The 60,751-nt window shown below is 39.3% G+C and overlaps 2 protein-coding genes across 4 annotated transcripts; both read right to left on the reverse strand.

Annotated features, from left to right (window-relative positions):
- Positions 1–901: 901 nt before the first annotated feature.
- RHOH (ras homolog family member H) lies at positions 902–14,921 on the reverse strand. Its single transcript, XM_058024778.1, has 2 exons — positions 14,865–14,921; positions 902–2,034 (listed from the first exon to the last, which is right to left on the reverse strand). Exon 2 carries the CDS (start codon positions 1,813–1,815, stop codon positions 1,240–1,242), a length of 576 nt encoding a protein of 191 aa, XP_057880761.1. The 5' UTR covers positions 1,816–2,034; positions 14,865–14,921; the 3' UTR covers positions 902–1,239.
- Positions 14,922–24,488: 9,567 nt separating this feature from the next.
- On the reverse strand, positions 24,489–60,203 carry N4BP2 (NEDD4 binding protein 2). 3 transcript variants are annotated; one of them, XM_058024226.1, is made up of 19 exons: positions 60,151–60,203; positions 55,864–55,978; positions 55,401–55,573; positions 52,454–52,793; positions 49,416–50,652; positions 48,445–48,569; positions 47,186–47,274; positions 45,589–45,665; positions 44,082–44,237; positions 40,457–42,771; positions 38,978–39,063; positions 38,242–38,284; positions 37,020–37,255; positions 35,479–35,597; positions 34,023–34,161; positions 33,734–33,919; positions 31,291–31,459; positions 29,362–29,485; positions 24,489–28,595 (listed from the first exon to the last, which is right to left on the reverse strand). In XM_058024226.1, the coding sequence occupies exons 4-19, from the start codon at positions 52,668–52,670 to the stop codon at positions 28,550–28,552; spliced, it is 5,364 nt and encodes a 1,787-aa protein (XP_057880209.1). In that variant the 5' UTR covers positions 52,671–52,793; positions 55,401–55,573; positions 55,864–55,978; positions 60,151–60,203; the 3' UTR covers positions 24,489–28,549. The 3 variants fall into 3 exon arrangements, with proteins under 3 accessions (XP_057880209.1, XP_057880210.1, XP_057880211.1); XM_058024227.1 differs by lacking the exon at positions 60,151–60,203 and adding an exon at positions 56,556–56,580; XM_058024228.1 differs by lacking the exons at positions 24,489–28,595; positions 29,362–29,485; positions 31,291–31,459; positions 33,734–33,919; positions 34,023–34,161 and having other exon boundaries at positions 35,539–35,597; positions 36,962–37,255.
- Positions 60,204–60,751: the final 548 nt, after the last annotated feature.

The raw sequence follows: 60,751 nt of genomic DNA on the forward strand, positions 1-60,751 counted from the left end.
TACACACCTGAAGTTTCCATTTCCTTAGCCTGCCTTTCTGTGTAGGAGGGTAACTTGGCCCCACTACGTCCATCAGGATTTGGCTCCTAGACTCAACAGGTTCCCCAGGATGTGAAGCCTGGTTCAGTCTTACTTGGATACAACCTAGGCAATTATACTTAGCATCCAAACTCAAAAAATTGTCATTTAGCCATTCTAAAGTCAACCTTGCTTTGTACTCAATCTTTTACTAATGTTGGTGACTGGTTCCAGTAAAACTACTGCTTTGTTTTATATTTTTAGTACAAAGTGTACTAAAAATATATGCGAATTTAAGTGCTCATGAAAAAATATCTTCCATCTCTGGAGACTGAAATCTTTTGTCTCCAGAATTACAGCAGGGACAACAGAGGTGATGACAGCACAGATTCATCCCTGCCAGCCCAGCCATATGTCTAAGCCAACCCTGTCTGCAAGCCCTGAGGTTGTAAGACAGTGAAGTCTAGGAAGAATCAGATTAGTTTCCCACCTTTGACCACATTGTTGAGGAACAATATTAAGGTAACAAATCTCACAAAACTGCAGGAGACAGCTGTCAAATGTCACTAAGTTTTGATTATTCCTATGCTGGACATACTGATGACCGTTATGCAATGACTCAAGCAAGTCTAAGGCTTGCCTGCAGGCCATTTATTACATGGATAGGACAGTTCATTTCTGTGGTTAGCGAAAGGGAAAACCACCAAAATATTAAAACAAACTTTTGTAATTTTCAACAATATATCCGAGAGTCCTCTAAATAAAATACACATTGGTCAGGTTTTATATACTACATTCTTAAGTAAAAAAAAAATCCACAAGGACAGAGGTAGGGGCTGATCCAGGCACAATTTTGTCATTAAATAAATGCAGATACAGACAAACCAACAACTGAGGAACATTGACAGAAACAAAACCAAAATAACAGATAACAGTACTGCTGTTATCTGCAGATCTGCAGGCTAGGCCTGCAGCAGTTCAGGCTTGCGAAGTCCAAACACAGGCCTGTGAATAAGGGTATGCACCTTTCATTTTTCAAGATAGCACACGTGTTTTGGAGGGAAGAGGCTCAGATAAAGAGCACACCTGTTTCATAAATAGGCACCTGCACTGCGGTCCTTCCAGGAGCCCTCCTTTGATTCACCTCCCATTCCCTCTGCTGCAGCGTCTTTGTGAGGAAACAGAAAGAACAAACGTGAGCAAAACCACTGCTGACAGTCCTCAAAAGATCTTGCACTCATTAATGGAGAAGAGCTTCCGCCTGTTCTGCCTTTTGGCTTGGTTGACCGCTGTCCTCACAGCATACTCAAACACCTGCTGCACTCCCCTGTTGCTGAGGGCAGAGCACTCCAAGTAGCCCTTGGCTCGCACATCCTGGGCGAGCCGCTTTCCGTCCATAGGGCTGATGCAGGAGGAGCTGTAGGGACCCACGTCCCGCTGGTCAGTCTGAGTGGCCACCACCAAAACGGGGATGCGGGGCAAATGGCTGCGGATCTCGCTGATCCATTTGTTCCTCAGGTTCAGAAAGGAATTGTGGTTTGCCACCGAGTAGCACATTAATACCACATCTGCCTGTTGGTAGGAGAGGGGGCGAATGCCTTTAAAGGCATCACTGCCTGATGTGTCCCAAAGACCTAGGCTGATCTGTACGCCATCCATGAAGACATCTACTCCAGTATTTTCATATACAGTGGGTCTGTAGTCATCTGGAAAAGTCTCAGAAGTGAAACGTACCAGGAGAGATGTTTTCCCAACGGCAGAGTCTCCCACCAGAACACACTTGACTGAATCCAGCATTTTATCAACGTCCAAGGCCAAGAGTGCAGTCTCTGTGCAGCAGGAGCGGGATGGAGAGATGCAGTGGTCTTAGAAGCCTTCTATATAATTTCCATTTAGTGAGAAACCATCCAAATCTCTTTACTTCTTATGACTCGATTCTGCCACTTGAGACTAAAATTTCATTTTCTCCCACATGACTCTGTTGGTTTTAAATCTTCAATGAGTCAAATGACGTTTCTGGAAAGTAAAAATAAAATGTAACATTTATAACCCACAGAGAACAAATCATTCCTCATCGAGATGAAGATGCCTGGACACATCTTTGGACAGGCATGGCAAGTATCCCTCACTGAGGATGATGAACTTTTCTATTTCCTCCCAGCCAGCTGTGTGTGCAACAGCCATTCACATAAATAACCTTCTTGCTGCTCCACAGGGGCTAACAGTCTTAGCACTATTACCATTTTCCACTGACACAAGCTATTTTTTCCTTCCAATTGTCTAGAGACTAATAAAGTTAATTTAACTTTTATATAACTGCTACTAATACACTGTGAGACATTCCCTGTCTCTGACTTTTACCAAGACAGAATCCTGAATCCCTAAATGATCAGTTCAGATTCCCTTGAAAATGTAGTCATGCTCTCTAGAGGTAGTCAGGAGAAAAAAAAAAAAAGCTCTTTGCTAACCAATTTTACTATTTAAACAATCCCATATGAAACAGTAACACAGAACCATTTGTGACAATGAGGCAGCAAAGACTTCAGGAGTGAATCTCAATTCACGTGAACCTGAACAATTTTTAAAAGCAAAGAAAGATTCACAGCAAAAGAAAAAACCAAAAACAGGGTAAATTTTTTCTTACAAATTGCTTTCAACAATCAAGAAACACAAGCAAAAGAAAGCCCCACTACCAATGCTTGCCCCAGTAAAAATTTCATTTGAAGGGAATTTAACTGTCCTGGCATTTACTCCCTTGTAAAACTGAACTAAGAGTACTCTTCAGAGTGTGTAATTGCTTTTGAGCTCCTGCCAGCATTCAGTCAAATTTTCCTATTTTGAAAGCATTTGTTTCTTCCTCACTAACTGTGTGCAAGATTCACTGCTCACACAGGGTGACACGCAAGATGCTCTGAAAATCACTAACAGCAAAACTGAAGACAAATTAGTTCTGATGAACAAGAGTAATTAAAAAGAAAGTATCACTGCATAATTTCAAAATGTCATGTGTTTTTTACATAAATAATATATTTCTGTTTCCTTCATATATGTAGAGACACATCCCAGCTGAAGGCTATTTGCACAGATATAAATGATGGCCACAAAGGGCATATACTGTATTTTACTGTAATGCTCTCCACTTTCAGTACCCTAACACACCGCCCCTCTCCCTTTATTTCTAGAACACTCCAAGCTTTGGCTTACTCCACAAAGGGGGAAACACAAAGGGAAAGTGCTAAATGAGCTTAAAGAGAACATTTTACAGGTACGGACAACTGCTACTGCCCTGCTTTCATTTTGTGCAGAGGCCATGCCCTACCTCCTGTGGTGCTGCGGGCACACCTGCAGCATCTCCCCCAGCTCACGGCCCGGCTGCCGGCAGATGTGTGCCCGCAGCTCGCTGCTTTATAGAGGCTGTGCGCGCTCGGTTACCGTATCTGCGGGAGCCATTGCAACACTCGGCGCTTCCTGGCCTGCCGGCGACACCGCGGCTCAGATGCCGCTCGCTTCCAGGAACTGGGATGGAGGCTGAGGCTGCTTCACGGCATTCCTGGCTGCCGGGAAACAGGCTGCACTGAGAATTTAAGTTTTAGTGGCAGCAGATGAAAATTTGCTTGTAAAGATTCATTAGATCTAACTCCACACTCTTGCCTTCTCTGTTCTCCAAACAAGCTCTCAAGGGAACTAAACGAGACCTTTACAAAACACATCTATGAAAAATTCAAAAAGCATATGTAGGATAAACATTCAAATTGCTTGTATGAATAATAATCTCTCTTTCAGAGTATTCTATTTCAAAATTGGGTCACCAGTATTGTTTGAAAACACCTCACTTTCACCACAAGATAGTAATGTCCTATTCAGACAAAGATGCATACCCTCAGGAGAAAGTTTCCATGTACCAAGTATCCTTTCCAGAACAAACATTTCTTTGGTGCGAGGAGTCCTCAGTGCCTTCAGATGCATTATTTTGCGCATTGGAATGTGGGGGAAATAAGGATGTCCAAAGCATGACTTTTGCAATTTCATAAATGCCAAAACAGAGAAAGACAGATAAAAGGATTGTTCTGGCACTCAACTTGTGGATTACCAGGTCAAATTATGCTGATTATTTTGAAAATATAAAAATTATTAAAGATTGAAAGAGATATTAAGGACTAGTGAATATGGCTAGTTGACAGACAATACAAGATGCTGAAATATCCCACTGTGACAGTGCAGAATTGTTTTCAAAGCAAATGATATTGTTCTACATTTCATCCAGTAAATAATAAAAAACCCTGGTATATAACAAGGTCCATATTGTGATCCTGTGGACAAATTGCCTTCAATGGCCCTGGTCTTGCATTTGTTAACAACAATTCATGTGCTTCCATATATAATTGGGACTACATATGTGCATATTGAAGCATTATCTGTAATTAGGCACCTAGTTGATCCTTGTTGCAGCCTCAGGGTAAGAGCAGCATTACTATATTAAAATAATTACACAAGTTCACCTCACTGTATGGAAAATGATTGATTAAGCATCAACAAAAAGCAGTGTCCTTTAAAGAGCAGTACTGCAAAGTGTCCTTTAAAGACAGTACTGGACACTTCTGTGCCTCAGTATACAACCAGTTTTATAAATATTTGCAAAAGTTTTTGTCCCTTTCTCTCATATTCTGTGTTGGTCCGACAGCACAGTGTGCTACAACCATTACAAGATTGCAGAAAAACTGATCACAAATTAGAGATGGAGTCTAAGCTGTGGAGGTTTTTTTTTCATCCAACAATTTGATTTTCAAAAATTTACAGACTTTGTTAAGATCATTTTGTATATGGAATTCAATATATAAACCTCTATCTTCTTTTATGCTTTTTTGGTTTATGCTTTCACTCATAACAACAGAAGATATTATTTGAATAGTAAGGTAAGACCTGTTATAAAATCACTAGGTATAAGAATGCATGTCTTATTCTTGTGTGGTCATGCTGAGTAGTGATCTTCAGTAAACTTCAGGTTTTGTTCCCTCTGTCTTTGGAATACAGGCACTCGTGCGTGGTTACAGAGATCTCGGACTTCACTGGTGGTGTGAGCACAAGAAGCCCTACAACAGTTGCCCTTGGGCAGTGTCTGAGCTGCACCTCAGCAATCTCACGCAGGTAAAACACCTCACACTTGCTCATGGCTGAATACCATATGGAGAAGGTGAGTGGGGTTGCAATGGGACAGGATGAAAAGCAGAGCACAGCAGCACCGGAGCTCTTTGCAGGTAGAGAATTCAAGTGAATATACATCCCATGAAAAACTAATCTGGTATTTGTTGAAAGAGCTCTAGCAACAAAGAAAAAAAGGACTACTACATCAAAAGGGGTAAGTTTATCAGCTGGACCAAATGGGATTTTCATTTATGAGAAGAATATCTGGTATCTACTATAAGATCATTGTGAGTATGACTTGCCATGGCTAAACATCTCCAGGGGATGGACAGCATCTTATGATAGGGGAAAATAAAAAGTCAGGAACTCCAGTTTCAAAACCTCTCTTAGATCCTGATAGTGCACACTCAGGTAGGCTGGAATTTCAATGGAATTAGCTCATACATAAACAAACCATGCAAGCAAACAACCAGCTTTTTGGATCAGTCATAAAGTGCTTCGGAGAGTTAAAGCAGTTAACATGCTAACTATTATTGCCATTATCCACTCCCTACCTCAGTTACATCTCAGAAGAGGTCCTGTTTATGTCAGGATAACAGCAGATTAAGTTTTTCAGTTTGAGCACTGTCTATGCTAGTTCTTGAAGAGATTTGACATGGCAAGGAAATTAAAATATTTAGACTAATAGAAGAGGTTGAAACCACCGGAGAGATTTCCATCAGCTGTGCAATACTTGAATGTACATACTGTCTTTGCCTACCTACTCTACTCTTTTAAATCCCACCTCACACAGAGGTGGGGTATGTAAAACAGTGCCTACAGTTCTTCTCCAATGTGCTGACTGTAACCACTGCTCCTTGCAATTGCACCACAGATATGTAAGAACTCTCCTCACATCCCTTAGCTAAATGCTCTCAAGGAGAGGAAAGAGGCACAAAGACTACCCTCACTGACCAGAAGAGTGTCCAGCTTTACATCTTCACCTCCGTGGGCACTCCAGGGCATGGACAGGGCCTGAGAAAACTCCTGCAAGCAGAAGGAGGAGGAGGAAGGCTGGCAGGAATCAACACAGGGCAGAGATGCTGCTGCCTGGTTAGTGACAGCACCCAGAAGATGCAGCCCCTTGTGACACAGAAACTGTGGCTGTTGTGACTCCAGTTTGGACACTCTGCTAGATCACCAGGTTGTCAAGGTCACACTGCCTGCTTTTCTGCTCTGTGGATGAGGTGTACTTGCTCCATTCAGATACAATCCTCCAGATTGCTTCTACAGCACAGGTCTTCTGAAAACTAATCCATCAGCTGCAGTCTGTCTGGAGACTGCAAGTAAACAAATCCTTGCTGCACTGTCATGCATTCACAGCTGATTCTCTGACATCTGCATTAGCTGCCTCCCGTTTTCTTAACTCCTTTCAAGACAATTTTGATCTCTAGCCCTGTCTTGCCAATCAGCCTCCATCTACCTCAGAGAGTGTCAGCATGTAAGTCCATAGTGGCATTCAGAGGTGGCACGGCGGGCTCACAGCCTGTACCTTTGCAAGGTGCTGCATCTTTTCCCCAAACTACTCCACCAAAAAATCTCCATTGAACTCATTCACTTCCTAAGGTGGCTACCACAGGGGTCATCACTATTCTTTGGCCCAAGAGAAAGGTGGCAGGTCACTCACTAGCAGAATAATTCAGCTGTTATTTGCAATACTGACAGATTAACTGCCAGATTATCTTTCAAGGTGCTTTTATATTTTATATTTTAAAGAATTGAAAGGATAGTTAGAAGCTTGGGTGAGAGCTTTTATACAGATATTTTATCCTTAAGTACAATAATTTCTTCAATGCCTTTCTAAAGTTAGAAAAGCAAGCAACATGCAATGACACCATATTTTCAAAGCCAGGATGTCCTGTCATCTCAAAAACAATCTCCTTCCAGAATTAAAAAAAAATGTGGACTTAAAAGCTTGGAAATTTTTCTTTCACTCCCTTGTTCACAAAAGTGAAATCTGTTCCTGTTTTCAAATTTCAGTATTTTATTTGTTAAAAAAAAAAACAACTGAATTTTGGGTTTAATTTCTAATTTATGAAATTTCGAGAACTAGAGAACCACTTTTTTAGAAACCTTTGCAAAAAATCACTTCTGGATCAAGTCAACACCTGAAAATACCTCTGTTTCTTTCTCTGGCAGTTTTAACCACTGCAAATGAAGAGAAAGATTTATGATCAAATATTCAGTAATCTTGTCAACTTTATTATTAGCAAGGGAACTCAAGTTATCAGATTTAAAGCAAATTCCCTCATATGGAGAATGTGAAATCTTGATATAAAACAACAACGAACACAGACCGGTGTTATTTACAAGATTAAATGAGACATGAAGTCCTAGTAAAGGGATGAAAGTTTTTGTGTAACAAAATACATGTATTGAAACGCATGCTTACACATTGCACATACATATAAAACCACTTAATGAGCTATCTTATATTTCATAAAATTTAATTTAATTTCTTTAGTAATAGTACCTATAATAATACATAAGCAATAGATAATAACATATTTAAAGATCTATTCAATTCACTATAGTTGCTGAGAAAAAGAATTTAACTCTCATTCTAATTATAGAATTAGACAAAGGAAATATTTCTTTTATCTTTAAGAACCCTCTTTCTGTGGCTAATCACACCTTGATTCAGCAATTTACAAATTACACAGGAACACAGACTATTAGAACCACTCCAAAAATTAACAAAAAGCCTGTAAGACTCATGTATTCATCTGAGATCCTAAATCTCTGAATAGAACCCAATGAGATCTGACAATGCTAAGTACCCACTTAAAGATTCAAGCCATTAGTTTGAAGTAATTTTTCTCCATGTTTATGGCATGGTAAATGACAAACTATGTGGCATTCATGGTATTATGGGTCATTTTCAAAAGGGATCCATTTTCAGTATAGATGTTCTCTACAAGCTGAAATTGGGGTCAATCAAGTGTAGGAAAATAATCCCTTCAGAGAGGACCAGCTCATAATCCATTCTCAGTCTGATCCAATACCCTCAAAGTCACCAGAAATGGAGCGGCATGTCACGCCTCAAGTTAGGTCAGCCTAGCCTTCTCCTTCTGCAGGATACTTGATATATATCACCTCTCTTTCCTACCCTCCTCTGTGTTAATTTTTCTCCTCTGTGCTTAAACAGAGAAGAAATTTTTGAGTTTCACTACAGATGCAGCTGTACATGGAGCAGCTGGTGAGCAAATGTCACACACGTGTACGTTCGAGCACAGAAGTTCATCAGCCATCTGTCTGTCTGCTGTCCCTCACAGTCTCTGTTTCTGTACACACACACACATATAAATATATAAATATATTTTAAAAATTAGATAGAAAGATAGATAGACAGATAGATAGATAGATAGATAGATAGATAGATAGATAGATAGATAGATAGATAGATAGATATAGATACATATATATATATTCACACTGACACAGAACCGCTCCTGGATCCAGATGGGGATACAGACACACTTGCAGATGAACATGGATAAAGTGCTACTTGCTAACCCGAGTGCTATCACATATTTCATAGATATGTGATTTTAAAGAATTAAGAAAGGATACTTAGAAGCTTGGATAAGAGCTTTTGTGAATACTTTTTCTACCTAAATGACTTACAGGTCAAAAGCAAATTTTCAGCAGCTCTAAATGCATTGTAGCCAAACTGAAGCCTTGATAATATAAAACACATTATATTTAAGTAATTGACCTTAATTAGACTACTGTGTGTGTAGAATTATTGACATGTAGAAATGTTTGGGCCTCAAACCACTTCAAATTTTTTATGCCACATCCTCTTTCAACACAGTTAAATTTCTTGAAGTTTGAGACAAATAAAAAAAGCATATTTTTGATTTGTCAACATAATTTGATAACATATTTTTGTAGGATTTTTAAAATAGATTTAACTCTTAAAAATTTCCCCAAATTTTTATGGCTGTTGAAGTACTCTTTCATTTAAAACCTTCAACAATTATTATGTTTTCTTTCCAGTGAGCCTGACCCTACCCCTATTTCTGCTTGTTCTTTATTTTTACCATCTGCAGACACAGGTATCCATTTCTCTTTCATATACAACTAACATTTCTTACTTTTAAATAATCATTCATAATTTCTCAGAGAATGATGGATTATTTGAAAGACTGGACGCATAGAAGTGTATACGCACATATATAGATACACAAAAATATTGAAAATAAATCTATGCATATTTAAAATCTAAGTATTTCAGTGATGAACAAATACAGTCATGTACAAAAAATCAAATCTATATGTGCATGGATATGTGCATGTCCCTATACATATATATATGGACACTTTGATATTAATTCATGGCAAAAGACATTGCTACTGATTGCTGTAGGAAACGTGTTGTGGGCAAGATAACTTAACATCATTTAAAAAGCTATATACATATTTTGCATCAAATGGATGCATTATTGAAATGGTCATGGTCCACATAGAGGTACATATGTATTTGTATGCACATTTACCTCCATGCACAATCTCCATGAGCAGAGATGGGGATTTGCAATAATCTAGGTATCTAATTGATAGAATTTTACATATAAATTTACATAGTCACCCATTGTAAACTGTTATATTTCTGCTGTGTATACAGCCATTACATTTATTAGACACACCTTTACAATATGTTGTTAAGGAGATGCATGGATTTATATTAAATCCTGCAGATGTGTGACATGGTAAATTCTTGAAACAAACTGGCATCTCCATATTCACACTTGCATTTGCAGTCAAAAGGGCTTCCCCTCTTTCAAGCCAGTGCCAAGTGCAGTGGAGAAGGCTGACTTCTGTGTGTTTTGGCTCTAACCTGTGGTATGACCGCGCTCCTCTCCCTCGTTTGCACTCTACTTGATCTTCTTGACTGGCTCCCTTAAATGCTACAAAGTAATCAACAGTAACACTATAGCTACAAGCTAATACATGAATGCTACAAGTGATATAACATGCTCCTCAATGTTAAAACATCCTTAAAAATTGCCCTACCATGTCTCCATTTTCCTCAATGGATCCCTTGCAAGATCTCCAACTTTACTTTCAGAAGTTTCTTCAAGTTGAACTTTGCTCTGATTTTATAAAATATCTATCATAAAATAAGGAGATTCTCAAGCCTAGATCTTCTCCCCCTAATATCAGCGAGAGAAGAAGGAGGTTCTCCACGTTCATTAAGTTATGTATTTGCACAAGTTTGATTTCAGTGGGAGGCAAAGACGGAGAAGGAAAATGTTAGAACAGATTTAGCCAGTGTTCCATGGAAGATTATTTTTGTATATTTTGTGAGAAGAATAAAGTGTTAGATGTACAGGTGTTTTGAGTAGTAATAATGTTGAACAAACAATACACAATAATGACCTCTTGCTAAAACATAATGATTTGTTTTTAATTCAGGAAGAATTCATATTTACTGCATGTCACCATTCCTTTTGCTGTGATGAACATCAAACTTCGGAGCAAAGCTAGCAAAAGAAGCAACAATAATTTGGTTTGGTATTTATTTTATAAAACAGAAACTCCCTGATAATTTTAGCTTTTTCCCCTTAGGATTGCTAGCAACAAAAACCTTTTTCTTGTCTCTGTATACATCAGAGTGTTTAAAATCATAGTCCAGATTTCACATAGCGGGGAAACTGCCATCTTTAATATCGCTCTTAAATTTTGTGTGTGCACACATGTACATAAAAATGTTAAAAATTTGAAGACATTGCTTTGAAATAATTTCAAATACTTTTCAAGTATAAAACATACAATTATCATAAATTGTCCTGCATTTGTTGGTTTATGATTTTTATATTTTTGATATTTTCAATACATTTTTAAAAAGGAGTTGTCTTCCACAATCTATGCCATGACTTAGTATTCACGCACTATATCCAGCACATAGATAAAATAAGAAATAATACATATCCATTATACAAGCAGGACCTTTTTTTTTTTCTTACCATGCAGCCTCTCTAGAATTCCTTAATTGAAGCAGATAAAATTAGATTTAAAAATGGGCATGCCTTCATCAAACTGCCTACCTTCCATGCATAGTTATGATTAAAGCCCAATTTCAAAGGAACAAGCTTTCTTCTCTTTTTTAAATTTTTTTTCTGGAATTAGCACAAGTTATACCTGCTCAGATTTTATATTGATTTATATCTTACACCAACCATATGCCAGAGCAGAATATATATTTTATTGCCTGTTTTCCTTTACTTTCCTCTGATTCCATTACAATCTTGTTATCTTCCCACCTTTATATAAAACATATGATACTGCAGACAGCAGCAGGTCATATGGAATAGGTTAAGAAGAGAAAAGACTCTACAACCAAATATAATACATAAATCCTTCTCACTCATTCTTCAGCATAAATCCTTCTCACTCATTCACTCATTCTGAGTATTTTGAGAAGCCATTTCATATATTTATAGCTGCCATCCACTTGGCTTTCAGTTGGTTTAAAGATCATGCAAATCCCCATGCTACGGTAAATCTTACTGCAGAGTTCTTCAGTGGGAACCATAGAAAGTTTTCCTTGATTTTCTTGATTTTTACATATTTTGAATGAAAATGATCACACATATGAAATGAGAGATATTTTAGGAGAGAGATGTTTGAACATTATGAGAACATTTCCCATGCTTTATTTTTGAATCCTGATGGACTTGATTCAAACTCTGAGATACTTTATCCAACAGCTTTTCATCCAGAATTAAACCTCCACTGAAAGAGATGGGAATTTTAAAACTGACATTTAAATCGATGGAAAACAAAGAAATTACCTGAAGACGTTTTACGACAGCTGTTTCATAATATATTTTTATAGTGAGAAAAACAAAAGCTCACAGATGATCTAATTATCTATCTAATTATCTATCTAATTATCTAATTATATAGATAATTAATAGATAGGTTAATTAATAGATATTTGGGTACATCAGTAGCTCAATAACTTCAAAGTCCAAAGTCTTTACTGATTTTTAAGCACAGTCTTTTGATGTAAATAAAAGAGGCAAGCTGAAGACTGTGTGTCCACTGGCATGCCTATCAATGAAAGGAAAGAAAATTTTCTTGCACGTTTGAAATATTTAATATTCTTTCAATAACCATGGCACAGGAAACAACTAAAAGAGACCGCCAGCTACACAGGGGTCTTAGTCTCATGCTTTTATATTAGGAGAGACAGTTATACCTATATTTTGACATAAATCAGTCTAACTTTCAAAAGCAACACACTGTCACTCATGAGGAGAAGTGGTATCACCAGATGGTACAACAACCTCAAGCTGGCAAGTGTCAGTTACGGGTACTCACGCTTGTGTGTGAGAAGCAGCATCATGCACAGTATGTAACCACAGCCCACTGTGCCAGCTTCTGCCAGGAGAGGTGTTTGCTCCCTTTCCAGCACATGCTGGGTCTTTCCTACATGACAGGTCACTATGGCTCCCCGTAGAGAAATCCCCAAGCCACAGCAGAATCCTCGTGTGGTTTCCAGCAGGTTCATATGCTTTGTCAGGTAAAGAGAAGCATGCCAAGTTCAGCCCCACCCTCATCCCTTAGCAATTTACACTTCTCCTTGGCTTCTGTAACCAAAGAGCAAATGTAATAGCTCGTGCAAAAGCAACACAGCGCTGACACAGCAGCAGGAACGGTGCTGGGGGGAGGGATAAAGGGTCTGTGATAAACACAGGGCACGGGCACAAGCCAGGCTGGGCACAAGCCACTCGCACACCCGCTCTGCAGGACGTGCATGTGTGCACAAAGTGCTCAGACCATGCTGCCCCTTCCTCCAGCCACCCTCTCAGCAGTGACGCACTGGGACTGCTGGGACTATCGCTCCCTGCTACTTTGCTCATTTAGACCTGATACACCAAGGTTTGTAGCCATGACTTCCAGTACTCACACTCTGCATTACAGAGGTTTTGCAGGCTCCAAAACCTCCCCTTCCACTGTACACTGATCCATCTGGTGGATTGGAACGGTTCTCCAGTTCTTCACTGACATAAAAATTGAAGGACAACTAAATCCTGCTAAGCAAATAGGAAACTCTACTTGGTTTTGTGGAGAAGAGCTAATGGTAGACTACAGCCCTCAAATTTTGTTGTTACATTGCTTTGTTGTGTTTGTGGGATCCTGCCCAGCATCTTAAGGCTATAATGCCTTAATAGTGGGCTTGAGACAGCTGCAGCCAACTTCCTTTCTTAATTGTTGTGCTGGGGTTATCTCAAAATATTTTTCAGCTGTAAGTTGTGTCATAGCATGGAAACATTTGAAAACTGTAGATTTAATAAAACCACACACCACTAGCCAAAAATATGAGAACTTAATTTGGGAATGATGTAGAGCTGTGTGGTTTGATGTCTCAAATGTTACACCAAGACTTTGAAAAAGGCAAATTTTACAGTAACTTATTTTATCTCTTTTCAAACAATACTATAGAAAAATCTCCAATTTTTCATTTTATGGTCAATTCAATCAAATGAATCACTTGAATGGTGCATTCAGTGATATTTCCCTAAGAAATATTCCACTGTTTCTACTGAAAACTATAGAATCACAGCACCAAAATTTCACAAAGAAAATGGGGGCTTAAGAGGTAGTTTTCACAGAAAATCTTTTACATTAAAGTGCCTAACTCACCTGCTATTATACATCTAGAACTGCACAGTGAAAGCAAGAGGAGGAACAGCAGAATTTCATCTCCCTGGCCTGGTGTCCTCCTGGCTGGTTATCAGAAAGCGTCACCAAGAAAAGCTCCTCAGGAGCTTCCGCTGGTACAGAGCCATTGCTCTACAAAACAGGCCAGCCCATGACCGCCACCACGCTGGCTGCTCACTTCCTGTGCTCTGGGTGTGCTGCACATCACCCCCTCACTTCTCTCAGGATTTATATGGCTTGCCCCTTACTGTACAAGAAATTACTTCCTAACATCACTGGCACTAGCAGTTGTCACCAGCAATGTGACTTTAGCACCAGTCTCTCCATTTTGAGGTCTGATGCTCTTCTGCCAGGAGATTATTTCCCACTGCTTTGGCACAGTAAAATTACCTTAAAATGGGATTAAATTACAGTAATTTACAGCCATGTTGCTCTGCTGATGGCCTGTGAATCTTGCTATACATGAAAATCAAATCCATTTTTACATTTAATTCTTTACTCTGGAATTTAGTAAGTACAGATTACTTATAAAAACATCGATTCTCTATAACTACAAACCTACAGATTTTCCTGGCTTGCAGCACCCAATCTGGGGAATGTAAAACTTGGTATTATGCCTCACTAAGACCTATTCTCTAACTTCAGCAGGAAGCAAGTGCACATGTGGCTTTTTGACCCTGCAGTTACTGCCCAAATCTCAAACAGTATTCACGTGAAGTCTGTACCCACTTTCTCTGGTAGAACTGACTCCATTTGTATTACAGATCTTCAGACTATATCAGAAAAACTATATCAAATCCCATTCTAAAGTCAAGTAAGTATACACATATGGTTCTTCCTACTGGAAAACCACAAACACTGACATAAATGGTGGGGTTGAAAATGTGGAATATGAAGCAGCACAATCCCACCTTATTCCAACAGCAACAGACACCAAAATTTGCTGACAGATATGACTGTTAATAACTAAGTTATCTCATTTACCCTACCTTTTCCTTCTGCAAGTATTTTATTCAGGATAAATCCCACGTTAAAGCTGGCTTCTGCCAGATGCCACAGTTCAACTCCTGCCCATCCAAAGGTGGAAACACAGCTGAAATGAGAAGTTATAAAATCTTAAATCCACATTCAGATTTTTTGCAGGGACTTGTGTCAGAGAGATGGTTCCAGCCTCAATGTGCTTTATCCTCATTCACCTTTCAGATTAACTGCATCTCATTGGCAACGTGACAAGACCATTCCATCACACTAGAGCATCAGAAGATGCAGGGTCTGGGAGGAGAATCTGGAAATGGGTGTGCACAGATGTGCACACATGCATATACACACATACTGCTCTGTAAGGGGACTCCACACCCTAAACATGCCACAGCCGGATCAGAAAGCAGAGAAGAAGCCACGGGAGTGACCTGAACACAGAGTTACAGATGTGGCCATTTAGATGGAAATCCTCCATCTCAGAAGGTGGCACAGGCATTTGTTAAACCCAGCAGGGCCAGGCAGCTGCTGGAGCCAGAGCCAACCACAGATAAGCTGTCAAATGAAAAATACTTTGAATCTCACTCCACTCCTAAGAACGTGTTTCTCAAATTCTCACAATAAAATCTTCACCTAAATTTGTCTGGGAACATTTAAGATGAAACAGAACAGTTTCCTCAGAAGCATGATGTACTTCACAAATGGGGAAGAAGACCATAATTTGAAAAGTTGCAGATTTATACATAATTTGTATAATACATAGTCTATCACTCCTACATTCATAGTTCATACAACAGAAAGGAGCATCAGAATCAGATCCACCATCTTGAGAGTAACTCCCATTTTTTCTTTTTTCTTATATCAGTTAACATGGAAGAAATTTTTCACACCCCTTTTTCTACTTTATATAAGGCCTTTTTACGCTGAGGTGGAAAAAAACTCTAGAACAAATGAAAATACAGAAAATGCAAGATGTAGGCCAGTGTGTTATTGTATATCTCAGCACCAAGCGTTTAACAGATGGTATTTAGCAGAAAAGTAAAACTGATTATGTGAACCAATTTCACAAACTTATTAATAAAAGTAATTAACAAAAGTAAACCAAAATATATTTAATTTGATTCAGAATATCAATTCACATTAAGACTCTTAGGAAAAAAATATTGCAATGAACTCACCAGAGGCAGGAAGGTGAAAGAGGCTGTTGAAAATGAACGTTAAAGAAGTCAACTATCCTAGACGAGATAAGGGAAGAAAAAAAGAAGAGTGGTGTTCTGTGTTCCTGGCTTTTTCAGACAGACTTCTTTTTTAGCAAATTAGAACAATTATATAATTGAGAAGACAAAAAATCCAAAAGCTCTAAAGGTAACCAGAGACACCTGCGCTTACAGGCCAAAGTAGTCCTGGCAACTGGGTGTAGTTCATCTGGAGGCAGCAGTCACAGCAGAGCCAGATGCAGAGTGACGAGAAGGAGTGGAGAGGTTTAGCGTAAGTCAGCTTTCTGGGGAGAGCTTCACAGCTCTGCCTCTGTGGGTTTGTTGTGGGTTGCTATATCTTTCTGTCTTTGGTGACTACAGGAGCAGATGTAAAAACCTTGTAGATGGGGGAGGGAGGCAAACCCTCCAGGCTGCAGAAAGCTTTCTCTTTGTACTCTGCTGCTCCTGCAGCTGCCTCCTCCCTGCTACAGGGGCTAATGTCACAGCCCAGCCCAGCAGCTCAGTACGTGTGAGGAGAAAAGGAGCAGTTCAACAACTGCCCAGCATGGCTACGAGCTATTCACACACCAGTAGCAGAATGACATTCAGGATTTTTCTGCTAACTGGAATATGGCCCTCCCTGGAATATGGCCCTGCCTTTACAGAGGAGAGTGTGCACGTTTAACTAACTGACTTTGTGCAAAAACCCAAGGCACTTAGGGCTGATTCAACATTGGTGTGCATGGTTCTGTTGTAATTCAGTGAGGATGCCTCTGAAGTTCTGGTCAGGATTGATCAGTAGTATCATTTTACCAGCCTATATGTCCTCTCTTCTACCAGCAAAAGGAGGCTGAGCAGGTGAAGGCACCACAGACATTGAGACTCCCACCTTTCCCAGCACAGACAAACTGAGCTGGGCAGATCCGCATCACTTCCAGCTACTGCCACAACTACCACAACACTGAAAGCAAAACTGTGACGGTAGTTTCAGGATTTCAGGTGTCTATTGTCTACACTTTAGAATCCATCAGCACAAGAGGTTCTCCACTTTGTCTGATCAGGCAATAAGACTGCAGGGAGGGCACTCCTGTGCCATTCATTCTCCTGAAGCAGCCCAAGCACACTGGCACAGCAGGAGAGCTGCCCCTGAGCTGGAGGCGAAGGGCCCGGATGACCAGCGCAGTGGAACATCTGGTCCTCAGGCAGGGGCACAAGCACTGGCTTCCCAAGCAGCCTTGAAACCCAGAGGCACAGAAGTGGAAAGCAAGTCCTTTTCAGCAAGTATTTTGGGCTCAGTGAAATTATCTCTAACCATGCCTAACCATGAAACAGTAGCAACAGACTGCCTGATCAAGATCTAATGCCATGCATTTTATGTTCATTGCAGGATGGAAACTTTCTGAAGACAGCTAATGAATCGGTCCACATTAACATTATGACAGTACCATGCATTCCAAGATACAGTCATACTGCTTCCAAGAAAGATTAAAAACCAACAGAATAATTTACAAGATAAAGCAAAAAGGAAACAAAAAGACAATTTATGTGTAGATGAAAGGCAGTTTGTGCCAAAAAATAAAAAGAATATAGCCTATGTAAACATGCTTAGGCTGGAGAATCAATTTGTCTCTTTTCCCTACAAAATGAAATTAATTCAGTCGATTATCAACAGTGATGAAGTTAAGGAAGGCTCACAGAAGGCACTTTGGGAATCCTATCTTCTTAAAATCTTCAATCTTCCTTTTAGTTTGAGACAAGATTTTGAATAAGGGGCTTCAGCACTTCACCAGTTTATGTGAGAACTTGTGTTTCCTCATTTTCACATTAAACATCTACTCATCTGGTTTTTAACTAGGTTTGGGTTTCCCAACAGCAGCCTAAGCAATCAGGCAGTAAGTTTCCATTGCAACTGTGATAAAGCAAATCAGACACCCAAATATTCTGAAATGTTTCCATCAGAAATATTCAGAACTGTCAGAAGTAGAGAAATAAATACTATTTGCAAATTATACTGATATAAATGTCTTTGGTGATCATCACCAATTTTAGGTCTGCTACAGAGAGCAGATACTTAAAAACGCAACTACTCTTCTCTATTTCATGCTGAGATTAATCCAGATGTGAAGCCATCTGGCTAAGTAGTTTGCATTTTGGAAATAGTGCATCCATCTGTAAAATACTTCATAAACAACTTTTGAACTGAGTGAACTCAGCAAAAAACCAAAACTGTAGAGTAAGAGATGCGTTCTAACATGTCTTGATTTCCACCCATTTCCCTCCACTACATTTCCTGAATTATCTTGACCCAATAACTTCCCAAAAATAGTTGAATTTTATTTATTTGAGATCTTTCTCAGTAACACACATGCTTCATGCATTTGATCCATTATTTAACTTCTAAGAGACCTGGAACTCCAACAAAAGAGCCTCAGCTCCATGCACATGTAGGTAATTACAAAGTTAGATGTAAAATTGACACCTGACCTGTTCCTCTTGATCCTTGGTTGTTTGTTGGATTGGCTTTTGGGAGTTTTTTTCTTTCTTAACGCAGTTTTTTGGCTCCTTTCCACCTCCTCATGCTGTGCAATGAAGGGGAACATCTGGCTGTGAGAGAATAGTGAATACATTAAAAAATACATTGCTTCCCTTTTTCAAAAACTCATTATGAGTCATTATCTGTGACTTTCAGAAACAAACAACTTGTTGCAGAAAATATTTATGGGGATGGAGCAAAGGCTTGTAATTTATTTTTGCATTGAGAAGTAGGGTGACAGCAAAAATAAAGTCTCAAACCACAAATAACTAAGGGTTTATAAGAAATTATGTAAAATAACATTACCCAGGGTCTTAACATCGGTCAATCTACAAGAAAAGTCACATTTCTTCTTAATCCACTGCTTTTTGTCCCTCTTGGAGAAAAAAGGAAGGTGCTGGTATTAGGAAGGGGGTTGACATTAAGGAAGGATGCTGTTCCTGTCCCCCCTGCCTGATTTCCTTTTAATTCTGAGATTCACTCAGCTCAGATTTTGGTCTGCATCGGATAATGTGGTAAGTGCAATGCTCAGGAAGTAAACCATGACACTCTTTAACCCTACAAGCCTTTCTTCTGTCCCAGATGATCACTGCTCCAGACATATAAACAAAACACAAGAAGAAATACACCTATTTTGTAAAAAAAGAGCCTAATTCTTTTTTGGTATCATTTTCAAAGGGAGGCAGGAAAAATGTATGTGGTCAAGATGCCAGCTGTGTGTTGGGAAAACTGGGATGTGCCCATTTGTTTTCCTGAATTCCTGGGCAGTATAGGGGAAATCAGGTAGGTCACCCAGACACATTTCAGCCTGGAGGTGAAGTCATTCCCTTCCCAGGAACAGATACCTCAGCACAAGGGAGGCTTCCTCACGACATGGCAGAGAGCATTGCGGAGGGAGCCTCTGAAGCAGAGCAGGCACAGTGACTTCTGCATCACGCATTGCGAGAGCACTCAATCTGAAAGAGGAAATGAAAACGCAGTCTCACAAGCACTTCCTATGCGGATTTTGGTAAAAGTCTCACACGTTATTTACTACACCTTCATGAGCTTGGGCTTTGGCTCCTCAGGAACCTAACATTGTGGGTTGCATACCCCTCAGCTTTGGTAGTGAGGGGGCACAAACTGAAGCCTGATAAAGCAGAACCCAAAATCTAGCATAAGGCAGGCTCCTGACACATTGTGTGGGCAGAACCAGAGGCTTCAGAAGGTGAGTCAAAGCCCTCCAGAGAAGTCTAAATGAAGGAACATGCTTGAAATGCCACCCCCTCCCTGTGGACTCTCTTGACTCCTTCCTGAGGTCTAAAGTTCAACTTTCAATTCAGCTCCTGACCCCCTTCCCATGCCATTGCCTCTTCCTCTTCAGTGACAGGCTTGCCCTATGCTTCAGGGGCTACAGAGCAGCCTTCCAGCTACTCCTGCTCTGCAGGATTTGGCCCTGAGCTTCCCAGTTTCTGGGTGCAGTGCTGAGATGTGTACAAGGCACAAAGCAACTCAGACCTGGTCATGCCTGAGCAGCACAGACCTCTCAGGACCAAAACAGAAAACCCTGAGTTGTGCAAACAGAAAACCCTGAGTTGATCAAACTTGGGTTTGGCACTTGGGTGCGGTCATCTCCATTCATCCAGCCTCTTTTCAAGACTGATGCAGCTCCATGCATTAACCCCATATACTTCTGAGGGAAGGCAGGCCGAGATTTCCCCACTTTCTGAGACCACAGCCTTCTGTTATCTCAACTACAGAACTATTCTTTATTACTTTCATGTTTCCCCACTGTGTAGAGGTTACTAATTAGTTATTTCTCTGGGATAGTTCTCTTGAGATCAGGTTGACAGCAACATGGGCTGTGACAAAACTAACATTTACATACTGAATGTTTTCTTGGAATACACAGAATCTGGTGTCCTAAATTCCTCCTGTGACGTCAGCGTGGAACTGGTGGGCAATATACGGGAAGATCACTTGAGTGACATGAAAACCTACATCCCCTTTCTTGAAAGTGAAGCGTGCTTAGGAACTGCACTGAGGGTTACTTAACTCCCCCGTCTCTCATTCTGAGAAAGCCTAGCATAAAAGCAGTCACATCATATAATCACAGAATGTTTAAGGGTTGGAATGGTCATCCAGTCCCAGCCTCCCAGGCCATGGACAGGGACACTTCCCATTAGACCAGCTTGCCCCAGGCCTTATCCAACCTGACTTTGAACAATGCCATTCTTGAGGTGTCCAACAGCCTCCCTGGCAACCTGTTCCAGTGTCTAATAACTAATTCAATCTTCTTCCCCCATATCAGGTACTATTTCCAAAATACTCATCTGCCCTATTGAAGGAACAAGATTCTTTCTGTGTTTGCCTAGCTGTGGTGGTTTTTTTTTTTTGTTTGTTTGTTGTTTTTTTTTTTTTTTTTTTTTTTTTTGTTGGCACTCTGGGAGGACATTTGCCACCTCATGGGGCTTAGAGCAGACCTCTCTGACTGGCAGAAGCTGCTGCTCCTGTCCCCCCTGCCTGATTTCCTTTCTGTTCTCAGATTTGCTCAGCTCTGATTTTGGTCTGCCTCAGAGGGTATGGTGTGTGCAATGCTCAGGAAGTAAATCTTGATACCAGTTGTATTTAACCCTACAAGCCTTTCTCTTGTTCTAGATGATTTTTATAAAAAAAATAATTATGTGCTGCTTATGTCCAGCATCAGAGATATAAACAACACACTAAATGTGTGCTTGCTTTAAAAGAGCCTAATTTTAAAATTCTTTTCTTAAATTTTCGAAGGGAGAACGTGCAGAACGTGCAAACCCACGTCTGTTTCTCTAAACTCTCTGACTCTTGCCATTTCTCTCTCCCGGGGGGACATTCACACTTCCTTCCCCCACCTGGATCTAATGTAAAACTAACGCCAGTGGCTTTGCTGTAAGCATGGAGGAGGCCCCGGCTGTTTCCTCTGTGAAACCACCGCTCACCCGGGGCTGTCCTGAGGCCCAGGCCCCAGAGCCGCCGAGGCGCTCCTGGCGCGGCTGCCCGGCCCAGCAAAGGCTGGCTCCTCCTTTGGCTCCGCCCGGGAGCCGCCGGGCTGCGCCGGTCACAGCAGGGAGGTGGCGGAGGGAGCCTCTTCCCTCAGCGGCCCCGCCGCCGCCGTCCCGGGGCTCCCCCTTCCCTGCTCCCGCAGCCCGGGCAGCGGCGGCTCCGGGTGGGTCCCGGCTCAGGGCCCGACACCCACGGAGAGAGCAGACACCCTGATCCCTGCTCCACAGTGCCTGCTCCAGCCCCAGCCCCGCACCCGCGGCCGGGCCATGCCCCGCTGGTGCTGCTGACTACATTCGGCTTGTCAGGAAAGAAAACAAACCAGGCCTCTTGCCCCGCTATGGGAGAGGCCACCGGGGCTCCCCTTGGGAAACAGCAGTATGAAGGCAGCAGCTGGTTTTGTTTTGAATGTGCTTTTCCCACTTGCTCCTGCTTCAAAAGAGACGGGGATAGTTACACTGCTCAGTCTCAGGCTCTCTGCCTCACCAGCTAGTTTCTCCTTTCTAGTCCATAGACATGGAGATGTTACCCCAGAAGAAGACTCTGAACAGAAGCCTGACATAGGTGCCCTGACCTGCTCCCAAAGGGAAGCCCCCCTGTCTGCCAGAGTGCATCATCCCTCCAAGGATCTTCTGCTGTCTACAGCATATTAAAGTAGCTACTTTACATGGCTACCCTGATAAATGCTCAAACCTGTCTATATGGCACTGCAAGACAGTAAAAGGAGACAATCTGGAAAGGCAAGAAGGGCACACAGGTGAAGAAGCCTACTTTTACTCTGATTTTGAGACCCAGAATCCAAGACAATACCTTGTGAGTTAGCTGACATGGAGCAAACACTGTTATAGAGAGCTCGCACACACCAGCTTCACAGGGCTGCCATTTCTTCATTTACAGACCAACCTGATGAAATCTATGGCTCTGGCAGAGGATTTCCACTGCTTGCTCTCCTGGCCAGGAGTAGCCACAGATGTCTATTAAGGAGAGTGCTGTTTCTCAAGATAATACAAAAATAACACTGATCCATGCAGTTGCTTACAAATTAGTGGCAACTAATGAGAAACCACTGCTAGCCCAGCCAGGCCCCACGATGCAAAGTCAAGCAACATCACGGGGGACCTTCCCTATCATGGTATTCAAGAAGACTGTGCCACCAGTAATATCCACAGTGGCACAGAACTTCACCAAACAGCACAATGCCTTTATGTTGGTTTCCAAACAGACTGATCTGTCCAAGCATCCAACCTGTAAAACTAACCCAGGGCAGCTGATGGAGAAACCCTGACACTACCATCTTCAAACCTGTGCGCAAAAATGAACTTGTCTTGCCCATCTCTAGCCCAGAGCAGCAAGTGTATTTTGAAAACCAACTCTACCCCACCCATCTATAAAGAAGAAAAAAATTCACCAAAATAATAGTCCAAATACAGTATCTCCCTCTGAGGAAGCAATGAACAGCACGTGATGTGTAATAACATCCTTTAGCACCTGTCATACAGAGAAACAACTCTGCTCTGGTAGGGGCACAGTAAGAAGTGCGGCCACCATCACTCTATGCCATTGGCAAGGGCACCACCTATTGTCAGGCTACCTGACACATTCCACCGGCAGACACATTTAATTATGTGTCAAACGTTTAATTATGTGACAAACGTTTGTCTCTAGCAATATTTTTATTTTACCACAGTACAGTTTTCAGTCCTAAAGTTCAAATCATTTTCCTAAGTAAGAACAGACTACAATACCCTATTACTCTTATTTAAATAGGGAGACAGACTCTCAGAAGGGCACAGGGTTTCTTTGGAAGAACAAGCTCCCATCTGGAAGCAGGGAGGTGCTCAAGACTATCCCAGCACACAGGAAGAAAAGGGCATGAACTGAAACAGAAACTGGTGAGTCAGGATGAAATGCAAGGTTAGGAGTTAAGTTGCTTCAAGACAGAAGGCAAGTCCAGGAGCAGTACCTCTACTTTAAAACATCAATTTGAGACTAATGCCCAAGCTGGACCTTCAGCCACACTGCCAGAGCAGGGAGTCCTGTAACTAAAGAGCACAGAACTAGTGAGACGTTTACCAATGCTGTGGTCTAAGAACCGTGACTCAGGATCAGCCACGTCACATTTAAACCAGCATCTGCCAAGCTTCCACACCTTCCCAAAACCTGTTTTCCCTGCTCTCTTGAACAGCTTATGAGTTGAGTTAGTGCTTTGCTGTGGAAATGCACAAGCCTGACTTGTCTCTGCAGTCAAGGCAATAAAGCCATAGGAATGATTCTGCAGGAGTCATCTGGGGTCACAGCAAATTTCCTCAAACTGAGCTAATAAAACAGGTTAGACTCCAGTCAGCACTTCGGTGTCATGCCACATTTCCAGGACAATACCTGCACCTGACCAGAACTGGGCAGGCATGGGAAAAGCCAGGCTTGCTAGCTCTGTATCTACCACAGTACAGTGCTGGGCTCTCTCAGGATCCACTCTCACTGCCTCTGATCCACAGGCTCCTGCTAAATGAGGCCTCTGCAGAACACTTCCCTCCCCCAAAGTCCCACTGCTGCAGTGGTCAGACCACTCCTCCCCTTGGTGTACACTGCTGCTGTCACTCTCCCATGAGTAAGCCAGCCTGGAATAGCATCTCTTCAGCTACTTCAGGTCAAAAAAAAATCTGAAACCATGACCCTCGTTCTCAGTAATTTGAGCATTCAGCTCGCACTCACAGCACTGAAATCCAGGCCACAAATCTGTTCCTTTTTATGCCTGCAGATGGTTACTTCATCTCCCTACAGATGGTATCCTGAAGCCAAGCAAGTGGCTTTCATGCAGAACTCCAAGACTACTATTTGAAAAAATTTGATACAAGCTGCAACATAGTTTTCCAAGGAAAGACAGAAGGCTATACTTGTGACAAAAATCCTTTATTAAACTATATTCTGTAAATTCCATTTCATATTAGAAATTTTAAATGCAAATTACAAAACTATTTCAGTAAAAAACAAAATTATAGTTAACAGCAAAAGTACAACTTTATACAAATAAAAAAAATCATTTTTTGTTTTAATTTAAAAATAGAAATTTGTATCTTCCAATGTACTGGTCCTAACAGCTTTTACAATTGGTAGCTGCAATACTAGGTGTTTTCACATGTGTATTCACATCTACTCATTTAATCCTCTGCAAAGTTTATTTAGCTGAAATAGCATGAATAGTTGGGCTTTGGTTGGGTTTTGAGCGGGGGTGTACCACATGATATTAAAAGCAAAAGCCAAAGTCATTAAGTATTGTCAAGGTATCCTGAAATATTTTTGCCATACTACTTTCACAATCAACTGAAATGGTTTTCAACAGTCACATTACTTCAGACAACTTTCTTCATTGCACCTCTGGCCTTTTTTTTTTTCACTTTAGGATCACTCATCAATGTTAGCACAAGTATTAATTTTGTATATTAAAAAATGGTAATTTTCCTAAATTAAAACTTGGCATAACTATTAAAATGTTTTGTAAAAGAAGACACAAAAAGTCACATATTAAAGGCTACCATTCATCACCATCACATGCTGTTGAAGAACAGAAAGTGCTACAGAAACAGTTGTACATTATTTCAGAGTGCTGGTGGCAATACTGCTATTTTAATTGTAAGATGATACAGAATTTACACGATACCTCTGGTTTCTCATGGATTCTCACTGCAAGAGACATCAGAATGGTTGGAACTTCTAAAATATAACCTACTTTGAAATACCATTTCGAAATAACTATATTTCAAAGAATTCATCCCAGAATACATTATAAAATCATTCAGAGAAATACAAGAACTTCAGTGTTGTTTTTCTGGAATATTGGCAAGTAGCTGAAGGCATGGAGATCCTTACTGATAAAACTCTACTTACTTTTACTCCGTGCACTCATCTTCAGACCTATTCTGTATCCAGCTCAGCACAGCTTTTAAGCAAGTGCTTGAGATCCCTCAGAGGATCATTACATTTTCTCTGAGTCAGAACTGCAATGCCTCATTTTGAGCAGCTGAAGCTGATAGAGGCAAGACTGGTTTTGCCAGTGTTATGATTTTAAGCCATCATCTCCATCAAAGTTCAGCTGGTAATCAAACAACACATGTAGGTGAATGACCAATTTACCCCAGGCAGGGCATTCAGAGAATGTTCATGAACCTCAACATGCACCCCAATGAAAGCCAGTGAAGAGAGGAAGAGAGAAGAGTATTCAAAACTGCTCTTGAGCTGTGTATTTCTCTGCTGATTTTGACAGACTGAAGAAAAATTCTCCTAGCACTGGGTAGAGCTGATTTTACCCTGAACATTTTTAATGTATTTATCCAAATAGGAATAAAGGATGAAAAAACAGTCTGAAAGGACACTGAAGCTCACCAGGAACAGTACCTTTCTTGAAAGTCTTAGCCCACTCCCAGAGACTGTTTATGCACTTTTAATTCTTTAATCTCTTTTGTCCCCTTAAGCTTGCACTTTTTGCGTGCAGTGGTAATTTTGAAAGAGGCTCAGGAAGTGGCAATTTCAAAAATATTCCTGAGCATGTTGGTCAGAGCATGTTCTGGGGAAGTGAGAGTCAACTGCAATCATTATCATCCACTTGCTAAGCCAGAAGAAGGCAAAAAGCTGTGTTTCTCATCTCCAGGGTAAAGTTGTCAACTAGATTATGATGAACAGATGGGCAAGACGAAAACTTTTTCTGCTTGTGTTTTGAACTAAAATCTAAGCTGTCTTTGTCCATGTCAGGAATGGTGTGAATATGCTGAGTGAATCAGGCTACCTCCCAAAACAACCAGAAGTGTTGGCACTTCCTTGTTTACAGGCACATCTCCCTAGGGCTTGGGCACCCAAGCAGCTCAACACACAGCAGCCACCCAGGCCAACCAACAGAGACTGTACTGCAAAGAGCTGTCCCAGAGAGCTGCAACTCCATTTGGTATAAACAGCAGCACTAAGGAAAACCTGTTCAGGAACAGAAGGAAGTCCCTTGGTCCAAAACAAAGATTCTGGCTCTGCTGAGATAATTCTAGCATTTGCAACTCTGTACAGCTGATAGTCTGAACTGTTGTCATGAGGCCAAGTGCCTAAACAGCATCTCAATCCATTTTAGGCACTGTCACAGAGGATGGAGTGTGGACTTCACACAGGACATCATGCAGTGGCAGAAAAAGCTCTGTTAGTGCTGTAAGGGGACCACAGATCTTTTGTATTTCACTCACTGATTCCCAGAGCAAGGCAGAGAGAAGGAAACAGAGAAAGGACATAATTCAGATGATCTAAGTACCCACAAAAAATATCAAACTTATTATGGCAGTCTATTATAGAAAGAATCTCTTTGATTAAGTATTACTCAAGCTATTCTTCCACTTGAAATCACCAGGAAAAGATAACTGTATCTCTTGAAGCACGACAAACTAATTTTTAAGTCTACCATGCATCATAGTCACTGTGTATATATTAAATACAGACATATTCAGGAAACATCATGTCTTTCAGCCTGTCAGCAACTTACACAGACACGTTTTCAAGTGAAACCTATTTCTGTGGACAGCTTTTCTCACAGAAGTTCTTTGTTTATTAGTCCTCATGTATGCAAATTGAAGAATTTGCACACACATATGGATTCATATACAAACTCTATGTGCATGTAGTTCCTTGATAAAATTTACTGCAAAGTGGTTAAAAATTTAAAAATTCCTCACATTAATCCTTAATCTATTAATATTATTCCTAATACACAACTCACACCTGTTCTGAAAAAGCCGTACAACAAAAATTCATATGCCCTTCAGGAGGCAAAGATAAATAAAAATAGTGATGTATTCTACAAGATATTTCTATTAAAAAAGTGTTCTGATTGTGTACTGGAAACACGTGCAAAAGTAGAGACGTTTATATTTCATTTCTGAAGGGTTTTGCTTGGGGTCTTTTTATGTTGTTTTGGTTTTTACACAGATATTTCTAGATGCTAATGCAATGCCATCAAAATCAGAGTAACTTTTGTACTCCCAGATTTTCCAGTTAGGCAATTACTTCTGCAATATTAGTATTCACTTTGATGTTAAAAATATATTTAAAATGTCTCATTATCATATTTTCTAAAAGGAAATCACCAAACAATACACAGAGAATGAAGACATCATTATTAGACACTTGTTAAGTAAAACAATACTGCATTTGCTGAATTTAAAAGCTACAAAGAAAGAAACAATTTTAATCCAGTAGGTGGATCTCCAAAAGAGACTGAATAACAGCATTGTGGTTTTCCTTTAAGAGATCACACTAAATCTGCCAAATTACCAAACACACAGCTGGCCTTATATGCAACCTCCTTCAGGATTTGGAGAAGTTTTGAGGGAAGTCAGGATAACAGAACTGGTGAACTCAACATAACCACTAAAAAGACACAAGATTTTTAAAGAAACCTGGAAATACTCAGCACTCAGATGTAACTGGATTTGAAATACCAGTAGTTGCTCAGTTTCTGCCTCTCCTTTGCTATTCTGAAGGGTTTAGCAAAAGTTCTGAATTACAAAATAACTTTGTATAAAATAATATGTTTTAGAAGTACAGAAGCCACAGCAATCAAGACGTGCAAGGGTCAAAAGGCAGATTAGGTATGCTAAGAAGATAGTTATATTAAAAATTGTATCTTAACTTCTGTTAAAAACATCATATATTTCTCAGCAAAATTCTTAAATCTGCATTTCTGAGACTTCAAATCCTTTTAAGTATCTTCCTTTTGCAGGTTCAAAAAAAGTTCTACTCCACAGAAAAAAATTATTGGAAACATACTGAAAAATCCACTTGCTGTAAATTGAGACCAGTTTAATAAAATATCCTCCTTTAAAACGGACTGAAAAATACCAGTGCAGCTGTTCAAAACATGGGGTTTCTTCTGTTACCCAGAAGTCATCTGACACCTCAGTTTCTATATTCCTCTTTCCACAACTCCTCAATTCAGCATGACTTTCAGGCAGCCTGGTTTTATTTCTGTGAACCTATGAAACAAGAAAAAAAGAAGCTTCAACATGTAAACTATATGCAATGCATCACCTTCAATTCTCATCAAACATATGGAAAGTGCTAAGGTCCTCAGTCAAGTATATGTGCATGTGAGAGTCAGGAAATCAGCATTATGTGATCAACAGATGTGACAGTGAAGAAGGATTTTTCAGTGTCTGGAGATATGAAGACCTTGAAAAGGCAGAAACTAAGATGAAGATCCGAGCAAAGAAAAAGCTGCTGAATATTCTTGGTTATTAATTCTGCTCTTCTATTCCTGTTCCCCTTTCATTTCCTCTTCTTTTGAAATGGATTTTCATCCTTCTATTTTGTAGAAGCCAAGAAAGAAATGGGAAGTCATTGCTGGTTTTGAGTCTCACCTTCCTACACTGCTCTATATAAAAATCAGCCAACACATTGGTGCGAGCCCAGACTTACTAAATTGCTATCCCTCATAAACTGAACACAAATGCAAGTATTGCAACAAATAAAAAGCAGGATTAACAATTTTTCACAGTAAAACTAGCAATCTTGAATGGAAATATGGAATTAAACTATCTCAGAGGAAAGGAATTCACATTTAACAGCTACTACACAACTGCATCAGATTTGTGAAACAATTGAGTTAATTTAATCTGAAACAGCAGACGTGCCCTAATCTGTGCAGTAGTTTAACAGCATTCTAAAACTAAACTTCAATTTTCAGTTATTTAAATGTGGTTCAAGAAAAAAAAATTATCAGTAACAAAAATCTAAACTCACCTGAAGTTGTGGCTTGTGAGGTATCGGATAGCTGCTGGTCTGATGCGAGCAACTCCTCCCTGACTATGGCTTCCTCTTCCCGTGATAACACTGAGATATGGTTTGCCACCACTCTGCTGGTACTCTGCAACAGCAGGAATTGCAACACTTCAAGTTCTCCTCAGCAGAGACTTGGCATGCAGTACAAGCCTTCCATGCATTCCTCTGGAAACTCTCACTACTCATTTGGTGCTTTGTTTTCCCATGATGATATGCATATTTTAGATACAAATAGCCATTTTCCCCCATTTTGAAAAAGTCAAACTTGAAATCTAGACTGCTTGCAAAATGCATAATGTAACAATCACAAAATCCCTCCAATTTCATAGAAGCTTTACTGTCATCTAATATTCAACTGGAATTTACATTCTGTGATATAAATTTAAATTACAAAATTAAAAGAGGTGAGTGTCATGCACTGAATTTTTAAGTGGTGCTCCTGTATTGCTTCATGTTTTATCTTAAATTAATGTGAATAAAGAAATAACATTTTATTGAATAAAGAAATTAAGAAGAAAGAAAATATAAATCCAGCTTTTGACACTTATGCCACATTATTTGGACTATCTTCTGCTATGTTGGAGCATGGAATTCAACAGATCAACACATTCCATGAGTTTTATTAGGGCCCTTAGCCATGATAACGAAAGAAATTGCTCTCTTCCCAGAGATAACAGCAACCTAAATTGATGAAGAGCTTGAAAAAGAGGAAAAAATATTAAACTGGATTCTCACAACTAGATTTGCCAGTTTGGAATTATCAGTTCACATTACGTGTTTTTTCAACTACTCTCCCCCACACAGTAACTTTATTTAGGTTTTATATTTATTTACTGTTAATTCTGGCAGCAAAAGAAAGTTCCCAGTATTGTTCCTTTTCCCATGTACATACAGTGAAATTAACTAATTTTTTTTTTCAGCTTTAGGTAAATAGACTGAACAGAGAGCCCCTACTATCAATTTCAGCATTGCTGATTTAAGTACAGTTCTGGAAATTTAGTTCTAAAAAGCACTAGGTTACAGTTTAAATTGCACAAATGTCATTACAGGAATTGACCAGATAATGGAATTTAATTATCTCTGGTGCATATTGAAAGACAAGGGTTATCTAAAGCCTCACTGAACACTTTTATTTATACTCTGAGGAGCAGCTCCTTCAAAAAATCCTGTTTATGTGGCAGTACCTTGTGTAAGAAATATTTGTTACAGAAGCATTCCCAGTGTGCTTAAATTTAGAGGGTAAACTGGTAATGCAGAAAACTGATCTTTTTACAGCATGGACACTCATGAAGTACTTGAACTCTCCACTATGAGAAAAAATGAGCTCTCAAGCAAAACTGCATAAAATGACATTTCTGGAAGCAGCAGCATTCTGATCTCAAGCATTGCTGCCAACAAACTGATAACAGAAGTTTCTGAAAGGTAGCTCAGATCTCACACTTTCATGTAGAAGTTGAAGACCATATCATCACTGTTGTTACAATTCCAACACAGTAATTTTTCTTTTAAGATTATAAAAGCAACATAGTTGTGACAAAGCAATGCAATGGGAAGACATATGGTTGCATCATCATCTCAGTAAAAAATGTCATGAAGGACAGACCAAGTATTCAATAATAGTAATAAAAAGGGATAAAACACAAGGAAGAAGATTTACCAAGAAGCAGGGGGAGGGGGGCAAGACAGGAACAACAAAAATCATTGTCATGTTAAAGAAAAACAATTCCACTGGGGTACTTTGAAAACAAGACAACACAAAGCCTAGTTGTTTTTAACATATATTATTATGTTATTAAAGCACATTCATTCCCTCTAATATTGCCATGCATCATGATTTCTTCTCATCATGAGAATAATTTTTAGGAGTAAGAATTATTACCTAAACCCTACCTTCCCTTTTCTCCTGGAGTACTCTGGACAATTGATTCACGGCTTCATCCACATGGAGACCATGCAAATCCAACACATTCATAGGCAGCAAGGAAGTATTTACTCTCTCAAAGATTTGCACAGCAGCAGCATGGTTAGCTTCTTTCATCTTCTGCTCATGAAGGTGACCCTTTATTCATAAGCACAGTGACTATTACACACCAAGAAATAATTTTAGCTCCACACTGCTCAGTGGTTTCAAAATGACAGCACTGGCAGGGTGCTTTTAGTTCAAGTTTGAACTAATAAAATTTATAATTCTAGCAGAACTTCTGCAAGATGCTCAGTGAGACCTACTCACAGGAAGATTTCATTAAATCTGTTTGTGAGAAACTACTCAAAACTGGCACAAAGAAGACATTATAACAAAAGCCTTAAAAGGAGGGAAAAAAAGGCAGAAAAGGCACAAAATCATAAGGTCTGTACGTAAGCTAACAAGTTACACTCCATAATGAGTTGCAAATTTATTTTCCTAACAATAGATTTTTTATTTCCTGCAAGTATTTTGCTAAAATTATGATGAAAGTATCAGAGAAACTGCCCAACAGATTAGGAAAAGCCTGCTGACTGTTGTATTTGAGGTTAATTCTTCCAAATGCATTCCCGAAATTTCAGACAAGCCAAGGGTAAATAATAACAATAATAATAGTAACAGTAACAACAACAACAACAATAATAATAATATCATCATCTATCATCTCTCCCAATACTTTTTGACATATTTTATGACTGACAAGGTCAGTAAGTCTCTTCTGGAATGAGGGCAAGGACCAGTACAGTTAGTCACCTTACTACAGAGTGAACAAGTACCAGCTCCTTCCCACGAACCTTGCAATGGTAGTATCTGAGAGATCAAAGCATCAAATTATGTCCTTGAAGATCTGTAGGCACAGTCTAAAAAGGAATGGAAGGAACTCCAGGTATTGGACTGATAAAGGCTCAAGAGAACAAAAGTGAAAATCTGTCTTACACTTTCTTAAAATGGATCACTCGAAGTGTGTTAGTGTCAGACCCAAGACAGCAGCTCTGTAACCCCACTTGCAAAGGATTCCCAAGACAAAGGCCACCGGGAATAAAGTATTTTTTATTAATAAAGGTAGACTAGTTTGCCTTTTTATTACCTAAAGGAAAGTATATAATAAATAAATTTCAATAGATTTACAATAGATTGTATTTGTTCTTATGGATAAGAACCAAAGTAAGTACCTGAAATTACACTTCTATTTAAAATCCTGAACATCTTTGTCTCAAAACTTCAAGAATATATGAAACAGGATAAAACACATAAAAACCATAAAAAGTTTATTATAAAAATTGATAATCTGTACTTCCTACATGCACAGTAACAATCTAAACATTTAGTTACACCACTTGCATGAAAGCTTTTTGAATAAGCAAATTCAATTGATTTATTATTACATTTTTGTTCTGTCATAATACAATTCCAAGTTTAGAATTAAATGCTTCTATACTGTGAATTCTTACTGAATTTTTATATACTATTAGATCGGGGAAAACTACAACCTTTGAAGATACTTGTAACACATTTTTTAAGCATGATGTCAAGGGACATGCTTAGTGCCTGTGAAGGCACTAAGAAGCCAATGTAGAGGAACTTTGATTACAAGAAGAGATTAGACTTAAAAGCAAGAGTAGGATCAACAGCACTGATCAGCAGTACTCAAACTGGTGCATTCTAAGAAATGTGCCTGAATTAAGACCAAAGAGCTAGTGCTCCAAGGTCAGAGCATGAAAGACTGATCAGCAGCAGATCTACAGTCCATAACCAGATGTATCATGAAAAGCATGACATACACACCTCATTTATCCCAACCCAAGACAGACTGTAGCCATAAAGATAGTCAGAATGAAGAAGCGAAGACAGCAGGCAGCAATCTTGCCCAAGATATATGGAGGATGAAGCAAACAAGATTCAGTGGCAAAAGATGACATCTTAACACCTGTCTGACTCCTATAAAGTACAGAAGATGTGTCTAAGAACAGTTCAGCACCAACATATACAGAGGATTCAAAAACATTATGTTTGTTGCAGTCCATGTCACACTCCAGTGAACCTAGCCAGATCACTTGGACACAAATCTTGGTGTTTACAAGGACATGATGGGATGTGAAAGAGATCTAAGACAAAGGAGCATGTGTGACTAAGCACTAGATATCACCTTTCATGAGGTCTCATACTAGATTTGGTTACATTAGCTTCCTGGGCCAGTATCATTACTAGTGGAAGCAAATTTACTTGTGATTGTCAATATAATACACAGGGAACAGGGAACAGTGACCAAATTCATCAACTCTAGCAGGCATGATGTTTTCCTTATCACTTCCAACTCAGGGTTTAAACACCTCCCTAAGTTCAGACAAAAAGCACAATATTTTTGTTTACCTGATGTGCATAAAATGCTGCCACAGGCTTCATACCCATGCGATAGGCCTCTCCAGCCTTTTTCAAACATTCCTGTCTCTTTTGCTGGTGACAAAAAGCTTCTGCTCTTAAATCATCATACTGTGGATACTCAAAGTCTTGAAACATTTCACATAAAGGATCATCCTCTTCCTTACTTTTTTTTGCCTGTAGGAATTCATATTGTTGAAGTTACAGGTGCATTGTAGGGTGTTTCCATTAGCATCATTTTGGCTATGTTTATAACTATGGTTAAAAAAAATATAAATACCTTCTTCTCACGGTTCTTTGCAGCATTGTAGGAAGAAACAATTTCATTTTGCTGAGCAGTTTCTTGAGCTATAACTGTTTGTACAGGATCTGCCTCCAGAACACAGTTCAGAAACTGTTCAGTTTGTTCTAAAGAGTAGCTGTAAAGGATAAATAAAGTCAGTAACTTTACAAATATATATTAATAGCTGCTATAGTTATCTAAATTCATTATAACAAACATTGATATTGTTACAGAACTAGATTACAATGAAAATAAACAGAGGAATGGAATATTCCAGCTCATTAAAGAAAGGCTTGCAAACTCCTTGTAGGGAATTACGGGCATCAACACACATGCAGTCTTGGTCGACTGAAACATAACTGAGGGGCACTTGAACATTAAAAGGAAAATTACATAACTGAAATAAATTGCATCCTACCTTAATCAAAAAGATATTAATAAATGCTGCTCTTTGGGCTGAGTAAGATAGTTCATCTTAAATCTTCTCTGGTAAAGGTTAGATAGTTCAAACTAATTTAAAACTAGCTCAGTTTTCTGAAACCCTAATGAGGGTAAATCCTTGTATTTTTAGTCAAACTTTGTTATCAAATTTAATTAAGTAAGACATCAGTTGCCAACAGCTTTCTAATAAGCTGTTTTTCTTCTTTATTCTTGCTCTTTAGTAAGCTAACAAGAACAGACTGATCAAAAGTAAAGACAGATTTTGGGAAAGGCAACACTATGAGGACAATTTTGAACGTGAAAAATAAGATGGTGAAATGTTTGAATTATAAAAATGGATGAAGGATATATTTTAAACAGGAAAGATTTTTATAACAACCTGGACAAGCAGCATGACTGACAAGTAGGTATGCAAACCCATATGTAGAGACAGAATTCAAATGGCCAAGGATGAAAAAAGATGTTTCTCTTAAAAAAAAAAAGAAACTTGGATTTAAGAAGGTAGAAACTTCACAGACACTTGGATTTAAGAAGGTAGACATATATCCCAGAAACATAATGCAGAAGAGAGAGAGAATGTCAGCAGGAAGGCATAGAGAGATGGTTCATTCCCTCAGAGCAGCTGCAGTAACCAGGAAAGTACTCACAGGTAACACCAGGTGATGATTGTGTTTTCCTCTTGGGCAGATGCCATTTCCTGCAATCCTACTATTACCACACCCACTCATTTCTCCCACTAGATTTAAACCCCAGCTCTCAAGAAAATAAGCAGTTCCACTGACAGTCAGACAGTGGTCAACAGCAAGAGACACTCTTCTCCCAGTGAAAGAAACTGTCTATTCTGCCCTAAAAAGAAATGTGTCTAAACTGAGTTTTATACCCTTTTTGCCTTTATTTAGAGTAACAAAAAGCACTACTTTGCAAAAAACCATTCTTTAGTAGCATCTTAACTCTCAATATTTATGACTGTAACTGAGTACCATTTTTACAAAGAAGTAATAGGATTTCTTACTTGTTGTCCCTGAAGACATCCATTAAGAAATTCTGATTAATAGTTGGAAACATCTCAAAAAGTTGCTTCTCCTTTAGTTTAGCAGCACAGTCTTTTCTGGCTGTAGAAGGAACACGATTCTACCCAGAAAACAAAAGAAATATATTAAAAGTTCTTCATTAGAAAAAAAATACAGTAAAGGTGGAGCCAATCCAACTTTGCCATTATTTGTTACCATTTTAGAAGTATCTACTCAGTTGGTATGCACCCACAGCAATGACAATGTGCCATACCAGCCTGCCACACTGATCAGCATAAAGTAAGGACAGGTGAGTTGTATCATACACCACTGCAGCACTCTGCAGTCTTTTGAAGTAATGCAGCTGTAGGTCCCCCATAATTTGGACAAAGTAAAATGAGGATTTTTAGGAGGGATTTAGGTTTTGGAATTTATTCCCTGCCAGTCCATTCAGTCCAGTGCTAAGCTTGTGCAAAGTCCTCCTCTTTATACTGAGGGCCTGGGGTTGAAACAATACCTCATTATTAAGCAGTATAAACAATTTTGGTTTGATGTATCAGAAGCTGTGTCTATAATAAATATTCTTAGTTGTCATCTGAGAAGGTGACATAATTATAATCTAGAATCAATTGGAATGATCGTTCCAATATTCAGATTTTTTTTAAAAAGAAAAAAAGTGGTCAAGATAAAGCCAAGCTCCATGAATTCAAACTGAAAGTAAAGCTGTGGACGTGACATTTGTTGTTATCAGTAGGGCACATACATGCAGTTCAAAGAAAGAATTCACAAGCCATTTTCCAAGTACAGGCTAATTCATACAACTTCCTACACCACTTCAGAGCTCCTCTACTTTAGGACAGCTGCTTATCAGAGACCATTACAAATAAGAACACCTGTTCTGAACATCAGTGGGGCAGTAGAGGGCAGTATCAGGCACAAGCCAAACAGGCAGGGTACAGGAATTCTGCGTGGAAAACAAAGAACTAGTAAAAATCTATTAAAGAGTTATTTTAGAATTGGGTACAGAAATTTGTTGCAGATTAACCTCAAGTACTTATTTTAATGTCCCATCTGTTAGGAATATTGTGGGTTCTCCTAACAAAAACAAAAAAAACAAAACAAAACATTACAGCCAATTCAGTACACTTCTAGACAAGGCATGGAGCCAACTAAGAATTTTTTTTTTGATACTGCTGTCACAATGAAAAGCATGGAAGATTATACTGATCTTTGGTTTTAGCTGAGCAACCAAAAAATAATTCAACCAAACACAAATGCTAGCCTGGATAGTAAAATGCAGCATGATCTGTGTGAAAACAACCAAAATATTATATTCTGAATGAGACTGTATTTTTCAAACAGAACCATCTACCTCAAGCAAAACTTCTGTATCACAGTTATCAACAATACGAATTGGCATGCATTTTTGTCACAAATTCAAGCTGTAATCAGCAACATAGGGATGAGTCACCAAATAAGACATACCCTATTTCACTAACAGAAATGAATCTAATCCACGTTTAAAAAATGGTGCTATCCATACCAGGTCCTCTCTCTCCTGCATCGCTATTTCTTCAGAAATTATTTGCCTGAGAGAAACTTTCTGAATCTGAGCATTCCAATGATCCATAAATGGAAAAACATCTGATGTTGCTGGGGTTTTTGTCTGTACATTATTAGATGTGTCTGCAGCCAAGCTCGATTTCTTCTTCTGTGTTTTGCTGTCTGCATTCTGAGATAACAGCACTTCTGAGTCATCTGTATCTATCTGCTGAAACACTGTAGGACATTCAAAAACAATAAAAGTAGGGTGACAAAACACTTACTTGGTTATATATACATGCAATGACAAAATAATTAAGACAAGTTTTTCAATCTACACAGTTTGAGTTTTGTTAAAACAAGATTATTAATGCTAAAACAAAAACCAACACACGGCTTTCACCTTCTCCACTTCAATTTTCCAAAGACTGTCTGATCATCTTTATCTATTTTGTGAAATAAAAGAAAACCACCAGACTTCCTCACCAAATTCTCAAGTGTTAAGACGTTTCTTAAAGCTGTAAATCACCTTGCACATACATTAGGTGGGGCTTGTTTGCTTTTATAAAAGAATCACTGACTAGTATTTATACCTGCCTTTCTTCTACAACTTAAGGACAGATGCTTAACAATCTCGTTTTCTACTTCCACAAGTTAATGGCAACAGCATTGTTTGGTCACTAGTTTGCACCCACATTGCAGTCCAAGTCTGCAGTGGGGTTCTGCCATAGAGGGACATTTCTTCTGGGACCTGAATGAAAACTGGACTGCAAGAGATGTTAACACTTTTTAAACAAGGTATCCATCTTCCTGCTAAAATCACCTCTGATGAACAACTTGTCAGTGTTGTATTCCTGACCTCCCTTCCTCGCCTGCAGAAATCTTACTCTGCTAGTAATTCTCTGACTGCTCGTTTTCTTGCCACAGATAATTCCTACCAAAAGGCTGTCTGCTTCAACCAGAGCTTCTCCAAGTTTTCTGAACAACATAAAATTATAGGCTTTATCTGGAACTAGTGATTCTGCTTTTAATTAACTGCTCTCCCCTCCCCCACACATCATATGAAATTGGTAAATGGATCCAAAGGCAATACAATTTAGTCTAATAAATAAAGTCATCATTTTTCAATGGATGGAGCATTTGCAACCTTAAGTTTCAAATAATTAAATGCTTTTATAATGAACATTAAGTACTTTTACAATTAAAAGCAATACATGACACACCTTCTGCAGACGACTTAGAAGATTCATCTCTCCTCTGACGCTTCTAAATAAAAATAGTAAAATCGTGAATGTTGTAAGTTATGAATTTTGCAGGAAAACTTTGCAAGTGTTAGCTTCTAATTAAAACAATTTCAAAATAAGGTCTTGCAATACTTCTCAAAGATTCGGTATTTTAAAAAATATATTTAGGAAAAATAATTCTGAAGTGAAATTTGTAAGCTAAAATTATCTTGCTAAAAACACATCAAACCAGAGAAACATGCCCCACTGCTAAGACTTCATAGGCTTAATTACATAACCCAAATAAAAATTTTGCCAAAAGGCATTCCAAGTTTCACAGAGCTGTAAAGGAACATAAGTTAGAGAACTCATCTCAATTATTGCACGCGGAGATGTTTTGTATAGAGAATAATTAATCAAAGAATTGTATTTACAGGTCAAAAAACCAATAAGGATTTTTGGCCAGTGGAATTCTTCATCAATCTTGTAGTGAAATTGTGCACTATGATCCTTCTTTTTTAAGAATCTTGTTTTCATGATGAGGCACTCATGACGTCCCTTAAAACATTTTTCAATAGCTCCAATGATTATGACATACTGATACACTCCACAGGTTTTACAAACTACTATTATATTTTATCATTGTTCTTACAAAGATAATACCTTTAGACCAAGACAAATGGTCTGACAAAATACAGGCATGCCACAATGCATCATAAACAAGAAATCTACTGACCAGAATAGATTCTTTCCATTTTTCATGAATCACTTTTGCCAAATTCAGATCAATATGAACCACACAATCCTCAACAGTTAGTGATCCTTGAGGAACAAAGAGAATATATTCATTAAAAGCATTCTATAAAAACTTATGTAAGCAATTAAAGTACAGTATCCTAGACTTATTAATTTTAACTTTGGATATTCTACATAAACTGTTCATGCCTAAAAAAAACATCTAAACAAAAAAGCACATTCCACAGAAACTGTTTTCAGGTGTTCAAAAACTCTGAAAGGCGAGGAAAGAAACAAGTCAACATTAACTGCATATTGTTGAACTATGACTACCTGGACAGTGGTATTTTTACTTCTCTTTTCAGTTTTTCTAGCAGACCCTTCTTTTACAAAGCCATTGTTAATTGAAAACAGTTTCATCCACGAAACTGTGATTCCCCCGATCCGTTGCAATCCACATGGCAACTGCTTTTCTGTACAACATACCCACCACAGCCCACCAGCAGTCACATCCCTCCTTTCCAGCACACAAACTCAGAGAGACAAACTCCAAGCATCCCCCCAAACTCTAAAGGAAACAGCAGAAATTATCATGGTATCATAACAAAAGCTCTTTTTCCTAAAAAGGGTATTTCTCACCCTTTCAAAAATAAAAAAGCAAGAAGTATGTATGCGTCAAATAAAAATTTTGAGCATACTTCAGACACAATAAAACACTTTTCTGCTATAAAAAGCAAACTTTTTTTTAAGGAGGTAGGCACGTAAGGCAAAGAGGCCAGTAATCAAACCCACCAATAAATCAGGTATCCAGGGTTTCACATAAAGCAATCTTCAAGATAAGATGAAAGATGGAAAGGAGAAAAAAAGGGGAAAAGTGTGGGGGAAAAAAGAGAGAAAAACATCAATCTTATATTCCTCCTATTTTCTTTTTTTCTTTTTCTATCACTCTTTGACTTGTGAGATGCATGTTCAAGCTGCTTATGACTTCCTTAACCATAATCTGCCAGCAGACTGATCTGTTGTCATCTTTTTAAGGACACAGCCAACTTCATCTCCCTTAACCATCCATCTTCTTGTTCCCCCAACTTATGTGATGCCTAAAGGTTTTTTTTCCCTTTCTTCTTTCCTAATCAGCCACAATTTGCATATTCCTTATCATCTAAATATCTCTTCAGAGTTTGAATATAAGCTCAAAGGCCTGTTGCTCAGAATGCAAATAAGCAAATATATTTTTACTTTGAAGTATGTGCATGTACAAAAAGACAAATGCAGAAGGTAGCACTACTGCACTTATATTTTATGCCATGCTTAGTTCAGTTTATTTCTGCATTAACATCAACCGCCAGTATCATGAGGAGTTACAGGAATCTACTCCCTAAAAATCAAGCATGAAGAGAAAAAAGCACAGGCAAAGAAAGAAAGGTTTACTACCCAAATAAATTTTTTTTTTCATAAAAACATGTATATAATTACATCATACCTGCATCAATGCCAACGGGTCCAAATATCTCTTTCAGCTGGAGTGCCAATTCAGGAGGCAATGTTAGTTCTAGGCAATCTATACTGAAGGCTGCATGTGATGCTGGTATAGGGCTTTGTCTCTTGGCTTTAGTTGCAGCCAAGCTTAGAGTGTCAATTTCTTCTTTACCACATATCTCCCTGCAATTCTCCTGAGTTTCTTTATCCATCTCCAATTCTTTATTGCTGCTAGGACCAACCAGAGGTGCACGATCCATTTCCAGTAACAAACCAGTCCCTTTGGAATTTTTTGCATTGCTTTCTGAAGGGTTACTGTCACTTTCATTGTTTAATTCAGATTTCAAATTGGTAGAAGTTGTGTTAGGATCATGAGGCAAAGCTGCATCAAGTTGTAAAAGCGATGGCTTATTTACAGTTTCTTCAAGAGGACTCTCAATCCCTCCCTTCTGCTTTCCTGAAACAGACAGCTCCATGACACCTGCTGCTGAGCTGCTTGTGTTAGTTCTAGGGGCTGAATCCACAGAATTTTTCATTTCCACTGAATTATCCAATGAGGTAGCAGTGAATGAGTCAGAAACATCAGCACTTGTCACGGGTGTCTTGGCAGCCCTACTTTCTGCAATGCTGAGTGGTGAGTCCTTGCCTTCTAAAGTCTCAAAGGTATCACCAGCCCCAAGTACTTGTGGGGCTTGTTTGCAGTCTTTGAGATTCTCATCATAGTTTATACTTGCCTTGAAATCAAGGTCTGTGGCCACTGGCTCAGCTTCGCTTACCTGAAAGCTCTCAATATCAACAGCTTTACGTAACTTTTCATCAGAGTCTAACAGCAGACCTGTGGCCCAGTCTATGTCTTTGTTACATCTTTCATACAGATCTTTCAGAGCTTCAAATGAAACAGACTCAAAGAGCTTACAGAGTATATCTAGTTTTTCAGACTCATCAATATTGATAAGCTCACTTTCCTCCACAAAAGTACTTTTATCATACGTAACTCGATAGGGTATTTTTTCCTGAGAATCTGAGACATTATCTATGTCTTTGGGTTTGAAGCCATCTAACCTCCCATACAGTATTTTTGCTGTCTCAGGAAAAAGCATTTTCTTTTCTAATCTCCACAGGAGAGCAAAGTCCTGTGATTCAGTCTGTGAATAGCTACTTTTTTGCCTATATAAGTCTGTTTCCTGTTTCTCTTCTGCCAGGTTAAGTTTAGACAAATGGTCCTCTTCTCTGGGATGTGGCAAGCTGCTGTTTGTAAAAGTGAGGGCTAATTTGTGATGTTTCCTTGTTCTCTTACTTTGCTGGGATTTTTCCTCACTTACTGTTTCACTACCTACTATTTCCTCTTGGTGTACAGGCAAACTCCTTGTATCTGGTTGCTCTTCAGTGCTCACAGGTGACCCATGAACCACATGCACAGTCTCAAGAGCATTCATATTAGCGTCATCTTCAGTATTTCTGTCTTCATCACACTGATTTAAATGTGTTTTTCTCATTCTCCTTGACCTTTGCTGTCTCTGTTCTAATGAGGCTGAGACAGGCCAATATTCTAACCTTTGCAATTCTGGTGTAACTTTATCTGAACTAACAGAGTAACAGCTACAGGGTAGACTTTCATGCTCATGTCCTTTCTCAACAGTACATGTCTCAGGCAAGTCCACTTGCTCTTTACCTATCTCAGAATGCTGCTGACTGGGAGTTTCACCTTCCTTATCACTCTTCAGAGGAGATTTTTCTAGTCTTCTAGATCTTTTGACTCTCTGTCCCATTGTTTGTTCCATGGGCCAGTCACCCAGAAAGTTCAGTGGTTCTGGTTTTCCTGATGTGTCAAAAGCCGAACTGCTTGATTCCATCATGTTACTCGTTTGTGTTGATTTTGGTTCCATACACATTCTGCCCAATTGTTCAACTGCAGTTTGAACTTTGAGACTGTTGTTATCACTGTGTTCCTCAGCTCCGCCTGTGTGTAAGTTCATAGTCTCTTCAGCTGGAATCACATCAACCTCATCCATTTCTGCTTCAGTATTTTCTTCTGGTTTTAATCCCTTTTCTTCTTTCTTCTCCAAGGGCAGCTCTCTTTTGATGCAATCTGATAAATTAATTTCCAAGTCATCTTGAACAGTGCTGTCCTCAGAATTGTGTTCCACTGAGGTATTTTCCATTTCTTTTTCCTCCTTCTGAAAATGCTCGGGGTCACAACTACTTTCTAATGTTAGAGAAATACTGGGAGAAGTTTTATCAACCTCAGCTAATTCAATAGGCTCCACCTCAGAAGCAAAACATTCTTCTTCCTTTACATCAGAATGTGCCTCTCTTTTTCTGTAAGACAAATTGGAATGAAATATAGATCCATTTCAAACCTTCTTAAAACATTGTCCACATTTTTAACTCCAGTTAGAGATAGCATAGAGAGTTTAACCTAGTTAGACTTCTAGTAGAAGGAAAACAAATTTATAACAAGCTGTAACTCCAACACTCCTCAACAAAAAAGGAGCTAAGCAAAGATGAATTTTCTTTAGTAAGTAGTTTCTTAAGTAACTTTCTTTTGTGCTCTTCTTACTAGAGCACAGGGCTAAGAACACTTTCTCAGGAGTCAACTGCCCCCCCATTCCCATTTCCAGCATTCAGTTTTGTATCAAAGCACTTTGCTGCCAGACACTTCCTCATTCAGATCAGCAAGTCTGGTAAATATACTTTTATCTAATGACTGTTGCTCTCTCTTCTTGGCTTAATGCTAAAGACAGTCTAGACATTAACTAGGAGAGAATGTGCCATTTCTTGTCAAATCATTTTTTACAATCAACTACATTCCATTAATTATCATTTCAAATACATCACACATGCAAAATCCAAGTGAAATAATAATTGAAATCAAATCTGATTTCCTGTGTGTGTGTCCTAGTTTTGGCCAGAACATGGAGGTTATTTTATACCACCTACATCAATGCTGGAGCAGGAATGGGAAGAGGAAGGGGGAGCAAACGAGCAGTGAGTGTGTGGTTTGGGAGTCTCAGTGGGGGCACTGAGTTGGGGATTGCCATTCCTGAGCAGGACACTGTGCACTACAATACACAGCACAATCCAGACTGGCAACGGCAGAACAGTCCTGGATACAGCCAATGGAAACCTAGGCAAGTTTAAATCAAGTATACTGAAGAGCAAGTAAAACCTGTTACCACTGCACAGAGAATACACCTTCCATCACCAGGATATAATCTAATATCAACATACAAACTTGGAAATTGTCATTTGCTCTTATTTGGGACAACATTCTTCTAAAAAACAATTTAGAGATTTTAAGTGCTTTTTATCTATAGCATACATCCAACAACACATTTCTAAGATAACAGCAAGTCAGTCAAGATTGGCTTCTTGAAAAGTAACACTGCTATAATGGGAGGCTTTCAAAAGCATTGGAAAGTTGACTAGATCCCTTGACTACTCATTTCTGACAATCCTGAAATTCTTAAAAATTAAAAAAACTATGCAGGGATTTTTTGTGTTACTTAACTGTCTTTTTAAACACATTCACCATTTGACATTATTACCCAGGTTTTGTTGCTAAGAAGCTAAAAGGCTACATTTTTAGTCTTTTATTTGATGCTATAAAGCTAGTGAAAGAATCTAACCTCTGGCTTCCCTCCTGACAAGGATCTTCACTCCAACCAGCAGCTTCTGATTTGTCTGGAACTGAAGAATCCAATATTGATCTCACAGTAAGGCAGCGTTCATAGCGTTCCAACATTCTTTTGATCTTTTCTTTAGATACGCCATGAATGTTTCTCCTATGAATTGAAAATAAACAAATATAAAGTCATTTCAAACTTCTGTATTACAATGACAAAAGAGAAAATGTAATAGATTTACAGCAAGACTAACCAAAGAATTCAGGGAGCCAGATGAAAAGCTGTGAGACAGCAATTCTTTCTGTATCAGTGCACTAAGGCATTGCAAACAGGAACATCAAACAAATTGCTGCTCCACTTTTCCACCCCATCTGGTCTCCCCGTACTGCAGTTAGTTGGATGTTTTGCATAATACTAAAATCTAAAACTGTACTAATAATGCATCTTCCTCAAGTAAGTTTCAGAAAACACACTATATCAGATCCTGACAGTGATGCAGGATACCAAACTGGGTACAGAAGACTTCTGAATTCAGTCTTCTTTCCTTGGTTTTGATAAACAAAGAACTCGTTGAGCCTTGAAGAAAACGTATTCATCTATTATTCTGGACACCCTTTGGCCAGAAATTTTCACTAACTCTGTTAAGCACCAATTAGCATTGTGTTCTGCTGCAGTGCCACCTAGAACAAGTGAATCTTGTCAAGAATAGTAAAAGACAAATTGAAAATACAGAAGAAAAAGTTTAACTTTTATTTTAAAAAGGAAAATAATCTACCTTACCTCACTTTAAAAGCAGCCAACCTTAAGCTAATCATGCAAATTCAGATGACAACAGACACCATAAAATCAGAAAAGAACTTCTGTTGGAAGGGACCTCTGGAAGTCCCATACTTCAGTCTCCTACTCAGAGGAAGTACAGCTAGATCAGTTTGCCCAGAGCTTTTTGGCTGATTTTGAATATCCGAAATGACTGAAAGTCTATAAACTCTATGGGCAAACTCTTTCAGTACCTAACCACCTTTAAAGTAAATGTTGGGCTTTTTTTTTAATGTAATCTAGAGTTACAACTTGATGATGTTTAGTTTGTCCTATCCCTGTACAACTCTTTTTAGTCTTCTCTATAATGTTTCAAAAGGTAGCTGAAAACAACACAACTATTCTTCTTCAATTATCTCTGCTTAAGGTTGAATAAACTACTCTTGCTCAGTTCCATATCACCTGCGAATCTGCTAAGAGTGCACTCTGTCCCAGCATCCAAGCCATAAAAAGGACATTAAAGAGCTGCAGTCCCTCCCCAGAGGGACACAGGCCTTCACTTTGCTCACACACCATTTGAACCTGGCATCTAGGCAATTTTCTCATTATATTTTCTTACATTTTATTATTCACTTACATAAGGTTCATGTCTTGCTGATTTCAGCCCTAAGTAATATAAAGTCCTGCTAAAGAAGAGGTAAGCAGCAATCATAGCTCGTACTGTCCAGTATGTTATTTTCCTTTACATTCTTACCTTTCCAGTTCTTTTGGTTTAAACTTCCACCAAGTGTCTGGTTCTCGGAACATTACTTTGTATTTGAACTGCTGAGCCTGAATAAAGAGATATAATATAAAACAGAACATGCCACATCATCCATTTCTTATTTCTATGACAAAGCACACTATATGCATAGCTTGCATACCTATGGAATAAAACATTTGGAATAAACATTTTTGTTCAGTGTGGCACTTCAGTTTATATAAACTGAGATTTTTTTAAAAACGTTTCTGTATCTCTTACCATAAAATTAAATGTGCCATGATGTGTCTTCTGAGACAACACTGCAAAACATCATCTCTTTCCAGATACAGCACACACATTTCTACACAGCCTCTCCAAGACAGAGGAAAGTGCACAGCTTACATTCAGAGCTGACCAGATGTGAACCAGCTCCAAAACAAGCAATTGAGTTATATTAGCAGAGCTACTGTGGACAGCCTTCCTGCCACATGTGAAACTTGACCAAGCTGCAAGTAAATGGTTTCTATATAGTTCAGTCTCATCATGACAGAAAATGAGCCTACAGTCTAATCAGGAGAAACACTGCAAGTACTGTGCTGTTTCCCCCCATTCCTGTTTTCAGAAAAAATTCTTATCACTGTACCAAACACTGCACTTCTGCAAGAACTCTTGTTGCATCTTGATTTCAGCAAGCAGCAAAATAAAGACATAACTTATAAAAGAACTGCTAATCTGACAGTTGCTAATAAATGCAAGGATAATAAAATAAGTATTTTATTAACAAAAATTATGTGTGTCAAAGTCTCATTGTTGATTAATCTATTAGCACATGCCGCATATGCAAGGTATCTGCTCAAAAGCTGTCAATTATATGTATATTGTATATTATATATTATATATATATATATACTCTCTGCTGTGTTTCTGTAACAGGCAAGGAGAAATCCCAGACCTATATTACAATACTTTTTTGCACTGTATTATTTCAGTTAATCAGAACCAATTTGATAAAATAATGTTGTTCTAACTACCAACATGGTTAATGATCAATAGCAAAATACACTCGAGACTCTAAAAGTGTTGATATCCATTTAAAAACTATTATGTGAAAAGGTGGGATCACTTCAACAAAAAATATTAAGTAAATCTGCATAACTACAAGCAAGCTAGCAATATTTGGTAACTCTAGCCTCCAACTGGTATTTGCCTCTATATTTAGGATGGAACTGAGTTTTCAAGTTTTACAAAGCATCAGACATCACTCATTCATTACTGTTGATTTCTAAAGCAGCTTCTAATTTTACTGATCATACAAAAGAGGAACAAAATCCAGTTTCTTCAACATGTACTTTTGGCCCCAAGAGCAAAGCACTTGGCTTCGGCTTTTGGTGACTGGGCCAGGTTAATGCTCATACACCACATGACACTGCATGAGTCATGCAACACAACATGACACTGAGCAATGAGTCCATGCAACACTGGCATTTTTACTCCAGACTTCCTTGAGGAATAGAAGCTAGACTGTGAAAGACACTCCCATTTTAAAACATAAGTTGTTGCCATGCTAGACAATAATCTCTTTTCACATTGGTCAAATTGTAATACTAACCAAAGCAACATAAGGCTTCATCTCCCATGCTTGTATGTTTGTGTTGTCAATTATTATAGGAGAGATTCGCTTTTCAAACGCTTCTTTGGCTGAAAAATACACATGTACAAAACAAGGTAATACAGTTAATTTCATTACAATAGGGTGAACATATTAATACTCATTCTCTAAGTTTGTTCTATTTTTATGTAGATAATCCATAATGATTAACCACTGTGTAAAGAACTCTTGCCATAGCTTGATCTGTTTCAAGGCCCTTTATTCCAGAAATCCCCCCTCACATGTAAAACTACTGAGATATGGCATTAGCTTTTGAATTAACATATGTATGATAATCAAGGAATGAAAATGCAGATGTAAAATGCATCAAGATGACTAATCAATCAGTAAATTAAACTAAAAAAACTACATGATCACCTTAAAGTGGACTTCTTTGTTGCATACAAAATTCTTGGCTTTATAACAGTCTTAAGATTAGTCCACTCTGTAAACTGTATAAAATATGAAAAACCAAAAGAATTATTGTAATTTAAATACACATTATGAAATGTATAGAATGTATAGAACCACTAACTTTGAGACACAGCACCATGTTTCTGTAGCCATGTTACAATGTGTCTGAACAATCACAGTTCTTGCTTAATCCCACATTTAATATTTAATTTCTCCACTAGTAGAAATTTGACAGCAGAAAAGGGATCATGGTTCAAATTTAGCAAGTAACAGCTTAAAAAGACTTGTTCTGTGGCAAGTTTAGCACAGGTCACTGTCAAAAAAACCCCACCCAATTATGAAATGGGGAAAAATAATTTATTCTGTCTTGTTCTTATAATTTTGTTTAAATTTGACAACAATTTTGTGTACAAGAGAAAAAAAAGATAACCAAGAGCGGGAAGATATCTGTGTATTATTTGTGTATTCATTACATACTGTATATGTATATTATGGATCATCTCAGAAGAAAATAGTTCTGGGAGATGGTGTAGGCAACATCTCTAGAAATGGGACACTACCCAAAATATATACCATTATAAAATCTGAGGACAAAACATACTCTTGACAAAGACAGTGGCATTTTTAATTGCAAAACACACAATAAACAGATGACTTCTGAGTTTGTGCTCATACTCTTTTTCTGCACATATTAAAAAATACTTCTACAATGGGGTAAATGTTTGTCACATAACAAGCCAGGCAGATTTTTAAACAGCACACAAGCTCAGAACTGTGAGCAAGCTAATCCCTTATTTATGTCTCACCTCTTTTCCTGTTCCACTCATGTGCTTCCCCTAAGCAATCAGGATCATAATGGTATTGTCCATGTTTGTAAAAGTAATCATCAGTACTAAGAATGATTCCACCTGGGTTATCCTCAAGCAAATTCCTGTGAAAGATCAAGAAATAAACAGCTTTTTCCCCTTCTCCTCCCAAGCTGCAATGTCTACTACCATACATACTTTTTTTTTACACTCTTGCACAAAACTAAAATTATTTGGAACGGAAGCAGCAAATGTAAGTAAGAGGAGGAAAAAAATCAACCTCCAAGCAAATATGATCTATAATAATTTCCCTCCCTTGTTTTTTCCAAAGGCTGAGGATTATCTAGGGGAGAGAGCTGATACAGTTTCCCTACATGTCTCTCATTTCAAAACATCAAGGGAGGTATTTTTCCATCGACATGTAGTGACATACTTTCACACTGACAAATATCCTGTCTTAATTACATCACATGTTTCAGGTGTCAGTCAAAAGGAGTCTTAGTTCAATCTAGGCTTTCAGAAAGTAAGAAAAGGAATCAAAAATTCCCCCCAAGAAGCTTAACATATACTACTTATACAATAAAAGTTACACAGTGAAAGGGGAATTTCTGCCTGTAAAGAGCTGGCATATTTCTATCAGTGTTATTCGATGAAAACACTCCAAATGAACTGGGGCTGTAAGAATACAGCAGACCTAACACTACAGCAATGATGCTCTGCTGACAAACTCCTTTGCTGAGTGATAGAAGTTAAAGCTCATCATTCCTATTTCAATTTCCACTAGGAAAGGACCTACAAGCAACTCTGCTTTCAGCAATTATTATTACCTATCATACTGCATGTACTGTGTAGCTTGCAATTAGGGTTTACACATTACTAATTACAAGTGTCAGAAAACTGTCTCTGCCTATGCCAAATCCTGTACATGATAAAGCAATGTTTTTTAGAAGCTCACAATATAAATGTTCTACCTTGCCAAATATGATTTTCCTGATCCTGGAACACCTCTGAGAAGAACAAGTACTTGACCTATTAGTTGCATCTTTTTTCTCATCATGTGACAAACACGTGGTTGCTGTGCTTGCGGGAAGTTCAACTTTGAGTTTCTATCTTGATTTCCCCATACCTTCAGAGAAGAGCTGCCATCCCAGGCATTTGAAACCACTGGGGAGGAAAGAAAGGGTCCTTTTTCCGAAGTTCTACAGTCAGAAATAGATCTCCACTGCCCTGGACTGGCAGCCACAGGAATTACAAAACTGTGACTTCCACTGGATGGATAAAACACAGGAGCCATGAGATTCCAGTGTTGTTGAGACTGAGCTGATGGTGTAGGAAAATTTAAGTTATAACCCTGCTGAATTTGCTGAGCATCTGCAGGTTTTTGTGTTTTGAAACTGGATGTTTCAGGAGAGATACACGCCTCTGGAAGAGAAGCACTCTGGTAACTGCTACAGGCAGTCACTGCATCTTCATGTTGTTCCAGGCACCTTGAATTAGGATCTCCAGAAACAGCTACTCCTAGTTCCATAGGTCTTTGGGAGGACCCACAAGAAGCAGCACTCACACTACTTTGATCCAAAACAGTATCTTGTGTCTGATCAGAATTTTCACACGATATTTCTCCATTTGATAGTTTATATACTTCTGAAGCCACAGCATGTTGAACATTCTGGTGTATTTCCAACATATCAGAATCTTCCAGTATCTCTGCAAAACTGTCTGATGCAGATGGTGAGCTTGTCTGGATGCTCAGCTGACTCACTGGTGGCTGGGAACAGCAGAAGTTTTCTAAAACCTCATTATTTGTCTCTGCTTGCTCTGGAAAAGGTAGGACACTGCAAACCGAATCAGGTTTTTCCCACTCAGGAAATATGTTAAGACCACCCTGTTCCACAGGGTGCTCATGTGCTATTTGGTCATTTGCAGAATTAGGCAATTCCTCACTCAAGCTGTAACTCTGAAAGGCATTTTCTAGTAGGGAATCCAGTTCTCCAGTCAGCTGCACACCAGGTGACAGGACCTTTTCTATTGCTGCTCCAGAATAACTATGTGCTGCAGTACCTTCCCCCATTCCTTCATTTGCAGTAGATCTTTGCTGATTAACAAGAGGTAATGATAATGCTGCTAAATCAAAACTCAAGGTTTTTGAAGATGCTACTCCTTTGGCATGGGTGGAGAGCTCTAGAAGATGATCCATAGCATCTTCTACTGTTGGGTGAAATAAACAGAATAAAGCATGGTCAACTAAACAAACCCAAGCTGATGCACATGCAGTTTTTTACCTGAGGAAGCATTTATTACAACTAAAGAACCAAAAGACAGTTCAGTAATTCACCTTTAAAGATAGCTTCTGAAATTCCCTTGACTCATTTCTCATTAGAAGTAAAGGCAGAATTCAATACGGACATACTGAAAAATAACAACCTAATAAACTTAAAAATTGCTATGGAAATATGTCTAAATATTACAAATTTTAACTGGAAAAAATATCAGAGCTGGATGTTTAAATGGATACTTATTCCTAATCTATCTCATGTAGCTAAAATATGAAAATGAACAAAAAACTCTACAAAGGATGTAAGAGCTAGAAGTATGCAAAGTACATTCACTATGGCCCACTTTAAAATGTCCTATCTAATATACCCTGAAAAATCCAGTATCTGCATTAATTCTTTGTAAAGCCACTAAATTGAGTAGAGGGTGCCAGTGATCAACATGAACAAAATGAAAAGCAGGCACAAACATCATCTGAGCCCTAAAGCTAAGCTTGTTTTCCTGAAAGTGCAGCAAAAACTTTAAGCTCATTTAAGTATGACTCTGTCTGCACTCATTAAGCAAAATCTTTGTCATCCTTCCAGCTTCTGTACTGTATGAAAACTTATTAGCACTCAAATATGCTAACCTTTCCATTTTTAAACTACTGTTTACAGTACAAGGCTATGAATTCTACATGTTGACTGCATTCTCCAATAAGCTTTTGATAAAACTGCATTATGGTAAAGGTTGAATCTTATTAAGAGTTTGAAGCATGAATCAGTAATTCCATCAAATTCAATTTTAAATGAACAACAATTATAACAGCACTCTCCCACTTGTTCTTAAATTTTAAACTCTGTACAATTTAGGTAATAAAAACAGTCCTTTTAATGGTTACCTAGTTTTCATACATACAAAAAAATGTCCAAATCTGCTTTCTTTGCACATATTCTTACAATAATCTCAGTTAATCACATCTGATCATATGAATGCAAATTGATTAAAATGCTCCATATGTGGCTGATTCCCCTGCACCTCATGCAGTACTTTTATCATAAGCAAATGACCTTGCATATAGAGGAATTTTAAAACCACAGAAGAATGGGAGGGACTGGGCATAAATATGAAAATAGTCTGCCAGGAGAGTTGGGTATGTAGGTCAGCAGAATGTAGGGAAAGAAACCAGTTCTCTGCTTTAGTTCCAGCAAGGCTGCAGAGAACTAAACATGGCAAACAGACTTTATCCTGCAGAAACTAATCCTCAGTGGACACGACAAGATGACAGTGCAAAATAAATGTAAAACAAAAGCTCAGTTCAAATATTTAAGGAAAAGCAAATGCTGCCAGGACCACATATGGCACACCATCAAAAAATTGTGATCTAGAACATAAAATACCCCTAGTATAGAAACAGCTTAAGCATTTTGCAGAATATGGCACAGAAACTAACTGGAAAAACCAGATTCTCCTCACAATTCCACCAGTGCCTGCTCTGTGTCACAGAACAATCCACTCCAAACAGTACCTCTATTTATGGAGCACACTGCTCCATTTATCAGGCTCACAGAAACACTGTTAAAATTGGAGAATCTTACATGGTTGGAAAATTTCAAAACATTATTACTCACCTACTTATAAAAAGTTAAACTCACAAATATGATTGCAACACCCACACTAACTTTTCAGGAGTTGCACCACTTAAGAGCTATCTGCACATGAAACAAAACTGTAATGTCAGCTGTATATTATTTACCTTTAAAGTCACATTCAGACAGAACCATATAAACCACACTAGGATCTAGGTCAGAAAACATCTCTGACATGCTGTTGAGGAGCTCTTCCTTATTGACATAACGCATTGCTTGTGCCACTAAGTGGCTTGGGTCCCCCTGGGATACAGCAACAGCAGCTCTGTCAGAATTGCCATTCCTCTGAGAAGGACTCCCACCAGTTTTCCTCTTCCGTGGCATTTTGTTTTCTAAGATGCAGCGTGCTTTTTGTTCTGGTTTGTTCACACAGGGCTGACAGCACCAAGCTTAAAAATCACAAAAAAAACTCTCCTAACTGGGATAGACTGAACAGAAGTTACAGACCTGGAATTAAAAAAAAAAAAACAGAAAAACTTTAATAAAATACATAATCACATTTCCATGTCTTCTATTTAAGTAGCTAAAAGATTAAAAATATACATAAGCATACAAAAAAGCATTTTCTAGATGTCTGCCTTTTTGCTTTTCAAATGGCTGACAGCTAGAGCAGTCTTATTTTCCAGGTAACTAGACACGCAATCTGCATCTGGAAGAAAGAGCAAATAGAATGTAGCTTAAAAGAGAAATGCAGAAAAGTAAAGTTTGCAATGCCAGGTGGCCAGTTCACAAATATTCCTCTGCTACTGAGGAACAGTTAACATTATGGAACATCTACATTCAGTTAACATTCAGAAACTACTCCTCTTATGAAAGTACTGGAAGACGTAACATGTTATCGAACCTTTCAAGTCTTTCTTGACTTGCCCATATCCATGACATTTTAAGAAAAAACAGGAATTCTTCAGTGTTCAAACACTGGCAGAGAGGTTGTGGAGTCTGCAACCTCACATATTCTCAAAACCTGACCAAACATCCCTGCTTGAACCAGGCTGTTTCAGGGCTTGGGTAATATGCTTCAGGCACTCCTGCTTAATGTGATTGCTGGGTTGAACCAAGTGATATCCAGAAGTGCCTCAGCCTGGATGGAGTTTCTTTTTAATTGTTAAAAACACTTTACAACTCTATAAGCCATAAAGCAAGAAGAGGCTTCTGTCCACCCCCACACTTCTGCCACGAAGCCTTTGAACACATCTAGTTACATTACAGCATCTGTAATAACTGCAATTACTGCATTAATCTTGTATAGAAAAGGAAAGCATTTATTAATAGAAATACAAGCACAAAGTACAGCATGGTCTCCCTTTTTTATTTATTTCAGTATCAAAGCTCTGTTGAGTTCTTGTGATGATTATAATAAACTAATTTATATTTTTTACAAATAATTATTCAGAAGCAAACCTTAGTAAGGCTCAGAAATTCGGAATTACAGCAAAGACTCACTATTTACCAATAACAATTACTGAGTAGGCCATAAAATACCTGTTTTTATATAAAACAGGTATTTTGCCAATGATGACCAATTAATTTAACATGTGCAGATAAATCAATGGCAGCACTTCCACTTTCACTTAGTCCTTCCCTCCCTGGATCACTGGCACACAAATGACAATGCCAAATTAGTGCCAGATTCAAACAGCACTGATCCATTATCCTGCATCAATCTCTTCCAACAACCAAGAGACTGAACATTTAGCAGAATGTTGACTGCTATGTTCTCAAGTCATAGAAAGTTATGGAAGCAAAACAGACAACTCTAAGATCCCAGGAGTTTCTATTATGTCTATATGGACTTTAGAGAGACGAACGAGACGGATGTCTGAAACAATAACAAGGTCAAGGAAGTCTGAAATGCAGGACAAGGAAAACAATACACAGGAAAAGGAAGAAGCAGACTTCCAAAAATAAAGGAGAAACCACAGAAAATACTAATTGGCCAGACTGAGCTGGGACAACTGCAGCTGGTTTTTTCATCACACTTTTTTTGGTTCACCTCTCTGATTAGCCATCCTTAGCACCATTCTTCACTGTCATGAAGAAGTATTCAACAATCACAAAAAAGTTACAGCAGGTCTTGTTTTTCAAACTTCTGTATCTAATTGATTCATCTTCTAGCCAGCAGAAAAGGTTGTCCTAATTTAAACAATGGTGCCTGTGGTAAAAAATCTGACTGTTCCTCAGTGAAAGAGGTTCACTGACAAAGGAAAGATCCTGCAAGCGAGAAAGTTATTCATGCACCTTGACATTACTGTGCAGCAATAGACTTTAAGCAGAACACTTTAAGTGTTGCCAGTGTTTAAATCCAGCTCTTTTATAATGATCAATCCTGTAAGAACATGCTGCTGAAAAACATACTCTGACTGCAATTCCTATTACACACAACATCTCAAGTATAGGAAAAGCAAACAGGTAGTATTCAAGAGCAGGCAGAACACATGGAATAGAGGAAGAAAAATACTAAACTAGTTTTTGAATCAAAAAGATTGCATTAGGAAACCATCAGCAGTAAAGTTTTTCAAGCTCATTACAAGCCCTTATTTTTTAAGCAAACAGATCAGAGAAGTTTTCTAACCACTATTGAATGTTTACTAAAAGCATTAAGCAGCATGACACACTTCTGGTTTAACTGTGACCAAGTTCAAATGGCAAATAATTTATCAGTATTACTTCTCTTCATTTTTTAAGGAAGAAGTTGTCTAGCCTTGACACAACACAAGAGTCAAACAATATGAAAAAAGCTGCCCAATTTGTATATATTTTTAAATTTCTCTGAATACTTTAAAGTAGTTAACTTCATACATATAAAAGAGGTTGATTTGGTTTTGGCTGGGTGGTGCTAGAGACAGCTTTTCAGTCTGGTTTACTTTTGGGTTTTTGAACAATTTCTTAATTTCAAACTATATAAAATATTTATCATGTAATGTCCACACAAACCTTCTGGCTTTTAAAAAAAAAAAAAACAAATAAACACATGCACATATAAACTTACGAGCTGAGGCTGGAAAAAATTTCCTATTTGCAATACATAAAAAATAGCAATAGCACAGGACTTACATCTTTAGCTTCACTGAGTTGCCCCACGGTGGATCCTTTCTCATCTTTCCAAAACCACCATTGATTGCACATTTAATAAAGATCTGCTGTTAAAAACTATAATGCACTCTTCTGTCAGGAAACCATACTTTTTAATATACAAATCAGATGTCAGCAGAAGTGGCTGCTTCTTCCTGACAAAGGAATAATCAGAATATAAATTAAAATTTGTATTTTGCTCACTTTAAGCAGTTTTAACACTGAGCAATGCACTTAATAGGTTTGAGTAGATTAAGCATAGCTAATATCTTAAAATAAATACCCAACACTTCAAGCTGAGTTCAACTATAAGTTTTCTTAAGGATAAGAACATCTACCTGATTTCAGTTTTTAGATGACTTCGTATTTTAAAAAGCTGACCTACATCAGGTAATGAAATAACATAGCAGAAGAATTAGCTAGAAATAAATGTAAGTTTCCTCACTTGCCATTCCACTTGGTCCTTCGCCACAGTTCTTAACCATCTTGAAAAGGTTTACATATCCATGCTGGTGAAGACTAGATTCATTCCACCATGTGGGAAATTAGGCAAGTAAAATCTGGGACATCAAAACAAGATTATGTTACTTACACAGCTTATTTGTAAAGTCTTACTAATGCTAAAGAACTGCACTTCGGTTCATCAAAGCGTCTGCCAACTCCTAATCCATTGTGTACATACCAAAGATGTTAGGTCTACTCAAAGTCTGACAATTCCAGTTTACATATTAGCCTAGAGCTTACTCCTCACAAGTCTTGTGCTTCCAAACAAACTTAGAAAAAACCCAATCAGCAATAAAACCACCAAACAAAATAAAATAAAGAATAAACATCAACAACAAAAAAAAACCCAAACACACAAAAAACACCAAAACCAACTTGAACATGTACACCTAAATTAGGTAAAGATTTAGAAACAAGTATTCTGTCACAATCCTAACATGAAAAGTTGATGTCCGAAATACTCTTCACAAGAAATGGAGATACCCATCTCAGATTTACATCTAACTTCATTCCACTGCTCCACAGAATTAAAAACTGCTATCAAAACACAAAGCACTTCACTTAAGCACAAACTAAATGAGAATCCAAATTTACAAAACAAAGGAGATGTTGCAGACACAGAAAGTTATTCACCTCAAGAAAGTGGCTTCAGAAAAACCATACCAGGGGAAAAGCTGAAAAGCCATTCAATTATTTTACAGAACACCCTTTCAACAAAGGTGATTTCCACATTTTTTCATTTGCACTTTTGAGGTTTCCTGAGTGGAGAAAAACTATTAAGTATTTAAATGCAAGCACAAGAGGAAAAGCAGCCAATGAAATCAAACTGACAGCAATTCATTTTGTTTTCAAGTATTTACAAAAAAAGATGATTTTCTTTTTTGGGCAAAAGCCACTCCTCTAAAAACCAGAAGGTAAAAAGGAAAGAAAAAAACCAGGAAATGCCTTCCAGCAGATTTTTCTCAGTGAGTGTAGGAGCAGCAAAGATGGTTTGGGAGCCTTTTGCTGTCTTCCATTTCTGCCAGCAGTCAGCAAGGGAATAAGCCACTTCATTGTTGAATGTGAAAATCTATATCCAGCTAAAGACAGTGCTTCTGGAAACACTTCAAGGATCTTTCCTACTCTCTCCTTCTTCCACTCTGTTATTCCTACTGGTTGTTCCAAGGTCCTGTTCCACAGTTTTAACAAAGGTTTGTCATATCCAAACAAAGGTTTGACTCCTTTGTCATATCAAGTTCTGTCAAAGTGCAATACACTGACAAATAGGTCTAATTCCTAACTAACTTGCACACACCTGCTTTATGCAATCTGTTCTGCTAGGATTTTTTTCCACTTTTGAGATTTTTAAGTCTATCCCAGGTCAGACAGATTCTTTTGAAGCTGCTGCAAAAAAATAACTATTCCTTTGAGAACAAAACAAAAGCTTCATCCAACTACACACAAAGTTCGAGAGTACAAAACCAGCACAAACTCATCTGAAGCAGATGCTTATGAAGCAAACACAACCTGCAGGAAGAACAGAGCCATGTTTCCTAGGAAGGACTCAAAAACTCTTCTGAACGTGCCATGTCATGAGAAGTCAACCTGCAGTGGAAGTCACCAAGGGTTTCACAGGTGACAGAAGCTGCGGAACCCCGCATTGTGCAGTTTCCTTTCAGGACACAAATAGAACTCCCAGAAAGGTACAGTCAAGTCTGCTGGATGTACATGATTAAAGCAGTGGTGTAGGAGGAGGAAAGCCACCAGTGAGTGTGTTCTCCACCACCAGGCCTGCTTGAAAGGAACTCCCTTTTGCTTTGTGCTGAAGGTCAAAACTGGGATTTGGGCAAAAAAAATGCAAGTGGCCTTGGTATTATGAAGAGTGCAGATATGCAGCATGACAAACTAAAAAGACAAACAAAAACAACCAGTTATTCTCCTTGTTTAGGAGGAGAAAGTTGTTGCTTGGGTTTTTTTGGTTTTGAGTTTGTGGAGTTTTTTGTGTGGAAAATAGTAAAGAGTATCTGCAAAATGTCTTTCCACTTCTAGGGACATTTAGAGATATTTGATCCTTTTACAGCTTCCCTTCTATATCCTTCTCCCATACAGCTCACAGCCCTCTAAAGCATGCTGAAGAAAGGGTTTCCCATGGCAAATTTGGCTTTGAGGGGAGACCTTCCAGGATGCTGAGCTCTTGGGCTACCTGGGCTGTCCCCAGTGCAGAACCCACACAGCCCAGCTGTGTTACTGTGACCTATGCCCGATATCTGAAGTGATGCTACAGCTCAAACAAAGAAGAATCTTGTGGTAATGTTGATGCTTCTGCAATTCCACACCTGACATCAGTACTACTGCTTAAGATTTTATTCCAACTCCCCACTACAAATCACAGAGAGGTATTTGGAAAGAAGAAGGAGAACTCCAGAAGTCCTGGAGCTGCAACTTGCCCACATCATGCTTCCAGAGACTACTCAAAACTCAGCCTTACTCAGTTCTGACAGGCAATATAACTGACAGCTAATTAATGCCCTACTGGCATTCTTACAGTAGCAGAACCTCTGTAAGAAAAACTAAGGCAGCAACCTCTTAAAAGTCAAGGATTATTTTTTTAATGGAGTTGTTCTGCATGTAAATTTAGCTCTACAAACATTCCTGAAATAGTAATTTGACTGTGTCAGCCACTTAGCATAGACTACAAAGTACACAGGCAGGAGTAAAAGACAAGAGACTGCACAACACCTGAGACCCAAAAATCCCCCAAAGCCCCATATGTAACATTTTTATATTCCCTCTATATCAGTGGCTTCCCCAGATGAAATGCATTAACACTAATACAAAAGAGGAAGAGGATTTAAAAAAAAATGTAAACAAGGCAACAAGAAATAGAGAGCAACTCCATAGCTAAAACAAAACAAAAGCCAAGAGAAAGTAAGAAAAAATCCTGTATTTATTGAAAAATAAAATACCGGATTTTAACACGTGCTTTGATGCTGTTAAATTTTCCTCACCAGTTCTTCACACAGTCTACAGGAACCCGAACTGCACACACGTGCTGCAAGCATGTGACACACGCAAGCCCGGTCGCAGCCAGGGTGACTGTGCCGGGAAGAATGAGGGTTAAAACTTTCAACCTTACAAACGCATACCATGCTTAACTTTTTCTGCCTTTCTTTAATTTTTTCCGCTTGTATTTCAGCCTTTGGCTCTCAAATCACAACTAGAGATGGGTTATCTAAAACTTTCACTGTTTTTGGAGTTCTAAAGAAGTTACTCTCAACTTTTCACTGTAAGGTTCTCCTACAGGAATAAGATGCAGACTAAACTTTGTCAATGCATTGTATAAAACAGCGTATAAGGCTCTCTTAACAGTTATACTGTCCTCAGTCTTCCAGTACATGAGTTAAGAGAAGTACTGGTAAATACGGTGGGGTTTTTTTCTCGCTTTTGAAGCCAGGCTCCTCCAAAGTCCCAGTGACCTTATGGTACTTGGCCAGCAAAACCGCAAATCCTGTCCAAAGCACGGAGGGATACTATGCTACAAAGGTCACAAACAATCTCACGATAAAGACGTTTCAGCGGTTCTCGACCGTAAGAACGAACAAGCCCTTGGAGTACTCAGAATCCTTTGATTTCATTTTGAACTGGGTGAATTTATCTTCGCGACACATAGTTCACCGGCACCCCGCACTGCTCGCTGCGGGGCGGGCGGCCGAAGCCTTCCCACCGGCTCGCCGGCCCCGACCCTTCCTTCAGCGGCCCCAGCTGCCGGCAGAGCAGCACTCGGGATTACGCAGAAGGCCGGGCAATCCGGTGACGGGCGGAGGAGGGCAGGCCGCCGGCACCGCGGCGCTCACCACAGCGGCGGGGAGCGCCGAGGCCGCACGAAGGCCCCGGGGAGAGCAGGCCCGAGCGGCGGCCCCAGCCCGGCGGCGGAAGGGCCGCCCGCGACCACACTGCCGCTGCCACGGCCGCTTCTCGCCGGCGACGACCCGCGCCCACAGCCCGGCCGCGGGCGGGCGGTCAAACTGCGCCGCCCCCGCCCCGCTCCCTCCCCTCCCACCCGCAGGCAACTCCTCTGCCGTAACGCCGGGGACGGGTCCCCCGGGCCCGCCGCCATACGGGACGCGTCGCGGGGGCCGCCCGCTTCCCGCCCCCGGGAGACCGCGGCGAACAGCTCCGCGCCCTATCGGGAGCGGAGGGAGGGCGAAGCTCCTCCCCGGTCCCGCCGCCAGACCCCGCCGGCCGTTACCTCGCTCGGCTCAGCTCAACTCGGCTCAGCTCGCTCGCTGCCGCCGGCGGCGGGCGCGGGGCTGCGGCCGCGGGAAGGGGAGGCTCGGGCGGGGCGTGCGCCGCGGGGACACAGCGCCGCTCCCCGGCCGCCCGGGGAAGCGCAGCCCGGGAGGAGGCGCCGCGCCGCCCCCGCCCCTTCCCCTGCCCGCCCGGGCCCGCGGTGCCGCCCCGGCCGGCTGAGGGCTGAGGGCCGAGAGCCGCTCCGCGCCGCAAGCCGGCTGGGAAACCTGCGTGAGAGGGACCGCAGAGCTGCGCGGTGAGAGCCGCGCTGCTGGGTACGGTGCTACGGGGCTGAGTTCAGCAACGGCGGGGGATCGCCGGCAGCTAGCGCGGTGACATCTCTCAGCCGTGTAGTGACAGGTTTCACACTTGTAACAAAAAGCGTGAGTGTTTCGTTTCTGCTGCTGCTGCCCAGTTTTACTAAAATTTTTAACGTTGAGGATATCTCCCACAGTCTGGAATGACGCCGTGGGTCTGCAGGCTCATACTGAAGGGGAAATGGCAGAGGAGAATGGGTTTTTAAGGAAGCTGAGGAGTGTCGGGTGGGGTCTGTCATCAGT

Source organism: Melospiza georgiana, chromosome 5 (assembly GCF_028018845.1).
Source record: "Melospiza georgiana isolate bMelGeo1 chromosome 5, bMelGeo1.pri, whole genome shotgun sequence".
Taxonomy (NCBI): domain Eukaryota; kingdom Metazoa; phylum Chordata; class Aves; order Passeriformes; family Passerellidae; genus Melospiza; species Melospiza georgiana.

Coding starts and splice junctions, on each gene's coding strand:
- RHOH (XM_058024778.1), bottom strand. CDS start 1,815: ATGCTGGATTCAGTCAAGTGTGTTCTGGTGGGAGACTCTGCCGTTGGG.
- N4BP2 (XM_058024226.1), bottom strand. CDS start 52,670: ATGCCACGGAAGAGGAAAACTGGTGGGAGTCCTTCTCAGAGGAATGGC. Junction 48,570..49,415: donor GGAAAATCATATTTGGCAAG/GTAGAACATTTA, acceptor GATCTTTCACAG/GAATTTGCTTGAGGATAACC. Junction 42,772..44,081: donor TGTCAGGAGGGAAGCCAGAG/GTTAGATTCTTT, acceptor TTTGTCTTACAG/AAAAAGAGAGGCACATTCTG.